Source organism: Phaseolus vulgaris, chromosome 5, assembly GCF_000499845.2.
Source record: "Phaseolus vulgaris cultivar G19833 chromosome 5, P. vulgaris v2.0, whole genome shotgun sequence".
Classification (NCBI taxonomy): Eukaryota; Viridiplantae; Streptophyta; class Magnoliopsida; order Fabales; family Fabaceae; genus Phaseolus; species Phaseolus vulgaris.
The window spans coordinates 28,258,342-28,330,430 of NC_023755.2; the positions used below are offsets into that span (position 1 = coordinate 28,258,342).

Below are 72,089 nucleotides of genomic sequence, written 5' to 3' on the forward strand. Positions count from 1 at the left end.
ATTAATATATTTGGAATACTATACATTATAAAAAAAATTATTAAATAAAAACTAATTTTAAAAATTAAAATAATTAATTATTATATATATTAACTAAATTAGTGATCACTTTATAAATGAAAAAATTATTAATATATAAAATAATTTTTATTATTAATAAAAAATTAGACATAATTTTTAAATATTCATTAACTATCGAGGTTTTAACAACTAATTACTTTATATTTTAAATTAGTATTTATTAATATGTTAGAAATTAATTTAAAATTTAAAATATTAGTAGCTAAAAAAAATCTTGATAAATAATTTAAATATCAATTTAAAAATTATTTTATAAATTTTTATTAATAATAAAAATTACTTTGATACTAATAATTTTTTAGTTTATAAATAATATCTAATTTAGTCCTAACTAAATATTTTTGGTTTATAAAATTAGTTAATATTTAATATTTTTTTTTTATAAAATCATTTAAGGGTTTATTATCTTTTTATAAATTTTTATTTTTAGTTTCTAATCCAATTTTTTATGGATTCTTAACTGTTTCTAATAGTGATTTTTCACGTCTTTTAGGAGTTTAACCGGCAGTCACGTGTAATTTTATTTTGTAAAATGTATTTTTAATCATTTATCAATTAGATCGATATCTTCAACTGGCATAAATAAATAAATAAGGATTAGTAATACAGTTTATAAAATGTAATTTTAATTGTTTCACCAAGATCTAACGTTGGGTAAAACATATTAACTGAAAAATATAAAAAGATACTGATTAAAAAATTATTAGGAACTAAAAAATTTAGAGAAAAAATATTAAATTCTAATTTATAATTATATGATAATATAAAAATTTGCAGCACTACCATATTTGAATTAAATTTATAAAAAATAAGTCACTAATACTTTCAATAAGGATAATAAATAAGAATATAAAATATGTTTTTCTTCTCGTAAAATACATAAAGTTCAATTTAGTCTCACGCAATTCTCAAATTTCAGTACCACTCAACTACTTATCTTATAAAATTCATTTATCTTTTTATTAAGTAAGGTATAAATTATTATTATAAAAAAATTATTAAAAAAAATTAATTTTAGAATTAAAAATAATTAGGTTATAATATTGAATAAATTAGATATTATTTTTAAAATTAAATTAATTATTAAAATCTAAATTAATTTTTATTATTAATAAATAAATTTTAAATTAATATTTAATGTTCACTATCAATTTTATAATCTAAATAATTAATAATTAATTTGATATCAATTTAAAACTTATTTATTAATAATATAAATTAATATTTTTTAAATTTCTAAAATAATATTTAATTTTAATTAATAGAATAATTAATTATTTTTTATCTTTAAAATTTATTTTTATTTAATAATTTTTTAGTATTACATTCAACAACGTGATTCTCACATTCACATTAATTTGGCTATGGTGAATATTTAATTTAGTCTCTGAAATATATCTCCCTGTCATATTAGTCTCTGAAACTAAGTAAACTTTAAAAAAAAATATTTTTTTTATAATATCATTTAAGTTACTAAAACTCATTTTTATTTATTTTATTTCCTAAACATACGTTATTATTATCATTTAAGTTTCTAGTAATTAAAATGACAAAAAGGAGATTAATGTCAACAACTTAAATAAAACTAAAAAAATCAAATGTATGGAGTTTTGTTAGTTTCAAATATTATATAGCAATATGAAGCTCAGACACTTCTCTTAAATGACTTCTCTTAAATGACGTATCCGTGTCGACACTCGTAGGACACTTACCAGTGAAGGTGTTCAATTAAAAAAATATTTGTTGAATTTTTGAAAATTCTAGCATGGTTCTAACATAATTTTAAAGGTATAAATACAATAATTTTTTAAAAATTTAAATTTATTGTATAAATTTTTATTATCATTATAAAAATAAGGAACAAATTCTTTTGAATCAGTCATGAAAAATATCTTCAGTTTTCAAAAGAATCTCAAACGTACTTTTACATATAAATATTTATTTTCAATTAATATAATTTAAAATTATATAATATAGAGATTCGTGTCTATGTCCTAATTTTAAAAATGATATGTATTTTCATATTTCCGTGTATGTGTGAGTATTGGTATATGTGTTACATACACAATAACATTCAATTTAAAAGATTAAAATATACATACTTTTTTTCCCTTTTACCACTTGTTTGTTTTTTCTTACGTGCCATTGTGCATAGCACGCGCCTGCTGCTAGTGTACGTATAAATATGTTGATGTTTTAAAAAAAACAGTTATTCATCCAGCAGCCCAATAGCTCCATTTTGTATAATTTTTCATCTTGACTTAAGATCTAACTGATTTTTTTTTTTTATAAAAGCTTTCTTAAAATTTCGTCAACATCCCAAACAACAACGATTATCAATCATAAAAAAACATTATTAAAAAATAAAATAAAAAATAATAATAATCCTAAACAAAAATCAACTTAAGATATAATTTATTTATACTTCATTTTTATTTGAGAAATGTCACCAAAATTTTAAAGTTTAGATGTGAAATTTCTTCTCAATAAATAACTTTTTAATAAAATATTAGGTTGAGATGATAGTGAAACATAATATATTGTATTAACTAAAATATTTATTATAAAAAATTATTAAATAAAAATTAATTTTAAAAATAATATATAATTAATTACTATATTGATTAAGATATTATATTATAAACTAAAAAATTATTAAAATAATTTTTATTATTAATAAAATTTTATAAATTAATTTTTCAATTGATATTTAATTAACTAATTGGTATCTAATATCTATTAAGGTTTTAACTACTAATTAAATTTAAAATTTAAAGTGATTCGTAACTAAAAAGTTAAATTAGATATCCATTTAAAAATTAGTTTATATTTTTTTTTAATAATCGAAATTACTTTAAATACCAGTAATATTTTTAATTTATGAAATAATATATAATTTAGTCAATATAAAAACTAATTATTTTTATCTTTAAAATTAATTTTCATTTAATATTTTTATAGTAATTATTACTTAATATTTAAATTTTAGTAAAAATTACAAATTTCACAATTACAAAGATGATTGTAAATTCTCTCTTAACACACAATTACTCAACTTCCTTATACACTTGAAAAAAATTATTAAATTGTGTCATAACATTTAGATTTTAATTTTATATTAATTTTCTTACTTTTTTTACTTTTTTTTATTCTACTTAATGTGAAATTTACTTTGATGAACATCTACTTAAAAGAGTTTTGGTAATTAACCCTACGAGTGCTTATTAATAAAAAATTATGACAACAAACTTTTAAACACTTAAACAAATTTCTATTAATAAAAAAATGTTTGTTAGGACTTTTCTTCAAAATATTGTCCCACTCTCAAGAATATTTCTTTCTCGATGTTGTGGTACAATTTGCATCTCGGTAGTCTCTTCTACTGTTGCACCACTCAGAAATAAACAGTAGCAAACATTCATTTCGCAGGTGCACTTTCTGCTACACTTCCAATTTTGTGCTAATTTATTTCGAAAAGGCGAATTATTTGACTCTTTTTCTCTCTTAATTAGATTCCATTTTTTCTTTCTTAGATTCCATTCTCATTTTGATATGAACACTTGATTGCCTCCATACATGCTACAATAACTATCACAGAATTGACCTACGAACACAACCTATTTTCAACCACAAATATCCAAGTACACGTGTTGCTGTTCTTTGGTATTTAATCACTTCTATCTAGAAAACTCGACCCCTTTTAATAGAAACTGAATAGTATGGACAAAAAGAAGCCACATAAATAATGGACATAGCATAGGCAAAATTTTGTCCTACACACATGAGGTTGAAGTTGGTGAGAAACGAAAACGCATAAAATTTCATGGTTTTCCTAGTGCCTGCATTGCAAGAGGTTATTGTCTAAAAAATGGTGACAAAAAAGTTAACTAGTGTTTGGTTGTTATCGTGACATAAATTTTCTGCAATTCCCTCGCCAATGGGGCTTTGCTCTCACACCATTGGTTCATTGCAGAATTCAGATTTGGTGAGGCTTTATTCAGTTTTATCCATGTGTGCAACAGTAGTAAATGTTGGGTTTATTAGTTGTCACTTCCTCGTGGATCCTTTTTTTCTCTTCATTGGGAAGTTTCAATTAATATTCTGTAATCAAAGTAGTAAATATTTGAAAGCAACAGTCATCGCTGGCACCTCTCCAGATTTGGAATAGAACATTACAATTCTTTAATTTAAGACAGGAACCTACCACATTTGCTACTGCTATAGTTATTTTACTACATACGATGCAGATGTCTTAAGCATGACCAACACATGCATGGACGACTTAAGCATGGCCAACCATGCAAGGCAGAGGTCGCTCTTAAACGTGAATTTTGTGAAAACTTATAATTTATGCTAATCTACGTCCACCTAGATAAGAGGTTACATATCTATAAATATGTTTACATATCTTTTGATCAATATTAAGTCAAGATATTCATTTAAGTATTTACTACACTCAATCACTTAATATCAAATATAACGTCTTAAAACCTTTTGTAAATATTTACTCGGACTGAATACCGATAGCCAAAATCTATTAGGTATTGACACTGAAAGAGTCTTAAAAATCCGAGTAAGTGTGTTCATACAAAAATAGTTAGTAATCTTTAACTTCATTATGTCAGTCAACAATTTCGAAATACGACTCATAAATACTCCCTTCCCTTTATTTTTTTTTTATTTTTTCAATCTTTCTCTCTCAATTTCTATCTCTCTCTCTTCTCTCTTCAATTTCTCTTTCATAATTTATCTATTTTAAAATCTACTCACACCCTTCAGTAGCTGAGAGTCAGACTGCATTTCTACATATATTTTCAAATAAAGTTCATTTTTACTCTAAAGATTCTTTATTTTCTATTTTTCCTTAGGATTTAGTCATCGATCTTGATGGAGACAGTTGAAAAAAGTGTTTCTTTTAACTTGTTTTAACACATACTAAATTTTGGTGATGTTTGGATAACATGTTTTAGGTCCTTAGATTCTAGAATAGTTTCCACTAGAATAAAGAATTTTAGCCAATGAAAGTTATCTTATGTTTTGGATAGAACTTTTGTGTAATTGATTTAAATAATAAGTTGATCTAGTAACTGGATTGTGTATATTAGAGTACAAAGTTAGTTCAACTGAATTTGATTATGGGTTTATGACTTTGAATAGTTGAAATTATATTGAAATGACCAAAGAATCATGTTTGAACAAATTTTAGTCTAGTTTGTTCTTGAAATAATCTTTATAAAAAATATTATTAAATTTCTTTCTTTATCTAGCGTATTAAGTAGAAATCTTCTTTATGGCAACTACTTCTTATTTTTGGAATTAAATATTTATTTTAAAAAGATTTCTTAAATATTATATATCATTTTTCTAAACGAAATATTCATTCTAGAAAGTTTCTAATAATGATAGCATGTATATCTTAATTGTATTCAAGAGTTAATCTTGTTGTCTTGTGCATTTTGTTTGTGGTGAGTGTTTGTATAAACATATATAAAGACATAGTGGATTTTAATTTTTCTGAGGTTGAATAACTGAGACTAAATGTAGAATTAGTTTTAATCTGAATCAATATAAACTTTCTATTTAATTTTTTATTTTATTTTGTTGTTGATAATCTTTATCAACTTGATTCCTAAATCAACTACATTCAATTCTCTAAAAGGATTTATTTTTCAAAGCACTTAAAGAAAGGGTAAATGCTTTAAAAAACAACAATTCACCTAGTTTAGTTTAGCCTCACTTTAGTTTTCAATAATTAGTCCAAACATAATCATTTAAAATAAATACCGGAAAGAAATTATGCTTATTGCTCTTTAATTTCTTATAATGCTTAATCTTTTATTGAAGATGGATTACTAATATCTACATTAAATATTTAAGATAAAATTAACATTTAAATATTTAACATATTCAAATCAATTGTATATTACTTCCTCTATAAATCATTAATGTTTGTGGATACACTATGTATGCATGCATTTAATCACAATTTATATAAACACTACTACAAGTTCAATACAAATAATATAATATAATATATTAATACATTACAGTATAATAATAATATGATGAATCATTTGATACAATGTATTGCAACTTCTAGTAACTTGCTGAAGCCTCACAAATTATGACGACTACATTTTATTTTTGGAATTAAATATTTATTTTAAAAAATGTTTTCTAAAAATTTATAGGAATTTTTTATAATATTTCTTGAATATTATATATCATTTTTCTAAAAGAAATATTCGTTCTAGAAAATTTCTAACATGAACAAGATAATTAAAAGTCATTAATCAACTTAGCTATTTTGAAAGCTAGAATTAATTAGGTTTGTTTGGCAAAACTAGGCTATAAGCTAAATTCTTATGATAAACTAACTACTAGTGGATAAGTTATTAACTTATAAGTTTTGAGTATAATTATTGTATTAGAAGTTTTTTTTAAACTAGTTGATTGATGTACAATAACACAAAATATTATATAAATAAAATTGAAGTTTTTTAGACAAAAATATTTTATTATGTAATTGTAATGGACCAGAGCGCTGGACTCGGTGATCGGACATCGACGCTTGTGAGAAGCAGGTCAGCTCGATGGTCTGGTCGAGATAATGGGTCGTGTAAGTAAACCTCAAGAATCCGTGTGTTGAAACCCGTATATGTAAACCTGACAGCGAAAGTGCATGTGGTGTGTATAGTACATTTGAGTCTAACACGAGTAAACACCCACTAGAAACACCTAGGCCCAAGAGCGCTAGGGTTTTCAGGGGTAAGTTGCATGCATGATACGTAAAGGCTAGAGCGCATATAGTGACAGATGGGCCCCTTAATGCTGGTACATTAATTGGTACCCTGGCAGCCATGTTATTAAGATTATGCACTCCAAGGAGGAAGATTATGTGCGGTTGTTACACTAAAATTGTGTAGCAACGTAAGAGAATGTCTTCCCATCAAACTTACTTTCACTCGAGATAAGGTTCTCGTGAGAGGAAGGTTGTTACAATGAGGTAACATAAAAATAGTCTATAAAAGGGATTCGCGATCCCTGGTAAAGGTACAACATTTCTAAAACTGGAACTATTTACTTACTCATTGTTTCTTACCCAGTACTGACTTGATCGTCGGAGTGGAATCAACCCCTCTGTTTCAAACGGAGTCGCGTTCCGACATCCCAGGGAAAGAGAAAATTTCAGCAGAGGCATACGGAGTCACGACCTGCTCTCAGAGTCAACCGACGACCAGGTCAACTGACAAGAACAGTAATTATAATTATAGATTTTTAAATACTTAATTTTTTTAGTAATTTTATTTATTTTTTAAAATTTGTATAAACATTTTTATTTAGACAAGTCATTTTACTTAAATTAGTTAATGTAATAAGCATCAATCAAATTTAATTTTTATTTATTTTTAAAAATTTAAATTTTTATTTCTTAATTTAAACTACTGATATTAAATTTATATTTGTCACGATTTTCATTGTGTGTAATTTTAATATAGTATCACGTAATGAAAGACTAATTACTTTAATGATAATGTAACAAAAAATATCTACTAAACTGTATACAAATTTAAAAATAATCTAACAAATATTAAACTAGTGTAATAACTAATTATCTTTGTAAAATTAAAATAAACAGTAATATTGCATTAATAAAAACAAGTAATGAACAATTAATTTCATATATTGGATCATAATTAGTACATAATTTTGCTCATGCATAAGATGAAATATAATCATACTAAATTAAAAAGTTGAACAAAGTGTGTTTTCAGTAATTTCTGCCTACGAAAAAGCATTATCACACTTCCAACCACATGAAGGATCCACGAAGTTTGCTTTTGCATTTCCACTCGAATCAATGACCAAAGAAGATGACCAATTAACAACTCAAACATATTCTGAAGGTAAATTGACACGCTGCAATCATCTCAACTACGGTCAACTTTACATTGCAGAGAATATTCATCAAATTTATTAAAGAATACACTGAATCAGAATAAGGTAAGTCTTCTACTTTTTTATCAAGACTTCCCTCTACTTCAAAACCAGCTGTTACAGCACACATTTCCTTAATTAACATCCATCAAAATTAGAAGATTGTTGTAATGGTTGAAACAAGAAACAGACCAACTTACCTGTCTGCTGTGCATCCACGAAATCTTGTAGTTTAGGATTTTTCACCATTGCATTCCATATATTTGGGTCACATGCAATAGAAGCCACAACACTCTGCTTATTAAGGCCAAAAATAAGTTATTCTATTAATTCAATAACTTAAGTGCAGCCTAGATTAATAAACTTGTTTACATCTTGCACAACAAAACATGTTTACATATATATATATATATATATATATATATACACACACACTTTGTTAATTTATAGAATTTGAGTTTTGTTGTAACTCAACTTGGAAAACTGTTAGAGAGGTAAGGAAAACTATTGTTTTTTCCTAAAATTATGTATGAGAACAGAGTAAATAATTATTAAAATTAATACTGAAATACTTTAGTAATTGTTGTATTTTCTGAAAAAGAAATGGGTATAGTCATTGGTGATTTTGATCAATGGATAATAATTATTCATATGTTAACATTGTATTATTTTAAAATATAAAATAAAATTAATAATTATGGGACAACTTCGGTGGTATGATTTTAGAAGTGATTTTTGAGATGGTGGTTTAGGAATTTTTACGGAGTTTCCTCGATATGGTATCAATGTCTTATGTTAGGAGGTATGGTGCAAGCATTAGTTCGTGTTCTCTTCTATTTTTTTTTTCTTTGTTTGTATTTTTATCTGTCTAGGAGCATTTTATATATATATATATATATATATATATATATATATATATATATATATATATTTATTTATTTATTTTAGAGGATTCGTTAAATACTCTAATTTATTTAATTTTTAGTATCGATAAAAAAATTAGCAGTTAGCTTTTTTTCTTTTAAATGTGTTATGTCCTAAAAACAAGGTTATCAAACTCTAGGGTTAACTCGTAAATCCTTACGAGTTTAAGAGTCAAATGAAGGTTGGCAAGTTAACTCGGGAGTAAACTCATTTTTGACTAAACCCGAAGATGACTCAGTCAAACTCGATCAAACTTGCGAGTTTAAGGCTGAGTCACCGAGTTGCGTAAAATGGGTCCAAAACTGTGTTTTTCCTTATGATTAGGTTAGATTTTTTAGGGTTTTACTGCTTGTCGCGTCGCGCCGCGATCCTTCGTGAAGCACTTCGATAGGTAAGTTCTGTTGCTACAGTGAGTACAAATTGGGTTAGGGTATTTAAAATTAGGTTTCAACTTTTACAAATGAGTTAGGGCTTTTTTGTTCATTGGATTTGGGGCAGAATTTTGGGCATCTTGAAGTTTTTTTTATTGCTTTGGACAGATTGAGTTTTTGTTTAATTTTAAGGTAGATTGGCTAATTGATTGTGTTTTTTTTAGGGTTAGATGATTTTCTTAGAGAATTAGATGTGAGACTTTTAAACTATAACATTTGTGTTGTTTTAGTTATTTTACTGATATATGAACTTGTTTATTTCAATATTATGGATTTGGTATCATGAATTATTATTTTTTTATTAAATTTTTTTTTTATGTGAAGTACGAGTCGGGTTTACGAGTCAAGTTTACTGAGCTCCCACGAGTTCACAGGACACTCTAATTCTAATAACCTTACTTATAAGCTACCTCATTATCAGATTCTTCATTATTATGTATGAGTAATCAAATTACATTGTGACTCAACTTAGAATTTGGGTATGAAGCTAAATTAAATCCAAAACTTAACATATGGCTGAGAGTTTAAACTTTGATTTATTTCATGAAAGAAGCATAAAGATTAATAAAGACTCTTCAAAGTATGCACTTGTAAAGCAGTACCTGACCTTCTGAACTTTCACTAAGCAATTGAAAAGCCTGAAAAACACGGTCTGGCGCTGAAGGATTTGAAATATCATCAGTACCACTACTTTTGTTCGCCGGCGACACTTCAGAAGCACTCTGAACAGTTGAATGGACCTGCGGGACGATGCTCCTGATCCCGGTGGCAGTGAACTTGGCCACCGCACTCATCACTCCACCACCCATGAATGAGAGCGTCAAGAAAGTGAGGAAGAAAAAAAAGGTAGTTTGGGTATTTAAATATGAAGTGGGTACCACAAAGTTTCTAGTGCAATGGTGGTAACTATTAAGATTGTGAAATTTCTCATGCATCTTCCTATTTTGTCCTAAACCTACCAGGGTTGTACAATTATTGGAATTAACTTCTATTATACTCAATCAAATATTAATTTAAGTTTGAAAACATTCTGTTTTTCAGTACTTGGGAAATCCAAGCAAAGCAGAAGAACTAAAGCAAAAAATTGGCCGAAACTCACTACAAGTACTTCTTGTTTCAATTTTCATATGAAAACTTATAATTTTATTTTTAACTTTCATTTTTACCCAGTCAAGTCAATTATGAATCAGATTTGAGTAATTTAGTTATTAAAAAAATATTTTAAGTGATGTTAACAATTATAATTTATAAGTTTTATTAATTATATTTTAGAAGTAATGGTGGTAGAATACATAGGAGAGGATCTTATTCAATTGTACCACATTATTTGTTAGGTTAATAAAAAAACTACCTGTAAAAAGAATTTACAATAACTCACAAGAATTTTACTATATTATTTGTTAGGTTGATAAAATATGATAACGCATAGTCTATTTTCATCTAATCGATTTGATGTATATATTGAAAGGAAACTGGATTGAAAAACAAGAGGAAAGCACAACTCAATAAATATCATAACTACAAGAAAAGTAACTGTAAAAAATGCAATTTTATCATTAATGTATAATTTATTGTATTTTTCATTATTATCTTTTGTTATTTAATTTGCATCAGATTAGATAAATTATAGTATTTCAAATATTTTAATACTGTAGGATTCAAGTGGCAAATATCAAGCAACATACTCTAAAAAATATTCAAAAATAACTTTCAATTAAAAATACTAATATAATTAATATATCAGAAAGTAAATGAAAAAGAATTATTGAAAATTGATTTTCACTAAAATTTACATATATTATAGATATAGTTGAAAATAAGTGCAAACTATTATTCTGGATCTTTTAAAATAAATAATAAAATTCTGCTGATAAAAAAATAAAATTACATATCATTTTTAATATTTTAAATAAAACTGTGTATTATAATAAAATGGTATCAAATAATACATGATATCTTAATATAATTTATCACTTCGTAATTTATATTAATGAAAATAGTTCTCAAAAAATATGATCCTGTACACAAGAGAACCATAGGCAATTTAGGAATTTCCAAATCTGTATTGTCAACATACATGATATACTTACCTTTCACAATTGAATATTTTGATGAGAAGTCAATAAATTAACAGAAATATTTTTTGCCAGAATGCAAATGTTAACAAAGTAAGAAACGAAGCAATAGATGTGTGCAAACCGTAATTAAGAGTTCTATTGAAGACCAAAAAAGGGCAATACTTTTACCTTGAAAATGGGGAGGTATGGAGTGTTGGAGGAAGCAGGGGGAGGTGAAAAAGTGAAATAGAAATGAGCCTTAAAGGTGATCAACTGCTTCAAAAGTTGATGAATATATATGAAATGGATCATGCTTTCTCTAAACAACATTTGAGGGATACAAGGTTTCAGAAGTTCCAAAATTGCGTAAAATCTTAATACTAAAAATCCTAAACCAGCAGACTCTTGTGTTGTGAACCCTCGTGACATGGTAGTTCAGCAGTCAATAATTCACAGGGTATACAGAAAAACCATCTCTTGAAGAAAATGAGTCAGGTTACCAACTCAGTCATCAAACTTAATTTTCTTTGGAGCAGGCTGGATGTTACCCACCTGCAAGATCAATTACATATGTAAAATAAGAGCAAAACTCAAGATGCAGAATATTCTATTTTTGTAAAAACAACTGAGCAACCACAAAGTCATAAAAGCAAAAGGCTCACAATCTCAGGGCATTCATAATCAATGCCAGCAGCCTCTATCCTTTTCCGTCGTTTTTGGTCATGCTTTAGAATCCTTTCCACCAATTTCTTGTGCTCTTCTAAGGTTCTTTCCTGGAATGACAGCATCAAAACAGAACATAATACTGAGAATCAGTCAGGCAATATCAAGCAGGTATAATTCATCATCCAATAAACTAGATACCTTGTCATGACGCTTCCGTTCAATCTGGACATAATCCAATGGCTTGTGACGGTAACTGAATCCTCTCCATCTAGATGAAAAATACCACACATTCATGTATTACCATTGGTGATATTCTACAGAAGAAACTAATTCTTTAACCTTTAATCATGGCACATAATATGCCATTTTCAGGATTGCAATTCCTCTCAGCCATGTGGGGTTATTTGGTTAAAGGTGAGTTCTCCGCTTTTTAAACAGCTATTTCATGCACATTTTGAGATATGAAAGTTTTCCTGACTACTATTTATGGAACAGAAATGGTAAATCTATTTTTTTGAGTCTTCTCACGCACTGATACTTCAATGTCACATGATACAAAACTCTAAGATACCTTACCAATACTTATTGATGAATTATCTAGTCAATGAAACACTAATACTTTTACTATGACAATAATATATTTTATTTAGATAATGACTAAAAAATGTGATTTCAACTTGGACCTTTGCCATCATATTCTGTTATTTTCAAAATAAGCATATCGCCGTATGGGTATGCATCATGGTCTGAGTCTAACCAACCCTCCATTAAGAAAACATGTAATGAATCCTTTCAAGGAAATAGATCCTAAAAAAATATTAATTACTAACTTACAATCTTGGATGAACCTGCTCCGGAGGTACAACGTGAACTTGGAGAAGGTGCTCAAATAGGAGATAATTGTGCATGGTATCAGCTACAATTTTTGCTACCTAAAAATCAAGGCATTATTAGAACAAGGAAAATGGATTGTATTACAAACACAATACGACCAAAAAATGTCATGTCATAACACAATCAATTAATCCGCAGAAACAATAAAATACCTCAGGAGACTCAAATTCTATGTACCCAAAATGTCTCGATTTTCCTGTCTGTCAAAGAAGAAGAAGCTCATACTGTCAGTATCAATCATCTAAAACCAATATCCATCATCAGTAAAACAGTAACAACAAACAAATATTGCTGCAACAAAATATTCAATGAAACAAATAACTCGATGGCTGAAAACCCATACATCATTTCAAAATGCAAGAACCAAACAAAAGCAGAATTACCATGATATTGATTGATTACGGAGGCTTCAATTTCTATGAGAAACTCATATATATTAACAACAAAATTGATGTTTTGCATTAGAACATGTTCTTAAATTAAGACCACACATGCACAAACAGACCATTAGACAACAAAAGTAATTCTTCACCATACAACCATACACTGCATTATGTCAAGAATGACAACTCTTAGGGTTGAATTATCCCCCGATTATCAACAATACATGTGTGCAAGCACGATATGGCACGTCACACACCCAAACAACCAGAATAAAACATTATACAAAAATAATCACGGAATCCATAGGTAAAATTAACTACACGAGTAAATAGATCAGAATAAACAAAGTATGCCACAATTATCATCAAGTTGACACAATCACACAATTATGCAAATAATAACAAGCACGGATATTAAAGGAGACAAGTTAACATGCATGCAACTAACCTTTTTATTTCTCGCGACTCTCAACCTCTTGATGGTTCCAAATTGTCCAAAATAACCTACAAAAAGCAATCGTAAACACACTCCACAAAAACCTTAAAAAAGATCTTACAAAAAAAAATCCATGAGCACCTTCCATCTCTTTCTCATAGAATCCATGCGGAATCCTGGACACGTACAATACAGTGGCAGTATTCTCCGGCAGCTTCTGTTCAGGGAGCTTGCGAGCAGGACCACCTTCCAAGGGCTTTACAAGTTCAGAAATAAAATTAAGCACAATATTGACACAATAAATTGAAAAGTAAAAGGAAAAGTAAGTTGAAAACTGAGAGCAGACGGAATCGGTATTATCGACGTACCAAAAAATCAGCACCCTGAGATGGCTTGTTAGAGGAAGCCCTTTTCATGTTCTTCTTCATAGCTTTCTTTGCCTTTGTTCCCATCTCACTGTCTGATACGCCGAACCACTTCTCTGCAAAGAAACGCCTTCGCGGGATATGGTAGATGAGAGTGGTGAGGAATCGCGTTAAAACCCTAACCCCTTTGATTGGATTTTTGAAAGAAAAATACGACACAGTTTGTTAGCAACCACGTGTTTGGGCTAAACAGTGTACATAAGACCAGTTGGGATGGGCCTGCTCCATGCTTATCAGACCCAATTTTAATACCTCAATTTCAATAGATGTGTTAAGGCTTTTTGCTTACGCACCCAATTAGTTCTAATCCACACCTTATAAATTTCTGAAATTTGAAAATTTTACTTCACATTTCAGTGCATTCTGGAAATAAAAATCTAGAATTGAAAAATCTCCATCTAGAATACAAACAAATAATATATTTTGAGAAAAAATTATGGAAAATAAAATTTAGAAACATATTAAAAAGACTATTTTAGAAAGTTATTCTAGAAAGTCTAATTCAGAATAAAAATAATACATTTTGAAACAAATTTATAGGAAACAAAATATGAAAACGTAATCCAGAAAAGCTATTTTGAAAAGCTTAATATGGAAACATATTCCAGAAATCCAAATTTGGAAAAATATTCCATAAACTTAAATCTGAAATACATTCTGATCTACACCCGCTATTTAAAAACTAAAGAGAGCATTTTTTTTTTTCATTTCAAGAATAGAAGTTAGAATTAATTGGATGAAGAAAGGAAAAAAATATCACATAAAATCCAAATTACCTAGATTTATTTATATTAATGGAAATATATTCACAATACTTTTGTATTTTGTATTTTTTTAATTTTTAATTTAATGGAAATTGAATATTTATTTATATGATGCATTAAGTTTGAGGAAAACTTGTTTTTTTATAAATTAAATAAAGTGTATGGTTAATTTGTAAGAAATAAGATAAAAATGAAATATTGGTAGTTTTGTGGATGTAGTTATTTATAATAACATTTGAAGAATAATATTTATTGAAATGTAAAATAGGTGGATCAAATATAGATTTATGTTATATATTGTTATAAATAATATATATATATTTATATATATATATATATATATATATATATATTAAAATAAACAGTTTTAATATAAATATAATTTTACGTTGAATATTATTGATGCAACAGAAAACTTATATCATTAGCATATAATTATTTCACAAAACTACATTTAAAAAAAGTATTATCTTATATTATAAAAAACATGACTTATTGTTGGTACTAATGGAGGGAAATAACAGAGACAAAAGGTTGTAAAAACTAATACAAAATTGTTTAATTGATTGATTCGAACCCAAGTCTTTCCAGTGACCAGGAGAAGCATTGACCACTAGATCAGACAAGTTCTTTGGTCATATTATCATTTTTATTATACTTATACATATTAATATAATTTATACATATTAATATAATTATTAATAATAATAATAATAAAATAAATTATATTTATATTATTAATATTATTAATATTTATTAATATTATTCATATTATTAATATTTATTAATGTTATAATTAATATTATTATTAACATTATATTCATATTATTAATATTTATTAATATTATTATTAACATTATTATTAATACTATTATTAACATTATTATTAATATTATTAATATTATTATTAATATTATTAGTATTAATATTCAAATTATTATTAATATTTATTAATATTATTATTAATATTATTAGTATTAATATTATTAGTATTAATATTCATATTATTAATATTATATTCATATTATCAATATTATATTCATATTATTAATATTAATTTTGATATAAATATACGTTTAGATATTTATTGTGTGTGTATAGTAGTTTTATTTGACTTGAGTAATATTACTTTTATCCGGATATAGATAGATAGAGAGAAAAAGGAAGAAATTATATAATATTAATATAACTTTAATACTATAAATACATATATATTGATTAATATATTTCTTTATTTAATCATTAATTTTTTAAAACTCATGGTTAAATTTAAATTTACTTTCATATTATATATATATATATATATATATATATATATATTAATATAAAATTATTTGATATCTTATTTTCAAATATAGGTTATTATAGGTAGTTGTGAAGTTTTTGTTAGATGGCTATATAGGTGCTTGTATCTTACACTTCTTTTCTGATTTGAGATTCTTGTATAAGGATTGAAATATCCTTAAAATGTTTTGTTTAATTTTTTTTATTCTTTGTCGATAAAAAAAATCTTATTTTCAAATATTTACTTACATAGATTAAAATTGATATAATGTATAATTTTTAAAATATTTTAAATTATAAATTATTTAATCACTTTGTCATTATGATTTATATTATATATTAGTAGAAAGGGTTATTTAGTAACAACCTTTTACATAGATTTATGGAATAATTAATATAGTTTAAACTATAATGATATGCTAACTAGTAATCTGTATTAGAGATTTAATTAATAGTTAATGTAAAAGTCATCATTTAATGTTAAAAGATAATATTGTTTGTTGACAATATTCTTTACTATAACACACAAGTAAAACCAACTACCTATAATGAACTTAATTAAGTCAATATGATCGTAAAATAATAATTAATATGATAGTTGATTTTAATGTAATAGGTAATATGATGACTATGAGTATGACATATATTAAATTTGATTCATACTAATAGATAATATAATAAATTATGTTTAGATTCAAGTAGATTATAGATAAATTAAATGTGATTCATATGTTAATATTGTTAGTATCATTAATATTGTTAGTATTATTAATATTGTTAGTATTGTTAGTATTATTAATATTGTTAGTATTATTAATATTATTAATATTGTTAGTATTGTTAGTATTATTAATATTGTTAGTATTGTTAGTATTATTAATATTATTAATATTGTTAGTATTATTAATATTATTAATATTGTTAGTATTATTAATATTATTAATATTATTAATATTGTTAGTATTGTTAGTATTGTTAGTATTATTAATAATAATAAGTATAATAAAAATCATAATAAAATTAAAGAATTTGCTTGGTGTAGTGGTTAAATTTTACTTGGTTGCTAAAGGATTGTTGAAGGAACCTGGCTTCGAATCCTATTCACCATAAATTTATTTTATGGTGCTAATATTTACATACGGAAAAAATCCGTATGTAATACATGTTTACATACGGAATTTGATCCGTATGTAAAAATCTGTATGAGAAGAGTAGAGCATCAGTACAACTCTAAGGTGAAGCTGCGGCAGTTCCAAGTCGGCGACCTGGTCATGAGGAAGGTTCATCCTTACGAATTGGAGAACAAGTTGTCTCCCAAGTGGACCGGACCCTTCAGAGTAACCGAAGCCATGGGAAACAATTCGTACAATCTAGAGACTCTAGAAGGAGGGACCATTCCACGCGGTTGGAATATTTTATTTCAGTTGAAAGTTATGAAACACACAATTGTAAAGGGGACACTCTTTTTCCCTCTCGGGGGTTTTTTAATGAGGTCACCCAAGTAAAAAAGAAAGTTCAAGTAAAGCTTTGTTTCAGTTTTTCCCTCCCACACGACGTAAGAGCAAAGAATAAGAAACAAAACAAAGACTCAAGGCGTCGACAGGCGTAAAGAGTCATCAGGTTAAGGCGTCGCCAAGATAAGGGAGCAGGCGTCAAATTCAAAGCAAGTAGCGGGAGCGCATGCTCATGCCCAGAGATAAAGACAAAAGGTACGATCAGTATAAGTTAAAATTCAGGTGTCTAGTCCCTGAGTAGGGGTTAAGGGATTCCTTCGGGACACCCCCTCCTCAGGTATGAATAGCTAGCCCCGGTGTCTGGTGTTTAGACACCTCGCAAGGAAGTGGTAGGGGGCGTTTCCTTCGAGTGTGGGCATCAGGCAGTAAGGAGTTTCGGAGCAGTGGAGAACCAAGTCACTTGGTGCAGATACACGCAGCTGAGGAGAAGAGCCATCCTTCGGGAAATCTTCTCCTTGGACGTAATCGCCAAAACCCCTGGTCATCTTGGTGTTTAGACACACCAGGGACGATACGACGGTGCTTACAACACGCCTCTCCCTGGGCGTGGGCACCAAGAACACTAATCGCCTTGGTGTTTTCAGACACCCTGGGGACGAAACGACACTACCCCCGGGTGGGCCTCTCCTCAGGCGTGGGCACCAAGCGCGCAGAGATAAGGGCTAAGTTGCTTTGATGTTTAGACACCCTGTGGACGATACGACGTTGCTGTAATAGGCCTCTCCACGGGCGTGGGCATCAAAATGTGACTTTGTCCCAAGTGTTTAGACACGCTGAGGACGATACGGTCTTGCGTTCAGCAGGTCTCTCATCGAGTGTGGACACACAGTACAGATCAGGTAAAGCTCTCCTCGCCCTCGAGCGACGTCGAGGCCATACAAGAGATCAAGTTCTCCCTCGCCCTTGAGCGATGTCGAGGCCAGAAAAGAGATGAAACCCCTTTTCATCTTAAAGCGATGATAAAGCCAGTAATGCCTTTGGCAGTAAGTGCCTCGAGACCCAAGACAAGAGGAAGTCGAAGAGCAAGAAGAGGAAGAAGCATAAAAACACGAGTTATCGGAGGCAAAAAAAATATGTGATGTCAAATCCTCCTTTGCCTTTGGGCAATGACGAGGCAGGCGACGCCTTCATGAGGAAAATTCCTCGCAGATACGAAGGCCAAGTGAGGTTCTGAGTGGAAAGACTAAGAGAAAGGTATGTGTCACGACTTAGAAAGGAAGAGTAAAAGAGAAAGTTACGCCCCGCCTAAAGAGCTAAAGGTGAGGTAGTAAAGTAGAGAAAAACACACAAGAGTATGGAACCAGAGTAATCACTTATATCCAAAATACGCAAGAGGGGTTGAAAGCGAATAAACATTTAGACAAAATCAAGCGTCAAGATTACAAACAAATTCAAATGTTGCTAAATACAAGTTTATAAAGAAGGTGTTCGCAACGGTTACAAAAATGCAAGGAGAAGCTATTCCTCGAAGGCCTCAAAGGGCACAATCTTGCCATCGACCACTTCGTTCAAGGGGCTGCACCCAGAGACGTCGATACCTGGGTTAGCACAGGCCGCTTGGACAAGGGCCTCGGCGAACCCGTCGGCGAACCCCGTGGCAACCTCCTCATTCAGCTTTTCTTCAGCAACCTTGAAGTTTTCAACCTGAGTGGTCATCTCTTGATCCTTGGAGGCCTGAGCAACAATCAGCTCCTGAACCTTGGCCTGAAGGTTGGCGTTTTCGGTGGCTAGCTGGGAGCATTCATTAGTCTTTGCCTCAAGCGCGACCTCAATATTCCCCAGCGTTTGCTCCCGATCAACACACTGGTTCTCGAGCTTCTTTTGCTGCGCCTCAGAAGTCTGCACCGCTGCTTCAAGATCGACGATTTTCACACGGAGAGGCACCACTTGGTCGAGGAGTTCAACATTAGCTTGCGCCACTTCGTGCAGTCGTTTGTTGGCCTCCTCCTTCGCCTTTTGTGCCACCCTCAAAAAAGTTTTGTAAGCCTCTTCTTGGCGCTCCCAGCGGCGGCCAAGATTTCCTTCTCTTCCTTCTACGAGGCGACTTCTTTTTTCAAGGCCTGGAGGATGGAGGCTTCGATCGCCCTAGCCTTCGCTTGCTCACGCCAGGTGTTGGCGCAGGCCATGAAGGCGCCCATGTAATAGAACATGCTTTCCTTCTGGGGCCCTTCAGCATGGCCGCGCGGAGCCATACTACCCAGGAAACCCCTCAGCGAGTCTTGAATTAGAGGAGGGAGTTTTGGAACAGGTGTTGGGGCAGAAGTGGGCTCAGGCTCAGTCTCACCCTCCAAGACCGAAGGTGGAGGGGGTGAGTTGGCGCTCGGAGGGTGCTCCCTGAGAGAATCAGCTCCGGACGAGGAAGAAACGACGGAGGTTGCAGCGCGAGGAGCAGCCTGAGTAGTTCTTCTCCTTTTGAAGACTTGCCCTCTAGCGGAGTCCTCCTCCTCGTCAGATGGCACCACTACCACCCTTTTACCCTTGTCAAGGGGGGCTGGCACGGCAACGGCTTCAGCCAGCGTGAGAGGCATGGCCGCGATAGGAGGTGGCGAGCTTGGAGTTTGGTTAGGAGAAGGAGGGGCTGGCGGAGACGATGGAGGTGAGTTCTGGGGGCAAAGGTTGGGGGAGGTAGGAGCAGTCTCGGAGGTTGGGGGTAGAGAATCCCCAACCCCTTTTGCTGAAGCCTTACCTTTGGACTTCAGGATTTGAGCAAGCCTCAACCTTTGTTGTTTGTCCATCCTTGAACCTGCACCAAGAAGATAAATGCAGTAGGGGTTAGGCACAAGTTAAGTACTATGCAAAGAAGGGCAGATAAGTCATACACTAAGTAAGAACAAGCAAGGGCAGTGAATAGGAGGTTATAAGGGTGGCTCTTATACTTATGTATTTCGCGAGGGCCTCGGCGTTGTACTCGAGGCTTATCAGGGTAGAGGTGTTGAAGGCCCTCACGCTGGCCAGAATTTGGCAAGCCTCTCGATCGGTCGAGGGCAGCTCGTCAAGGGATTTGGGCTTCGTGAGCTTCATTTTCTTCACCCAGTACAAGGGGAAGCCGTCAAGGGCGGTGTGATCGTAGTCAGAGCAGCATACTTTGAAGAATTTGCCCTTCCACCCCTTGAAGGACTGTTGAAATAATGTGAGGAGGACCCTTCCAGATATGCTGCTAAAGCTCACCCAGAGGTTTTTCCCCTGGTTCTTCACTTCGAAGAAATGAAGGAAGATGTCGACAGAGGGGGCATGTCCGAAGAACCCGCACAGAATGTCGAACGCTTTGACAAAGGCCCAGTTGTTGGGGTGTAGCTGGGCTGGGGCGATGTTAATTTCGGTTAGTAGTTCCCTTTCGAACCTAGAGAAGGGCAGGCGCATCCCTATGCGTTTGAAGACCACCTGGTAAAAGTAAAAGAAGGGGACTCCATTTTTGGCCCGCTCGTCCCCACATACAGGCTCCCCTAGGGTACAAGGGAGCACTGCTATGTCCTCGTCATGCCTTTTCGCGAAGGCGCGATAGTCGTAGGCGCTCGATTCTCCGATGTGATTCTTCCAGGCCTTCGTGGAGACCAGGCTCGAGTACTCGTCGAGCAGCTCGTCGGGAGCCCAAGGGTAAAGGGCTTTATAGTTGACTTTGGGGGTGGAGGGTTGGACGTCGTTTTTGTACGCGCGATAGTTTGATGAAAAAACTGAAGAAGGAAGAAAGGAAAAAGGTTTAGCAGATGGGGTTAAGACAGAAAGGGGAAGAGAAACCCTAGAAAAACCCTACACACGCGAGAAATCCAGAAAAAAGGAAAGAATGAAGAGATGTGGAGGAAAGGAGAAGAACACAAGAAATGTAGAAATGTAAACAGACCCAGGCAGTCGTAATAGCAATACAGTAAAGCGAAAAGGCGATCGGAGTAGAAAAACCATACCTTTTGTGGTTGGAAGTTGCAAGAGTGTGAGCTTTTGTGAAGAGGAAGAACGTCGCAAGGTTTCGAAGAAGAAGGTGAACAGTGCAGAGAGAATACGAAAAGTGATGAAACAGTGCCTTGAGCGTGCGATTTTGAAAGGTTATAACGTTAACTTGAAGCGCTAACGACACTCATCCCCAGCCGTAGGATCGTGCCACGTGTCGTGAGATTAGCACACAACTTAAAACGTCACATCATCAGCGCAGAGAATGTCGCGTCAGACGCTCAGAGATTGTCACGTCAACTGCTCAAAGGAATGTCACGTCAGCAGGAATGCCACGTGGATAATAGGGCGAGGCCTTAGTCTTTTTGCTGAAACAAGTGTCAGCTCAAGACTAGGGGGGCTTGTGTACCGTCCCGTCCCCGGGCGTTGACCAAAGTCAAAGTCAAAGTCAACGTATGTTAGGACCCCTCAAGGGGGCCCAAGGGAAGAAAGTCAACAGGTTGACTGCTTAAGGCGTCGCCAGGTGTAGGCGTCACCAAGATGAGGCGTTGCCAAGATGAGGCGTTGCCAAGGTGAGGCGTCACCAGGTGTAGGCGTCGCCAGGTTAAGGCATCGACGGTGACACCCCCCGATACCCATGGGTAGGAAAGACCGTGGAGGGGGCGACACCGCGAGAGGCCTCAGTACCTCAGAACAATAATAAAGAGAAGATAAAGGTGGCTTCAAGGCCATAGTTCTAGTACCAGTAGGGGGTAACCTGACTCGTGAAGTACCCACGCCACCGCTGGGAGACCCTGGGACAGATACGACCCATGAGAGGGCCACGCCCAGGGGAGAACCACGTGCATGGTACGAGAGAAAGGTAGATACACTCCCAGGGCGAGTGACTAGAGGTTGGGGCGCATGAGTTGGCACCCAGAAAGTCACCCCTTTGCGCCAGATGCACTTCGAGAAAGGAGGACTTACACGATGGATTATCCCTAAGTTGGGTTACAACGCTGTAAGGCTCTCCACAGAGAATAGCGATCAAGTCAGAAGAACACGTGACAGTAATCACTGGAACATCAATGTTTTCCTGAAAGTTCGCTAAGGTACGCATTGATTTAGTTTACGTTTCGAACGCTTTAAAGCACTTTAAATGCTTTAAACGTTTTAAACGCGTTGAACGTTTTTATACGCTTTAAATGCGCTTTAAGACGCTTTAAATGCTGGAGGCGTTTAAAAGGGGCTGGAGACGTTTGAGACAGGGATCCGAGTTTTGACCTAGTTTTCGCAGTTTTACACAGAGAAAACCCTAGTTGTTTTGCTCGCGCACCCACTGTACGCATAGGCAATTAGGGAAGAAAGCATTAGTTACTTAGTTATTTGACCACCTTCATATCATCCATTCACGGTGTTTCGATACGGAGGTGTGTCCCTTTGATGTTTCTCGCTAGCTGACTTGATCGTCGGAGTGTAAACGGCCACGAGGGCGCCCCTTTGTCCACTTCTTTTCAGGTACTCACAGACGGAGCAGAACGAAGGTACCCTAGCTCGCGAGGACAAGCCACGCACAAAGACGATCCTGGTCAACCAGCGGGAACAAATATCTTTATTTGATGTATAATTGTAAAAAAAATACAGAAAATTGTATGTATTAGAAACCCAAACTTTATAAAGTTATTAAATTATCCTGACTCATAAGATTTTCAAATGATATTGTTCTTGTCGAACTAAAAATTGAAAGACTATGGTAATTTTTCTCTCTATCTTTCACGAATTCGCTGGATCAAACATTAAGAAAATTTTGTCACTCTCTTATCTTTCCCAGTCTCTCTCTCTTTTCCTGTATTTCTCTTTTTTTTTGTCCTCCTCTCAGCATGTGTCCCCCTTTTTCTATAATGTTCGGGACATCGTGAGTAATTCTTTTTTTTTTTAAATTGATTCTCAATGTGTTAATTTCATGTTGATTTATTTTCAAATTGTGGTTTGAATTACTTGTGGAATTGGCATAATCCTTCAGTAGTTCTTGATATATTTTGTACTTGTTTTAAAATTGAAGAGTTAAAGATACCATTGTTTTAAGGTTTTTGAATATTGCAATTGTATTCATACACAAGCTGTTGATTCGATCATTTTTTAAGCAATTTTGAATAGCTAAAAGAGAGAAAAAAAATTCAAAAGCAGTTGTAGTTATTGGTCTAAGTCATATTCAAGTGAAGTGGTAGTTCAATGAGTTAGCACAATTAAAATTGTGTTTGTAGTGTTGATTTTATGAAATAATAAGCATGAACTGAATTGATGAATCATTGGTTATTCGAGAAGAGATTGCATTAAGTGATGATCACATAAACTGAAGGAGACACATTCACTAAAATTTAGTGATAATCATTTATAGAATCAATGGATCAAACAATTAAGATTGTGTCAATTCCTTTGAAATTTTTATTTCCTCGCAAATTGATTTGCATGCAACTGATTGTAAGTAGGAGTTGACACGAATCATGAATGTTTGATTATGTAAGTATGCGTACCATTGATGAAGGTACAATTATTTTAAATCTATCTTTTAGTGACCTTGCATATTCAAATTATTCAAATGCAATTTGATTTTGGTGCTTGCACAAGTTAAGGAAAAAACACGAGATAATTGAAGTAAGCATTAAGTTTATTTCATGTTGCATTTAACTAGTATTTGATTGAAGCTTTTTGTCTAACATTTTATGTTGCAATGGTTAAAATTTGATTAGATATAATTTTGTAGATCTAAAATTTGTAAGTCATTTTTCTTAAATTCTTATTGTTTTAGTCTTTCTTTTATGTCTTAGTTTTGAGTTGAGTATTTTCTTAATTAAATTTCATTAAGTTTCATTTTTTTATTCTTAATTGTGAGATATAGTTTTCTTGAGTTGAATTTTTAAAAATTATTGTTTGTTTAAATTGAATTTTAAGATTACACAATCAGGAGTTAAGTGGGACATATATTCCCCTCTATGAATTTAATTCTTGAGAAATTAAAACACACAGTAAGCAAATTGCATAAGAGTGTGTAAATATATAACTAACTTTTATCCATCTCACTCGAGGTTATCAAATGAATTTTTTTTAGTAAAAGTGCATATTTGATATTTCTCTTTCGTCTTATACGTAATTTTAATTGTTTTCTTTATTAAATATGTTCAAATTAGGTAGTTTAGATTCATTTATTTTTTTAATCATTTAACTTGTTTCGATTTACATTTTCTAGTGATAACTCTAAATATATTATTTAGATTACTCATAATCTGTTTAAAGTGTTTTTCTCTTGGTTAATTCTTAGTTTGATCACATCACTTTACTCCCTTTGGTTCAAATTCTTTCTTGATTGTCTTTAAAATTCTTTAAGTGGTGCCATGTTGAGTTTTGTGTTCCTTGGAATTCTTAAGTGTTGTGTGAATTTCTTCTTCTTCACTTAATATTTGATATCAATAAATTGAATTATTGACTATTTGATTCACTTTTTTTCAAGATTTGAGTTATTTTAGGGCATTATTATCTTTTGCATATAGATTAAAGGTGGAGAGATATACAATTGAGGCTTAATTTTATTTTATTTTTATGTATGTTTTGTTTTCTTTACAGGGGAATAATATGAAGTGGGAAAGAAATCTAATTTCCATATTTTGAGACAAAATTGATTTGAATAATATTTTAAGTGGAAAAGGAAAATTGAAAATGTCATTTCATTATTTGTTAATGTTGATGATTTATTAAAAGTTAAATTTTGTTTTTCAAGATTAGTAGATATATTAAATCTTAATAGAATCAAATGGCATATGATATTGCAATTGTTAGAAAACCAATCATTTTGACATGGCATGCCTGGAAGACTTCTATGAGAAGAAAATATCTACCAACTATTTATGAGAGAAATAAAAGGCTTAAGAGAATAAGACATAAAAAAAACTCAGTAAAAGGAAAACAAATGTAGAAGGAAAACAAATGTAGAAGGAGAGAAAAAAGTTTAGGAAAGAGTGAAAGAGGTTATAGAATCATTGCTTTCATAGTATCTTGGATGATGACTATAAGGGAGAGCAATCACTCGGTCCTTACTGAAGAGTATCTTGTTCTCATATACTGCATTATGAAGAAGATCAAGGTTAATAGGATTCACATCTTCAAAGAACACATGCAAAAGTCAATGAGGTTAAGTGACTACCTCTTTCCCTATGTTGTTCTTATTTCAAAATTTCTGCAATACTTTGAAATTGACCTCGAAGAAGAATTATCTGAGGTGGTGAAGCCATCTCATGAAGTTAATAATGGATCTCTTAACAAAATGGGATTCATTAAGGTTGGTGGAAAATGGGTAAGTAAAGATGGAGAACAAGGGGGGGTCCTTTTAGTGGAAACAAAGCTTAAGCAAATGAGGAAGATCAAGCTTCCCCTAATATTGGAGATGATGGAGTAGATGAACACCAAGTTGGACAGGGAGATCAAGGCAATGATGTTCCTAGTGAAGCCTATGGAGCTGGTCCAAGAACTGGAAATATGGATGATCATGTTGCTTTTGAGAGGTTGATGATTAATTGCTTGGATAATATGGCCTATGATCAAAGGAATTATTACGAGTTTTGTGCTGCCAGGTTTCAGAATTTGGATGAACAGATTGAGTTGTGCAGAACCAACTCTTCTAACTCCAGTATGGCAAAAAGGATTGAAGGGGTTTAAATGCATCAATTTTATTTTTGTTTAAGTAAACTAATCAACATCTCCACAATTTTGTGGTTTCCCAATCCTCTAACATTCCAGAAAAATAAAGAGACCTTCATTGTGACGTTGTAGAGATAACGACCTTAGCAGTTTTTTTGGATTTACCAATCCCCTTATGTGGTCTCCCTGGTTTTCTTTTAGTGCGAACTATTTCCTCCCTAGTATCACTGGCCTGCTCATCCATCTCATTAGGATCAACCTAAAATTTGGAGACGACCCAATTTTCAACAGTGATATGGTCAAAATTAAATTCAACAATGGCAGTCGGAATATTGACACACCAATATGAGGATCACCTCCCACATTTGTAGTTTTCAAACCTTTAAGAAAGGAAAAATGATTTTGCAAGACCAACGTATCATTATTGGGGAGTAGTACTTTAAAATCCTCAAGAGATTTAGCCTTTCGATGGGAGGTATGACGCGACGGAGATAGTACAATCATAATAGCAGAGACCTCCACATGATGACCATCAATAAGAGTCATCTTATTTGGTGCTTTAGTATTCACAGGTGATTTAGGCCTCCGAGAAGAGGTAGGACGCGACGGAGATGGTACAACCACAGGAACAGAGACCTCCATATGATGATCATCAATAGGAGTCGTAACTCCTTACCATCCCGGGTTCTGAAATATCCTAAGTGGGAGTGAACAACCCCTGCCTGGGTGAGGACCTATCATGATCTGAGGCATCCTCGAGAGGCATATATGCAAAATCTTCTTCCCCTCCATCTGTTTTATCAGAAGCAAGGTGACCCAAAAGTGACCTTTCTTTAGCCCCGCTAGGAGCATCAAGTTTCAATTTATCAATAGGGCCTTCCATGAGTTTCGGTTGTGGATATTTTTTCTGATACTCTTTACGTTGTTTAGGAATTGCGATCCTCCCATGTTCCCGTTCATCAAGAGTTGTCTTCTGAGAAGGTTTATGTGGAGGTCCAGAAACACGACCCTGATCATGAATCACGCGACACTGAGCAAGCTCATGTCCAATCATCTTACAGTGAGAGCAAAATGGAGGGAGCCATTCATATTTCACATAAGCTACAAAAGCAAGTTATGGACGTTCAACTAAGAGGTGATCGGGAAGAGGGGATAACAAATCAATATCCACCAACACTCTAGAAAACAAACCCATATTCTTTCTCATGCTATGATCATCCAAAGACAAAGGAGTACCAAGACATCTGATGATGGAAAATATCGCCCTTGGTCTCCAATACTTCAAAGGCAAATGGTAGATTCTAACCCAGACTTGAGTTTTAGTACTCTTCATAGTAGCTGGAATAAAGTCTTTTGTCCAGGCAAACAATCTCAAGAAACCAAGAGAAAATTGGAATGAACCCATCCTGAGGGCCCATCGCATGTCTTCTAAAGAAGCGAACTCAAACTCATAAAAACCTTTCCCAAGAGAAATTGTTTTCCACGGTCCAAGAGCCTTCCACACCGACTGCAACATTTTAGTTAAATTAAGGTGTGTGAGAGGTTTATCCCCTTAGGTAGAATAATTTGACCATATAAATGGGTCTTGCAATCCTCAAGACCAACCAAATAATCTGCCTCATCAACCCGAACAACAACCATGTTTCCCTTAATACAAGGAGTAGGTAGTTGGGACAAAGGAACGTCACATGTATTTCCAAAGTCTGAGCAAAAGTCTTTCTTGGCCTAGCATAACAGATGCTTTCTTATTAGGAAACATTTCTCGATCCATCAAACAAGCCTATGGGATGAGAAAACTCGTAGAGCCCTCTGACAAACTCAAAGGCTAACAAGTTGTCAACCAATCCACGACTGCCACTATCGGCCCACTGGCCGCACCACCTAAAAATCTTGACTTTACCACAAATGTTGATAAAAATCTTCACTTTACCACAAATTTTGATAAAAAAACGTGACTTTACCACAAATTTTGATAAAAATCTTGACTTTAACACAAATTTTGATAAAAATCTTGACTTTACTACAAATTAGAACTAGCTACATGAAAAAGGTGACAACTTTGGTTGTGTGCAATAGAATTTCCAAGAAGAAATTTAAGAAAAGAATACACCTTGGATGCAGACGTAGAGAGCTGCCACGCAACCACTAGCGTCTCGACAGACTGTCGTGCAAAGATTTCTATAGTATTTTTTTGTTATACATAATTATTTTTCTACCACAAAATATTTTTATTTTATTACCTATTCCAATAATATAATATAAAAATATAATTAAAATAATAATATATTGAATTGTGAAGTGGGAGGAAATTTGTTGAATGGTACGTGTGAAGATATATGTTAATAAGAGTTATGAAGGGTGGCATGATGGTGGCATGCTGTGAAGGTGGATCGGGATTAAGGGTGGGGGTGCCTTCCCTGCTCATGTTTTCCAGTACAACATCCCTTTTGGCTTCAATAATTAAAAGATGATAGAGAAACAAATGAAGTTGGAAGGCAATGGAGTTGTTGATTGAAGCCAATGGACCCGACAAAGAAGAAGGAAAATATGGTGAGGAGTCGGTGGGGTTTGAACAAGAGATTCAAAGGTCAACCAAAATCAAAATACCTGAAGGCCAAACATGCATGCATTAAGGGTCTAGCCCTCTTCAACCAGATATGTGGACACTCTATCCACCACTATGTTAAGATGCTTTCTCTTGCTTTTTCTCTTCAGGTCTTCGTCGATAAAGATATTTAAGATTATATTTTGAAATTCAAATTAGTTTTGATCATATCATTTCTAACACTAAATCTGATTCATGGCGCATTGTATATGGATCGAAAAATTTCTAGTGTTTTCATATTCAATTTCTATATTTAATATATATTTTTGTTGTTGATAAAAAAATTAAATGAAGTGTGTGATTTAATAATGTTTTTATACTTGAATCTAGATTTTAGGTGTAATGTGAGGCACCATTATCATTCACTTCCAAATTTCATATAATTACTTTATGATGTTTGGTTTATGACAAGTACCATTCATTGCATGAAGTGAATACCTTTTTAATTTAATTACGAATGTATATAGTTGTTTTAATACCCACGTCTTTCTCTTTCTCTGCAACCCAATTACATATAAAGCTAGACAAGGGTTACCATCAAGTTTTCAATTCCATCAACCATTTTCTGAGTTTCGTTTCGTGTCCCATTAGCCATTGTTTACTTCACATCATACACTTTGCTTATTTTGAACCATCTAGCTCATTATAATTGCTACCCATCTTTGTCATTATTGGCTACACTACTAGAAAAAACCTCTATTATATATTTTACTTAAAAAAAATATCCATATATTTTTTTTGGAATTATTTTTTATGAACTTTTTTGTGTAATTTTTTAATTTTTTTTATCAGTAAATAAAAATATTTAAGAGATATTTCAACTCTTATATAAAAACTTAGTCCTACAAAATTTGTAGGTAAATCAATATTACTTACGGAAAAAAATCCATATGTAATTTACGTACGTGGGTAACGCAAACAGTAGTTACCCACCAACTCCAGTCCGTAGGTAATATCCACTCACTGGGTTCCATTATTATTTTGAATCTATTTTTATATTTTCCATTATTATTTACAAATATGAAATGTCCAAAGAAGCTTTAACCATATTACCCAATCAAGTTTTGTTGTTACATTATGATTATTATTATACTTATTAGTAAGATTATCAATATTAATATAATTAATAATATAAAAAATATTAACATTATTAAATATTTTTAATATTTTTAATATTTTTAATATTATTAAATATTTTTAATATTATTAAATATTTTTATAATATTAAATATTATTAATATTATAAATAATATGAATATTATAAATAATATGAATATTATAAATAATATGAATATTATAAATAATATGAATATTATAAATAATATGAATATTATAAATAATATGAATATTATAAATAATATGAATATTATAAATAATATGAATATTATAAATAATATGAATATTATAAATAATATTAATTTTATTAATATTTTTATTAATAGTATTTATATTATTAATGTTATTATTACTAATATTATTAATTTTATTATATTATTGATATCATTAATACTATTAATATTACTATTTATTATTATTATTATTCATATTATTAATATAATACTAATTATATTATTATATTAATATTATTAATTTGATAATATTAATAATATGTTATACGTATTAGTTACCATTATTATTATTTATGATTTATAATTAATTATATTATAATAATAATTTTAATATTATGTGTATAATTATTATGATAATAGATGGTAGGTAATAAAGATTGGTGGGTAATAGTTGATAGATAATTGAGATCCGTGTATAAAAGTTCGTAGGTAATAAAAATCCATGGGTAAATGTTCGTAGATAATAGAATTCGTGAGTAAAAGTTCATAGGTAATAAGATCTGTGGGTAATAGTTGGTAGGTAATGCTGAATTTACCTAAAGATTCAGATCTGTAGGTAGTAGGTAATGTTCTCCGTAGGTAATGTTGAATTTACCTACGGATTAAAATCCGTGGGTAAAAATCTGTAGATAATACTGATTTTTTTGGTAGTGATTCATAATGGGTACCAGGCATCAAAATCGCAACAATACAAAAAAAAATATCGTGCCCTTTATCCAATTTAAGTACATCAACTTACCTTTTGTCAGAAAACCACTATGTGCCTTGTTGCTGCACTTCTTATAAACCTTGACTACTTATATTTTTATGCATTTTTAAAAAAAAAATTAATACTAATACTTGCAAATTTTGTTGTATCAATTACTATAAAAATACCTATTACTTCTTGAAACTGAATAGGGATCCATTATTTGCTTCAACTCTTATTTTGACAATTTTTTTTAATCAACAATAAAAAATAATATAAATGAGAATACAAAGGAACTTCGACTCATGTACAAAACACTTACTTCTTAAACAAAATATGTACATATACAACATACTATAATTACAAAAAATAAGGCAACAACATAACCTGTGTCGAGGATATGAGGCATGACAACTACAAAGAGGTATGTTGGTTCCCTGCTCCTACCCAATATCTGAGGTTGTAATCACACTCAACAAAATGTCCTCTCATCCTAATCAGGATGCACAAAAAAGAGAAGGAAGAACGTTAACTATCAATGCAATTATTTTAAATATTCATATACATTAATACACCATTCAGAATAAGAGAAGAATAAGAGAAGTTTGACTTTGGGAATTTATAAGTTATCCATGCCCTCTACTTGAGCCATAACAAAAATTTCAATAGGATCTACCACTCAATTATTAAAATAATCCTATTTTTGTGATTACAAATTTCCCAAATAATGGCTATCCACATACATTTTCGAACACAATTACCCACATATTTCATATCCATAAAGCCAATTTGTTCAAAATATTGAGTAATGTTCCTACAAGACCTAAACCCTGCAGAACAGTTCCTCTTGTTGCAATCTTCTCGTCTTTCCGGTCTTTCGATTACGCTTCTTTCGGCTGGATCTCCTTTGGTCTGGACACGATGGGGGGTGTACCTGCGAAGACACTCCGACGATCAAGTCAGACCGAGAGCTAGGTACCAGAAGAGTAGGGAGTGAATAGTTACCTCGAGTGTTGTGCCTCTCCCTCTATTTATACTACTATGGATGAGCCCTGATTATTGTGGGCCTGCACTTGAGTCCAGTTGGAGGCCCAATTTCATCTTAATCATGCTTTGTGCTTAACCTGATTTGTTTTCATCTAATTACGTGTTTGGCTGTTAACCTTGTCGGCTAATCAGCCTCTCGGCCATCCGGTAGTACATATGCCCCTCAGGCTCGAGTGGAGTTAAGGTTTAAACGTAATGTAGAGTCGAATTGCCGTAAGTCTTCGCAGATCGAGTATGCTTGTGAGTGCCTAGTTGGTGGAGGTCGAGTATGGTGACTTGTACTCGAGGCGCGTGTGCATGTTACTGTGAGGGGTGACCGCTGGATAAGATCTGATCCGTTCGTTGGATGTTGATCCAACGGTAGAGATATACTTTAACGGTTTGCATTCTCATTTTCTTCGCCTATAAATAGGAGTGATGGCGGGCTTCGATTTCCTCGCGTGAACCGTGAACTAGCTCCGAGAGTCCGAAAACCGAGTCATATCCCTGCATTCTTTGTATACTGATTGAAGAGTTTTCTGGAGGTAACGATGTCTTCTCTTTCGGCGACTACCTCATTTTCATCTGTGTTTGGAGGTCGATAGGGAGAGGCCAAGGGGTGATGATGTCCCTATTAGAGACGCTGAGAGTGCCGAAGGTTCTTCTCAGGTTGTCGGTCCTCTAAGTCGGGAGAGTGCAGAACCTACAGTGTCTTTATCGCTGAGTGGGTATGCAGGGGAGGAAACCCAAGAGGCCGAGTACATATGGGTACATAGTAGTGTTCGTGAGGTTTTCTCTGATTTTTCCAAGGTTTCTTTGCTCCAGGATTTTGTAGATAGTGTAGATATTGTGTTAGATGGCGTGCCTAATGGTGCTTTCGCTCTTCGTAGGTGTTGGGAGTTCGAGACCGTTTGTTTAGGTAGGGGGAAGGGCGAAAGGATTTTTTCTACTTCTATTCTTGTCTATTTTCAGATATCCACGTCCGCTTTCCACTTGATGGCTTTACCATGGAAGTGTTGCGTGTTTTAAATGTTGCCCCTACGCAACTACATCTGAATACCTGGGCAGCGATCTAAGCCTTTCGGTTGCTATGCGATGTGTTGAGTCTTAGGGCAACCGCTAGGTCTTTTTTGCATTTCTTCGGTACTAGACCGGGTGACCGAATAGGTTGGTTGTCCCTTGTCGATCAATCTTAAAAAAGTCTTTTCGCTCCTTATACGACATCTTATAAGAACTTCAAGACAAGTTTCTTTAAGGTTGTTATTGGGGAAGGAGGACGACAATTTTTCTTTGATGGTGAGACACCCAAGTTTGCCTTTTATTGGACGAAGGATCCGACACGTTTCATTGTATGGCCGAGGTCCCTGATAACCGATGACGACCTGGAAGTGTTATCGGTGTTGGACCAACTTCCTCGCAAGATTCCAACCCGGTCCCTCGTCCATGCCTACTTATCTACTGATAGATGTGTTGATGTTGACGGCATGTGTTTTTACTCGTCTTGGCGTGCGTTTCACTCTGATTAACTTATTTGATATTGCTCAGGTATAATGGCAAGCTTGGTACCGCCAGATGGAAAGAAGGATTATTTTTGTGAGCTTCGCCGGAAGAGGGAAGCTCGAAAGGCCAAGAGGGATGGGACTCTAGGAGATTCTTCCACACCAGTGGAAGCTGCTATCCCTATAACCACCATACTGGGACCTGAAGCTCAACTGCTTTCTATTAATCCGAAGAAGAGGAAGGAGGAACATGGGAAGAACCGGGGCAAATCTTCTTGGCGTCACGGGGATCGTTCTCCCGGGAAATCTCCCAAACGAGGCCGTGGTGTTGGGGGATCGAGCTCAGGTCCAGATTTCTTGGGGCATGACCTACGAGTAGCCGAGAAAGTTTCCATCAAGCTCAATCCTTATCAACAAGTTTTCTTTTTCCAGCAAGTATTTTCAGTTCTATGCCTTTCTTTTACATTTTGTTCGGTTCAGTTTGCTTTCCTTCAAATTCTATTCGGTGGATTTAAGTTTTACCTCTTTTTGTTGGTTCAATTTGACAATAATTGGATCTTCTATATGAGTTTGTGTTTTGGCACTAGTTTTGGTGAGTTCTTGTTCATAGAACCTTGATCCATTTCTATGATAAAGTGCCTAGCTCTTAACCAACTCAAGATGATTCCTAAGAATGTCAAGAATCATTCTAATTGTGCTAGTGGAATCACATCACTGGATGTAGCTCTTGGTGTAAGAGTGAACCAGTATAAATCTGTTTGTGTAATTCTCTCTTTCCTTGATCTCACATATATCTGTTTTAAGTTGTTTTTATTAACTAATGATAAAAACAACCGATTGTTTCGACAAAACAACTGATTGTTTTTCTGATAACATCTTAAAACAGTTTTGGGTATTTGTTTCCTTGATTCTTTTCTCTGTAATTCGACATTGAATTTCATTATACTTTCAAAGTTTGCGAAAATCTCTTATAAACAATTCACCCCCCTCTTGTTTAAGGCCATATATTCTAACAATTGGTATCAGAGCTTGGTTCTTGAAAGATATTCAAGTTTGATCTTAAAGCCTTTTTTCTTATGGCTGAAAAATTACCTTTTGGGGAGGGTGCCTCAATAAAGAGGCCACCTTTATTTTTTGGTTTGAACTATCAATTATGGAAGGTTAGAATGAAATTCTTTGTTGAATCTATAAATAGAAAAATCTGGAATGTTATTACAAATAGTTATTTCATGCCTATATCTGAAAATGTTTCTTCTGAAAGAGAACATCTTGATTGTGTAACTATGAACATCATTGTATCTGCACTTGATTCTAATGAATTGCTCAAGTTTCCAGAATGTAGTTCTGCCAAAGAAATGTGGAATACCCTTGAAGAGTATCACAAGAATCAAAGGACTGCCTTGATGGACAAAGAAGAATCTTTTGCTGAATCTTTCTCTTCAGAATCTAGAAAGGAGGTTTGTCTTATGACAAAAGAAGAATTTAGATCAAGTCAAGCAAGAAGGAAAAGAAAGAAAAATAAAAAAGAAGCCAATCTGTGTTTGATGGCCAAAGAAGAAGATGATGCAAGTAGTGTAAGTTTTTGTACTTCTTTAAATGCTGAAAATTATAGTCAACTTCTTCAAGCCTTTAATGAAACTTTTACCGATCAGGTCATCGGGTGTGATGACGTGGACAGTAAGTGACTACGTGGGGCGCGCTTAGCGGGACACGTGGACAAGAGAAAGATGAATGGTCAAAAAGTTAACATAGTCGCCGTTTGTGAAAGTGGCGTTCTTCAGCGTACATAGTCGGTTGTCGCCAGGTTTTCGTATCATCGCCGTGTTAGATGATGGAAGATCAGGTGGTTAGGAATCGCCACAAGAGGTACATCGCCGAATTTCCCAGTAAATTTAGTTGAAGACGTTGGAGGTTCAAGCGTGTAGGTTCAGTAAAGATGATTGTTACATCAGCATGAAGCATAGAGGTTAAGTGAGTTGGGGGACACAACTTGCTCATCGATGACGGGATTCCTAGAGTGGACATTCGTCGATAGAGAGGTTCCCTCAGCTAGAACATGCATGGCGTGGTGGGGAGGAAGGTGGTTCCTGCGACAAGCGATATCACAGAGATGATGTACTTTGTTGCATCCGATACTCGCTTTGTCGGGTGGCGTTCCAGAGCGCGTTACGTGCTAGGTTACACCTTGAATAGCAGATTGCCCCAGTCCAGATGATGACACGTGTAGGGTTGGATGCTACATAGAAATGACGCTCAAATTACCCCAGCCCAGATGATGACACGTGTAGGGTTGGATGCTACATAGAAATGACGCTCAAATTACTCTAGCCCAGATGATGACACGTGTAGAGTTGGATGCGAGCCACGCGTCCAAAAGCGTAACTGTCTGGAGAGAGAAAATACCTAGGTATAAAAGGTAAACTTAATAGAATTTGCAGAGGTACGTTCATTACGACTTTTTTTTCTGGTTGAGAACACTTGAGCAGGGTTCTACAGCATTTAGTTTTCTCTCAGTTTTTGGGTGTTCCTGTTACTGACTTGAGCGTCGGATCGCCACCGGCCACCGAGGCGCCATACTGTGTTTTCAGGTTCTCAGAGAGACAAGCTGTGGAGTGGACTTGAAGCGCACGTGGTGTTAAAGCTGGTGAAGAAAGATCGTGACGAGGCATCGTTCTTGCGCTTGGTCAACCGGCAGGATCAAAACTCATAAGGAAGCTAATAGGTTGGCCCTTTTAAATAAACGGTTGAAAGGTTTAAACAACTCGTTGGAAAATCGAGTCAAGACTTTGGAAGAAGAGTTGAACCATTCAAAAACAGATTTTGAAAGTTTGGAAATGATTTACAAAAACTCTTCTTGCAAGTGTGATTCTAGCTTTTGTAAAAATTGTGAATCACTTGAAAAGAAAGTCCACTACCTTTTAAAAACCATGGACAAGTTTTCCAAAGGCCAATCCAATCTTGAAACTGTTCTAACTTCTCAAAAATGTGTTTTTGGCAAGGTTGGGTTGGGGTTTAATCCAAACAGCAAGAACAAATCTGTTTCAAAACCCTTTTCAAGTTTCTTTGAAAAACAACCTGTTGTTTTATTGAAACAACCGGTTGAAATTTGTCATTACTACATGAAAAGGGGCCACACTATTAGATTTTGCAGAGTAAGAAGGTTTTCTGTTCCTAAAGGTATTTTGAAGTGGGTTCCTAAGGTTTCTAAAGTTCCTAAGACTCCAACTAACATCATTGGACCCAAATTCATAAGGGGACCAAATCTTGTTGCTTGATTTCATGGTTTTGCAGGATTGTTAAGAGATCAAGGATTCTTGAGTCACAAGATCAAACTTATGTAGGGAAAAGATTATTCCAGGACTTCCAATTACTGTGTTGTACCAGCTTAGTCCTCTTGGAAGCCAAGTGAAATTTCTTGATCATGGACAATGACTTAGTGAAAGAACTCTTTGTCAAAAGGATAAGACTTTCCTTGTTTTTATTTTCTTCTCTTGAATATTTCTTTAATTCTGTAGTATGAAAAATATTGATTAATGTCTCTATCTTTCACCTATGTAATGTGAATATGAAGCCTATCCTTCTGAATCATCTTTACCTGTCAATTCTGAATCTGTGAAATGCTTTAATTGGTGTCACAGAAAAACAACCGATTGTTTTCACGAAACAATCGATTGTTTCCCTCTAACAGCATTGCATTAAATTGAATTAATTTGTTTTTGCATTCTGTCTGTTGCAAATTCTTTCCCCAAGCAGTTATGGGTCAAAGTGCATTTATCATGGGTTTGATTTCGTTCAGAAGAGGGTTACTTTTATCATAAATGGAATATATTCCATGATTTCTTGGGAAATAAGAATCTTCATGACTAGTCAAAGTCTTCATGTGCTTTCATGTGAAATCTGCCACTGAGTGACGTGCCACTGTGTAGCCTTGGACCAGACTCTCTTTCTTGAAGATTGAAAGCCACTAAATGCCAAGGATTGTAACTGTTTTCTGTGAATATATAAACGCATATGCAGTTGTTTCTCTTCACAAAAACAACCCATTGCGACATGTCTTGCTGGTTTTCAAATCTGCCAAAAGTCTCATTATGTTTTCTGGTTTTTCTTTTTGCCTTCATGGATCCCACAACATCAAAGAGGATCAAAACAAGGGCTTGAAGAATGTCTGCTAAAAGGAAGAACATCAAGAGCATAACCAATCTTTGTATCTACACTTTTCATTTTCATATGTCTTGCAAAGGTCTTTGAAAGTCAAGAGTCATCCTAGGCACATGCACAATGGTTGCTCAGAAAGAGAATCTTCAAGAATAAAGAGAGTGAATCTTTTTGGGTTCTCTTTGCTAAAGAATGAACAGATTGCATACTGCACTTTTCATCTCTTTAAATGGTGATTACTTGGTTATGGAAAATATTCTCTTTGCTGTCACAGAAAACAACCAGTTGAAAGTACAAAACAACTAGTTGTTTTCCTTTGACACCTCTGAATAAAGCTGCTATAATTGCTTATGAATGGTTAAATCTGTTTCTACTTTTCAAAGTCAGTTGTTGGTCAAAATATGCAATATGTATGCCTCAGAATCTGGTCATAAGGGTATATGTCTGTTGTTTTCTTGGAAGTTCAGTGCTTTGAATGAATGACATCTTCATTGGCTATTCTTCAACTAGCCATGCATATAGAGTCTACAACAAGAGACTCATGACTGTGGAGGAGTCTGTTCATGTAGTGTTCGATGAAATCAATCATACAGATTAGGGTTCTACAGAGAATTATGCAAAAGAAGATGAGTAGAACATCATTTTGTAAAAGTTGGAATCCTGTCCAGAAAAACAACTGATTGATTCTACGAATCAACTGGTTGAAATTCTGCAACAGGGTAGAAGATTCCTGGATTGATGATAAGCATTAAATCTGAATTCATAGCTTTGTGAGATGGTTTTACTACTTTTCAGAATGCTCAAGTTTTGGTCCTTACTGCTACTAATCGTCTTTCAAAACTTGATGAAAACAATACTTTGATGTCCCCTCAAGCATTTGGAATTTATGTTTCGGATCAAAGGGAAAGGGCTGAGATATTAAATGTTATCTTGAAGGAGAAATGCTGGGTGAAGAAAAGAAAGGGGGATAAATTGTGGTTTCTTGGCCTTTATGGTGCTTTAAACTTTGTGTAAATTCAGCTGTTGTCATAAGCTTTGATACCTTATAGTTTTCTGCTGCAATTTTTGATATGGTATCAAAGATTTGTTGCTGCAATGGTGTTGCTACACACACTGGTTTTTTGGTTTTTCTTAATCCTGTTTTTATCCCTTCTTCCATTCTATTTGTGAAGACAAATATGGGGAGAATGGTGTGTTTTTATGTGTTGTATTGGTGCTGCTACACTCTGGTGTTATCTGGTTTAATCATGATTTAAATTCTGTTGCTGCCATGCTCGTATACATCATAGTTCTGCTGCACACAAGTCTCATTTTGGCACTAGTTTTTATGGTTATTTGACTGGTTTTTCTGCTTAAAGGCTTATGCAGAAAACTGGTTTTGTGTGCCTTGCTATCCTGCTGGTATACTTGCTTTGTATATGCACAAATTATGTTTTGCAGGACCTTTCAAGTTCAAAAACAACAACACAAACAAACCAGGGATTTGTCTTCCTCAAATAGGGGGAGATTGTTGAACAAGATGCTTTGATGTCTCCAAATCCAAGAGGAAAGCTTGAAGACCTTGCTGCTGGGTGTGTGTGTGTTGTCTATTTGTTTGAAACTTGTTAATTCACTCCTTAAGATGATCCAAGTTCATTTGAATCTTAAACCTTTTGAAAAGATGAGTTTTCTAAAATGCTGTTGAAATTTCAACAGGTTGTTTTTTGAAACAATAGGTTGTTTTACCTTAGCAGTTTTTGAAAAGGTTTTGGAAAGCTTGACTTTGTTGTCAAGTCAATTCAACCGATTGTTTCGACAAAACAATCGATTGTTTTCCTGAAAACCTTAACAAAATTTTGTTAAGTGGTTTTACTATGTTTTAAGTGATCCTAACTAACTTGTCTCCTTTATTAAATGCTTTTGACCACTAGGTTGGTCTATATAAAGGTGGTTTTACGCTTCTAATTTGGAGTAAGAAAAAGAGTTTATCAAAACAGTTTTTCCAACATTTGAAAGAGATTTGGATCATTTTTAAATGTGTCGAATAGGATTGGGTTGTAATTTTGAACTTTAAGCTTTGTAATATGCAGGTGTATTCTATTCCCTTCTTCCTTCATTACTGTATTTCTGTAGTTGTGTTGCCAAGGAGTGTTGGTGCTCTTGAGGTGTTCAAGATCAACATTCTTGGTGTGGTTTGCCAAAGGTAGTGTGTTTCTTGAGGGGTTCAAGGTCACTACTTTGGTGTGTGTAATCTGGTTTTGATTGCATAGTGGATTACCCAGTGGTGTCTGGGGACTGGATGTAGCTCTTGGTGTAAGAGTGAACCAATATAAATCTGTTTGTGTGATTCTCTCTTTCCCTGATCTTACATATATCTGTTTTAAGTTGTTTTTATTAACTGCTGATAAAAACAACTGATTGTTTTTCTGATAACATCTTAAAATAGTTTTGGGTATTTGTTTCCTTGATTCTTTTCTCTGTAATTCGGCATTGAATTTCATTATACCTTCAAAGTTTGCGAAAATCTCTTATAAACAATTCACCCCCCTCTTGTTTAAGGCCATATATTCTAACAAATGTTTGTTTAAAATTTATAGGGAGTGTGAATGTCATTTTATAAAAAATATAAAAAAGGCATGGTCATTTAGTGTCATTTAGAGGATATATGAGTGTCGTTTAGTGTACTGGACAGAAGTGCTCGGGACCTCGGTCCAAACATTTGGGTATGGTCGGCTCGGCTTTGGGTCCAAAAGGCGGGTCATGAGCTCGACCCAGTTTTAATGGAAAGCACAGTGAGGAATAAATAAAGTAGGGAAAATATTGAGTTGAATATATAGGTTAAGTTGTTAGTCAAATATATATGTTAATATATGTGAAATTTGTTAGCATATATGTATAAAGTTGTTAGTTAAATGAATAAAGTTGTTAATTAAGTAGCGAGCACCCGTGAATAAAGGTGCACAAGATTCTCTTCTGTTGTTAGCATCGTGAGAGAAGATGCCTGTAGGCAGAATATTTTTCTGTTATATATACTTTCGGTTAAGATTATATTCTTGTGGGTGAAAGTTGTTAAATGGATAACTATAGAAAGGGCTTGAGACCCCCGGTAAAGGTACGCTATTTCTGAATACTTGAGACTGAAATTGTTTACTATTTCATATGCTCTCACTGATTTGATTGTCTGAGTGTGATCAACAGGTAAAGCCCCTCTGTCCCAACGGAGCATTGTTCCAGTGCACCAAGAGGAGATAGACTAGAAGCGGAGCTCACCCATTAAGTCAATTCGAGGTCAACTGGCGAGAACATTTGACGCCCACCGTGGGGCCTGCTAAAACTTGATCCCATTTGCATTCTTGATTGAGCCTTCTGACGTCATGAGAAACACAAGGCAAGGCCCATAGGGATCTGAAGGAGGTGGTGCCCCCGTCTTACAACAACTCATGGATGTCATGAGGGCCTTCCAAGAGGCCAACGAGGAGCACAAACGAGAGTAAGAACGGATCAAAGAAGAAGCCAAGGTTGAGCAGGAGAGGCTACAAGCGAAAACAAATGAGCAGAAGAGGCTACGAGCGGAAGCCCGGGCTGAGCAAGAGCTTATGTAGAATCGCTTGATGGCAGAAATTGAGGCATCTTGGGCAGCAATGGAGGGCACGCGCAAGCCAATGAGAAGTTGTACAAAACCAATGAGGAATTACGCAAGAGCATGCACCAACGTGTCCAACATTCTACCAGGGAATGATCTTTAAACTTGTTAGCAAAGAATAGTCCCAACCCATTCTTGAAGGAGATCATGGATAAGCCTGTGTCAGTTCATTACATCACACCTAAAATCCCCTTTTTCACGGGGATAGAGGACCCTGAAAATCACCTTACGACATTCAACGCTCAAATGATTATCTTTGGAGGAACGAATGCCATCCAATGTAAAATGTTCATGGGCACTTTTACAGGTACAACTCTATAATGGTTCAGTGGGACTTGATTGTTAGATCACCTCTTTCTCTCAGCTTTCCACGATGTTTAGAGAGCAGTTCTCTGCCAACAAGGTCAAACCCCCAAGGATGTATGACCTCTTCAGCGTGAGGCAAAGAAAGGGAGAGTCGTTGAAGGATTACCCGAATAGGTTCAATGCGCTTAGGGTAAGACACCAAACGCATGATGAAGATATGATGATCACGCTTTCGAACAAGGGATCACGGCGGGACCATTCAACGACTCGTTAGTCAGAAATCCAATGAAGACATTTTCTCAGGTATGAGAACAAGCTGTCGCTCACATCGAAGCAGAGGAGGTCGTGGTCAGAAAGAACGACAACTCGCATTTAAGGCGACCTAAGCATAAGGAAAGCGGCCAAGCTCAACCCTTGCGAGTCGACGAAACCTCGGTCGAGAAGAGAATAGACTCAACGTACGTGCCATACGTAACCAAGAGAGACGAGCCCAAGAAAAAGGCTAGGCAGGAGTCAGCAACTTGACCAAAGTTTTGAGTGTCCTACAAAGAATTGTTGAGCATGCCAAGGGTAGCAGACTAGTTGAAGTTTCCCAAAAGACTGATCGGAATCTGGGATCACAAAGAGATGGCTAGTGTGAGTTCCACAAAGTATTTGGGCATAATGTTGAGCGATGCATAGCTTTAGGCTACCAACTAGCTAGCTTCGTGAAGGAAGGGTTCCTGAAGGAGTATCTTGAGGCTGATCAGGAAGAGCCAAAAGGAGAGAGCGCTCTAAGGGACCAAGCACACGAGACACCGGTCCATGGAGAGCTGAACACCATCTCGGAGGATTTTCAGGAGGAGGAAACTCTGCTTCTAAGCGAAAGTGATATGTGCAAGCAGTGATGTCCCTAGAGGTGAGGAGACCTAATCATCCACCAGAGCCCACTCTCTGCTTCACGAGCTTCGACCTGGAAGATGTGGTTCCTCACGAGGATGATTCAGTGGTGATACCTATGGTCACTGTTGGAAGGAAGGTGCACAGAGTCTTGATTGATCAACGGAGCTCGGCTGATGTGATGTTCTGGAGATCAGGTGGAAATACGATGGTACGTTGAGCTGAGAACAACCTTCTTTGATGACATTGCGGTCAGGATGATTACCATTAGGTACATCGTTGTTAACACGTCCTTCGCTTACAATTTGTTTTTCGGGTAACCTTCCCAGAACAGGTTGGGTGCGGTAACCTCAACGACCCACATGAAGATGAAGTTGCCTTCTTCTGAGGGAGGAGTGATTACCATAAAGTCTGACCAGAAGACGATGCGAAAATGATACAAGAGTAGCCTGAAGAATAGAAGAGGGACTTACACAATCACTATTCAGGTAGGGGAGCCATAATGGATTACGGAGGTAGAAGTCGTAAATGAGAGGCGACCTGGACCTGTTGGAGAGGTTCAGGTAAGAGAGATAAAAGGGAATAAGTTTAAGCTCGACACCTCCTTAGGAAAAGAGCTCAAAGATAAGATAGCTTATGTGATATCGGGGAACATGGGTGCTTTCGCATGGACATCCACCCGAGATAGACCCAAACTTCCTATGTCATCGGCTTACCATGGATGAGAGAGTCAAGCCCATGGTCCAAAGGAGAAGGAAGTTCAACGAGGATAAGCGTCTTGTCATCCGAGAAGATACTCGGAAGTTGTTGGTTGCTAGCCACGTAAGGGAGATTCAATATCATGAAGTGGCTGGAAAATGTTGTGTTGGTAAAGAAGGCCAACGGGAAGTGGAGAATGTGTGTCGAATTCACTGATCTAAACAAGTTGTGTCCCAAGGATTTGTACCCTCTATCGAGTATAGACTCCTTGGTGGACAATGCCTCAGGTTGTCGGTTATTAAGCTTTCTGGATGTTTCTCAGGGTATAACCAGATTTGTATGCACCCAAAGGATGAAAGCAAGACAACCTTTATGGCCGAGTTCGCTAGCTACTGCTACAAGGTCATGCCCTTTGGCCTTAAAAATGTTGGCGCTACCTATCAAAGGTTGATAGATCGGATCCTCGCCCCGATGCTCGAGCAAAATGTACAGGCGTATGTAGACGACATGGTTGTCATGTCAGAAGAGAATGACCAATATATTGCCGACCTAGAAGAGCTATTCAAACCATTAACAAAGTACAATTTGAAGCTTAATCCAAATAAGTGCGTATTTGGTGTGGAAGATGGGAAGTTCCTTGGTTTCTTGCTAACTGAAAGGGGCATAGAGGCGAACCCTGACAAATTGATAAGTGTCTAATTTCAGTAATATTTCATATTAAAATATAGGCACTTATGAAGATTTATTGCTAATTTACATATAAAATAATCCCTAATTTATGAATTTATACCTTTTTACATTTTTTATGATCTTTATTTGAATAAGAGTATTTTATTCCCAAATTTGGTGTTAATTGCAGATTTCTAAGGAAGATTGGAGATTTGGATTAAAGATGAATGATTTGAGCTAAAAAGATAAAGATAGAAGGTCCCAGAATGGAAAAGATGCAAAGAAAGATTGGGCCTTTTTTTATGTTTTATCATTTAGCCCATTAGCGCGACACAATAAACAACCTAACCCTAGAAAACTAGGATAAATAGAGGGCTAGAGGCTCAACCTTAGTGTGCCAGATTGAGAGGAAAACACCATAGAGTGAATTGTAACCCAATTGGGAGAATGAAAGGTGATAGAAGTATGCGTGGCTAATTCTACCCTTTGGGATTGGGAGTAATCTGCTCAAACTCTTATGTATTGAGGTGATATTTTATATATTAATATTCAGTTCTTGATTGATTATTGGTATTGTTGTTTTACTTTTAATTCTCCGTGACAAATTGAGAATCTTAAATCTGACCGGGAGGTATTTTTAGGGTTCGGACCTAAACAACAATACTTAACATATTTGAGTGCTAGGAATAGACTTGAAATGTTAATTGCTATTAAACGTCTGAGCTTCGTTCTAAGTTGTTCTTATAAGTATGCGAGGGATCGATAGTTAGGGAACATTCTTAAGGATTTTATATGCGAGGAATCGATATAAATGATTTTTATACGGGCATCAATTTCAATTAAAGAACTTAATATTAACATGCTAATCAAAATACATGAGAGTGAGAGAGATGAAACTTAATCCCAATTTTTCCAATTGAAGCAACTAATTCTTTGTTTGTTTTCTTATTGATCAGTGCCAACATAATCACTTCACACTCTGTTATATTTAGCGAATATTGTACTCAATGATTCACTGTTCTTTGTGGGATCGATATCCGTCCTTAGGGACAATTATTACTTCTGACAAACGCGGTGCACTTGCCGTAAAAAGTCATCACAAATGCGCTGCGATCATAGGAATGAGGAGCCTGACCAATGTGAAAGAGGTCTAACAGTTAACCGGGTGCATGGTCGCCATGTCTCACTTCTTGTCAGCCAGTGGCGATAAAGGGTATCCTTATTTCCAATGCCTTACGAAGAACAACCATTTTGTATGGGCCCCAAAGAATGCGAGGAAGCCTTCACCAAGTTGAAAGAGTACTTGGCCAGTCCCCCTATTCTTGGTAAGCCAGTCCTATGTACCCCTGTTCGTCTTTATTTTGCGACTACAGATTGAACGATTAGCTCGATCATTTTGCAAGATTAAGATAGGGTCCAAAAGCCAGTGTACTTTGTGAGTAAGGTATTGCAAGGACCGGAAACTGGGTATCAGGCTATCGAGAAAGCTGCTTTAGTTGTGGTGTTTACAGCTCGGGAACTTTGCCACTACTTTCAGAGCCTCACCGTGATTGTGATGACTGATATGCCCATTCGCAAGGTCCTTCAAAAGCTCGATATAACAGGTCAGATGGTCCGTTGGGTGTGGAGTTATCTGAGTTTGACATACAGTTCAAACCTAGAGGGCCAATCAAGGGTCAGGTATACGGTGACTTCATGGTAGAACTTTGATCTGATGACACCCAGCTCAATCCCAATGATTTCTAGTTGGTTCTTTCGGTAGATGGATCCTCCAATAAACAAAGAAGTGGGGTTGGGGTCATTTTAGAGGGACTAAGCGGATTGTTGATCGAGCAAGCTCTGAGGTTCGCGTTCAAGACGAGTAACAATCAAGCTCAGTATGAGGCCTTGATAACAGGGATGTTGGTTGCCAAGAAGTTGGGAGCTCGGAGTTTGTTGGTGAAGAGTGACTCGTTGCTTATCACTGGGCAAGTCACGGGTGAGTATCAGGCCAAGGATCCGCAACTAGCCTCATATCTCAAGTATGTAGCGATCTTGAAAACAACCTGCTCTACATTTCAACCTCATTCACGTTCCCAAAGAACAAAACTCTCGAGCAGACCTGCTATCTAAGTTGGCTAGTTCAGGGAAAGGAGGTCGACAGAGGTTAGTAATTCAGGAGACATTGAAGTTTCCCAGCACAGTTGAAGGAGGTCCAACCGAGGTCAGCCACATGGAGGTCTTGGGGATTAGCTCAAGAAAAGGGAGAATGCATCAGTCGATGACTCAGGAGACCCTGAAAGTCCCAAGGATAACTACCTACAATTTGTTGGGAGATGATTTTCTTGAGGTTTTGCAGGTTAACACCACAAAGACTTGGATAACACCTTACTAATGTTACCTAGCTAATAGGTTACTTCTTGCCGAGCCTACGGAGGCTAAGACAGTTAAAAGGAAAGTGGGGAGCTATACCCTGATAGATGGAAAACTTTTTCCTCACGGCTATACCCACCCAATCCTCACTTGTGTAAGTGGAGATCAGTGTACCTACATCATGGTTGAGCTCCATGAAGGCATTTGCAATAGCCTCGGAGGACGAGTTCTCTCGTTGAAGGTCATCCAAGCTGGGTATTACTGGTCGACCATGAAGAAGGACTGCGTGAAGTATGCCCAGCGTTGCGAGAAATGTCAGAAGCACGATGATTGATGCCACATGCCAGCCGAGGAGCTGAGGTCCATCTATAGCCCGTGGCCCTTCTGATACGACCCAAATCCATAAGAAGATGACCATGGATGCCAACTTTGAAGGGTCATCTCAACAAGCAAAAGAAGATCTCTTCAATAGGAGGAATGGTCAAAGTCCATAGCACTTGAAGTTCTTCCTATTGGTCTTCTTAAAATTAGGCCCAAACCCAAGCCCAATCTGAGGCCCAAGCCCAACCCATGATCTCATCATCCACCATGCCTCAGAGGACTACTAAAAGCAGGGCACAAGCATTAGTAGATGAGCATCAATTGATGTAGCTTTTTGTAATTTCTTTAGAGTATATTTAAATAGAACATAAAAGGGAGATGTGGATAGGAGTTTAGGGCTTGTGAGAAGAAGTAGCAAAGTCACACCTTCCATGTGAAGTCACACTTTCCATGTGACTTGTTTTTTGGCATCATTTTCAATTGGTTTCTTTTGAATTTTCCCACCTTAAAACCGGACCTGTAATACTATAAATAGGGGTGTTTGGTTCATGTAAAATCACATTGAAATTGAAGTAAAGTTACTATACACAAATTGTGTGAGAATTAGTGAGACTTGTTTCTCCTAGCTTAATCTTATCTTGTGAGTTTTGGGAGCTCTCAAGTGGCGGCAACCTCACTTATCTTGGAGCCTATTCACCTTCCAAGTGGCGTGAACCATCGTCCATAGCTTCAACTACATAAGTTATTCTTGTCCTTCATCTTCCAATTCCATTTCCATTCCATGTTAATTTCTAAATATATGTTGTTCATGTGTTCTTGATTCCAATCGGTTGTTTTGCTTTGTTTAATAATTCTAATCGATTCATTTGATTTGTTTTGTGTTCTTATTTTTGCACCATTAATTGTCATTCATAATCACCTATACTTGTGTTTTTCCTTTGGTCTTTGGAAATGAACCTTCACATCTACTTAACACTTGTTAAGTTAATGTCTAGTGGGGATTTTCCTTAGACTTCTCACCTAATTGCTTAAGAATTACAGATCCTAATTCTAAAAAAAGTGTCACCTAATGAATCAACCTAAAATCAACTCACATCGCCTTCCATACATGGGAAATAGACATTCTAGGTCCTTTCCCTTTGGTAATCCGTTAATTGAAATATCTCATTGTGGCCATTGAATACTTCACCAAGTGGGTTGAAGCTGAGTCAGTTGCACAGATAACTGCACACAAGGTGCAACATTTTGTGTGGAAGAACATTGTGTGACGTTCCCAGAATCCTGTGGGCCTATCACACCACCCCTCAATCAACAACTAAAGAGACGCCCTTCAGGTTGGTGTATGGGTCAGACGCCATGATACTAGTAGAGATACAAGAGAGCTCTCCTCGGTTCCAAAGCTTCGTTGTTGAGGAATCTAACGAAGGAAGGAAGGTGAACCTAAAGTTGTTGGATGAGGTGCGTGAACATGCCCGTATTAATTCGGAGGCTTTAAAGAGACAGGTGGAGCTGATACGAAAGACCAAGACGAGACCGCGACAGGTCAAGGTTGCCGACTTGGTAATGCGAAAGGCCTATCCTTACTAGTTAGAGAACAAGTTATCTCCAAAGTGGACTGACCCGTTTCACGTAGTCGAGGTGCTCGTGAATGGAGTGTACAAGCTAGAAACCCTGGAGGGGGAGCCATTCCTCGAACGTGGAACGTGGAAAACCTCAAGTTTTATTTCAGTTAAGATATTTTGTTTTAATGCTTTCTCTTCAAACAATGTGATATTTAAGGTGATGCTTTTTTCCCTTGAAGGGGTTTTCTAATGAGGTCATCTAGTGATAAATTTGTGTTTTGAAAGATGGTGCATTAGTTCAGTTGATTTATTTGAGTTAGCACACGATGAATCGACCTAGTTCGGTGTCAATATGACCATCCAAGTATACGTGCCCTGTGCGTGAAATGGTTATCTAGTGCCAGGTAAGACGACCTAGTTCGGTGTTAGTACGACTACCCGAGTGCAGGCACCCTGTGTGTAACTTGGTTATTTAGTATCAAGTAAGACGACCTAGCTCGGTACCAGTACGACTACCCGAGTATAGGCATTCTGTTCGTAAAATTGATGTAAAGGAAGTATTTAAGTAAGGTAAGACGACCTCGCTCGCGTAAGAACGACTACCAGAGTATAGGTGCTTTGCAAAATAATTTGTTTGACTTGATGCAAGGTAAGACGACCTAACTCGGTGTAAGAACGACTACTCGAGAATAGGCGCTCTGCAAACAGACGTTACAGATAAGTTGTTTGGGTACATGGTAAGTCGTGTTGAAGATGAAGCTTTGATGATTCCAAATCCAAGAAGGATGCTTAAAGCTGGGTTGCTGCTTGTGGGGCTTTTGTTTTGTGTATTTAGAATTTTTTAAATCACTCTTAGTCCAATCCAAAGCTAAAACAATCAAGATCTTTTAAAGAAAACTGTTTTTCAAAGTAAGTGAAAAACAACTTGTTGTTTCTACGTTTCAATCAGTTGTCTTGCACTTGGTGTTTTGAAAAGCTAAAATTGGTTGACTTTACAAGTCAAAGCCAAATCAATCGATTGAATCGAGGTTTCAATCGATTATTTTTTGAAAAACATAACAAATTCTGTTTTAACTGTCAAAACTGTTTTGGCTTGATATGCATTTGTCTTGGGCTTTGCCTAACTGAATCAAACGGCTATTTTTGTGGGCTTATAACTGGGTTTTGGACCTAAATTGAAATAAGAAATCAGATTACAGAAAATAGCTTGAGAATTTTTTCAAAGAGATTGCAAGATTGCTATATGCTCTGCCTTGGTCAAAAGAGTGAAATAGGAGCTATGTTTTTCTTCTTGTATCAGGTGTAATCTTTCCTATTCATTCTTGTATTTCTGTTTAATTTTGAATACTGTAAAGTGTTTTGTATTTCAAGTCAGAGGGTGTTTTGACTGTGTGGTGGTGGTGGTGCATCAAAGAGGGTGTGTAGTCTTGGAGGTATCAAGATAGGCTATTTGATGTGTTTGTTTTTGTAATCTTTTGTTGATTACATAGTGGATTATCCAGAGGTTGCTTCGGGCTCAGATTATGAGTGAACCAGTATAAAAACATTGTGTGTAAATTTCTCTCTCCTTCTGTTTTTAAATTTGTTCTTGTTGAAGTGTTGGTAAGAACAATCGATTGATTCGTAGAAACAACCGATTGTTTTTTTGGAATTAGTTTAAATACATTCTATTTCTTGGCTGATCTGATTGCTTTATCTGTAATTCTGCATTTACTTTCATTCTTATCCAGTATTTGCGAAAATCCTTCAAAAATAATTCATCCCCCCTCTTGTTTAGCCCTACATTTCTAACAAGTCGGGCTAACACGGTGTGTGAACAGTCACCCGAGTTCAAGCTCTCTGTGAAACGATTAAATGATACGTAGTAGAATCATTCGCTTATACAAGAGGAGTTAGCTCAATGTACGAGTGGTTATCAGAGTTTAGTTACCCTGAGTGATGAATGAATCATTCTTAGCACGGAATAAGACAACCAAGCTCGGGAAGGTATGATTATCCGAGCAGGCGCTCTGCAAAGCAAGGCTGTGCAAGTAGAGATTGAGTATAGGCCTGTTTTAGCTACGAGTTCATGGTGCATCAAAAGGTTAGTGAGAATTTCACAGTTTTTCATGCTTAGATTCATCTAAGTTGGATTCTTGTTATCTTTATTACTTCATGTCAAGAGGTAGAGATGAGTAAGTAATGGAGTATCCGCATGTGTGTTAATAGTAGTTGTTAAACTTAAGCTAGTCGAAGTTTGCTATATGATAAGTTAAGTATCGTGGCATGCATTTGTGAAAGGTTTTAAAATAGTTGTACATGTTAAAGCGATTTAGAGGCAATAAGTAAGGTACTGATAAAAATATAAAGTGTTCAAATTGTTCAAATGGCAAGGAAAGCTAGCATATAATAGACCATTAAAATGTTTAAATTATTCCTCCCTTAATTGGCCGTCAACCACGGTCTTACCCGGGTTTAACGCGGAGAGGTAAAGGGTTGGGTGCACTATAGTTGCTTGTTCCAAGGTTGGTTCAAAGCCCGCCAAGAAGGATCGAGGAGCATCATCTTTGAGGGCTTCGATTGTCTTGGCGACATTTTCTTCCTTGTGTGCCATCTCCTTCTTCAAGTTCTCTATCTCGGCCATCGGTTTGTTCCTCTCCTCGGTTAGAGCCAAGGCCTCTTGGGTCTACTCGGTGTTTAGTTTTCTGGCGTAAGTCTTTGAGTTGGTTGTTCTCTGGTTTGAGGTTGTCCATCCTTGTGCGGAGCTCCAACATCTCCTTGGACTTTTGTGCTTCAGACACTTGGCGATCTTGAGCTTTGTCATCAGCCAAGCAAACCATGGCAAATGCTTAATTGAACAGCTTCAAAGAGTCGCGACGGAGAAGGTCTTCCACCTTGAACAAATAGTCTGGCTTTGTCTCTGGGAATAAGAAAGTAGGCTTTGTTGTAAGCGAGAGCGTCAAAACCAGCATCACATAAGCTCTTCCTGTGGGAGCCTTCAGCCTCTTAGATGGTGACGACCTCGTGATGTGGAGTTCGACCATCTGAGTTGGAGTGTTCAGTGAAGGGGCAACTTCTAGTTTTTTTTTCTTAAAAACAAGGCCTGAATTGGTGTGTTCGTCCTCATCGAATGGGGTGGGAGCGACCTCGATCAGGGCTTTCCTTTTCTTTGTTGGAGAATCCTTGAATAGGATGGTAGTAGCTCTCATCTTTCTGATACGTTCAACCATCTCCGATTTTCCGATGCCAGACAACATCCTTTATGCAAAAGAAAACAAGTAAGTGGTTAAGTACAGTAATGGAGTTTATGTTACCAAAGGTAGGAAACGAGGAGTACTAGTATAGGCTTTTGAAACACCAGGAAGGTACTCTTTGTTCAAGAGGAAGAAAGTGTCCAAAACAACCTTCAGATTCGCCAAGAATTCGCATACTCCCTGGTCTTGTGGGGACAAGTCGTCCAGGCACCAAGGGGTCCAATATAAAGGAAACCCGCCCAGAAGGGTCGGACCCCCTTTGTTAGCTCAGACTTTTAGGAATTTGCCCTTGAAATTTTTGTAAGAAGACTGGAAAAGTGTGAGCAAAGCTCTTCCAAGGGCACCGTTTAAGGATACCCATAATTGGCGGCCTAGAAGTCATTATATATTTTAAGTTGTTAGTCAAATATATATGTTAATATATGTGAAAGTTGTTAGAATATATGTATAAAGTCGTTAGTTAAATGAATAAAGTTGTTAATTAAGTAGCGAGCACCCGTGAATAAAGGTGCATGAGATTCTCTTCTGTTGTTAGCACCGTGAGAGAAGGTGCCTGTAGGCAGAATATCCTTTTGTTATATATCCTTTCGGTTAAGATTATATTCTCGTGGGTGAAAGTTGTTAAGGGATAACTATAAAAGGGTTTGAGACCCCCGGTAATGGTATGTTGTTTCTAAATACTTGAGACTGAAACTGTTTACTATTTCGTATGCTCTCACTGACTTGATCGTTGGAATGTGATCAACAAATTCCCATTTATCCCAACGGAGCGTTGTTCTAGTGCACCAAGAGAAGATAGACTAAAAGAGAAGCTCACTCATTAAGTTAACTTGAAGTCAACTAGCAAGAACATTTAGTATAAACTTCACTACAAAAATCAATCATTCCATGACAACCTTTTACACACTATTACTTAATAATTAATGTAGAATGAAATATTATGAGAATTAATTCAAGGTTTTTTATTTTAAATTTCTAAAGTCAACTATAATGAAATATTAGCCAAGAAAATTTTGAAATATCCAAAAGGTTATATAGAGATACAAGTCTCCAATTACATGTTATGAGATAAAATTTGTTCAAAGTAAGCATTATTCGTCATTCATAAAAATTCTACACATAATTATTATGACCACATCAAACTTTTTTTTGCACTTTTTTCCAAAGGCAATATATCCACTCTTATGATTTCTAAAAATATAATACCCCTATAATTTACTAATTGCTTTCAAAGTTTCAAAAATGCAAATTATTAAAACATAAAAACATACTTAGATAATCTATAATAAAATCTAAAACCAAATTACTTTTCTTTATATTAATTTTTTTGTGCAGTAAGGAAATTAGATATTTGAAAAGATGATTTGAAACATAACATCACAAAAGCTTCTAGATCACCTAAAATGTTTTGATCCCACTCAAAAAAAAAAAAAACATTCTAAAATAAACTCAATCTTAGTTACAAAAGTTTTAACTACTAACTATTTTAGATTCCAAATTAATCATTATAAAAACTAAATTTTAGTTTATAAAATAGTATTTAACTTAGTCAATATAGTAACTAATTATTATTTTTCTCTAAAATTAATTTATATTTAATGATTTTTTGATAGTGATTGAAGAAAGAAAGAAGAGAAACTTATTTTAGAGAGAGAAAAAAAACTCAAGATGGATGCTCTGTGCTATTTTTTTACTACCTTGTGAGTTGAAAATCAAAATAGTGTGTAGACGAAGAGAGTAGGGTTATTAGTTTTTGAAGAGAAGGAAAAAGAAAAATTTATACATTTTGAATTTGAAGAGAATAAAGAGGGAAATTGAATGTGATGTTATAATTCAAGATTGGTAGAAGTTTAAGCTTCTAAGAATTCAAAGAAGAAGCTTGTTGGACCTCTTGTTTGCTAAACTCACGCCCCCTTCTATTCAACCCGCTCCTCAAGCCCAAAATAATATTATAACTTGGACACAAAATTTCTATTTTCAACCCCTCCTTTGAAAACAACTATCATACTACTGTAAATATAAAACTAACTCACATATTTGACATAGCATACATGATTAATTATTTAAAATTTAAGCATATTTTATTTTATCCTATAAAATAGCTCCTTATAATGAAAATATTATTCTTGAAGAAAAGAAAATAAAAAACTATTAAGTTCTCCTATTTTCTGTCATTGTGAAACTTGAGAAACTGAAATAGTGAAACTGTTCTTCTCCCGAAAGCGATTTTCAAATATTTTCCGTGCTGCTAACAAGTATTTTAAGTGTATACGCTTGATTTATTAGTAAAAGGATTAATGTAGAAAAAATAATCAAAGTCATACTAAAAATATTTTTTAAAAATATATTACAGTGGGCTTATATATATATACTATAATTTATTTCTATAAAGTATTTTAAATATTTAGTAAACATATGAAATGATATATATATATATATATATATATATATATATATATATTTTGTTATATGAATGAACGTTGTAATTTTGTTTATATAAATATTATAGATAAATATAATTAAAATAAGGTACCTCATCTCAACTCCTCTCTCTCCGTTATTTAGATTGGTGATGTTTGGTAAACAAGGTAGGAACATGGTCACGTTAAAATGAGTTTCAAAATTAATGCATTATTCTTGGAGTTATCTTACATGATCAAAGTGAGTTTACGTCTTAATATAATGTTGTTATGTAAATTTCGAGTTGCATATTTGTTAAGAGAAGGTACATCAATCTTCTTCACCAATAATTTTAGGGCAATCAAAATAATACACTCAAAATTTATATATACTATTATTGTCACTAATACAAAAATAAATAAATTCATAAATTAATATAAGTATTATAAAAAAATCACACATATAAAGAATTGTTATTCGTTTTTTTAAATTCTTGAACTTGTTAACAGTTCAATCAAAATTAAAATTTTCAGCTATTTCTTTTTTAATATAAATAATTATATTATTGACAAAAAATTCATATTCAATTCTATTTCATAATTTTGTTTCGATAATTCTGTTGTAAATACAAGAAAAGTTCAAATAAGACGAATTAACTAATAGTTAAGTAAAAGTGTAGCTGATTTTTTTTTCTTGTGAAATATTAACATAATTTAAGTATGATTGATAAATTATTCAAATCTGAATAATTAAGAACATCAACGATAAAATTCTGAAGTTGAAATTTTAAATTAATATTTTATTATTATTCACTAAAAAATAAACTATAAAAATTTAATTATATATTGAGAGACATAATTATTAAAAAGAAACACATAACAATTAACATTTCATTTTATGTTTGTAAAAAAATTTCCCCAGAAAAGACTCAAAATCAGAAATATTATATCGTGAAACTAATATTTCATAGTCAAGAATAGGATACGGAGAGATTTTTTTTCCTTTAAGAATGGAACAACACACATGAAAAATGAGTAGAAGAGTTTTTCTTACTTTTTATTATATTCAATTTTATGTTTTACTATTTATTAAAAGTAAATAACATTCTTTATGAAAAAAATTAAAAATCTCTCTAATTTAATTCCCATAAATTGTGTTAGATGCATGTCTTAGCGGATATTTCAATTATATTATTAATGACTTTTTTATTTTAATTTCTCCCTTTTAAGGATTTCTTTTTTTCCAATTCTTATCTGCAACGAGAGATTTCCTATCAGTATTATCATAGACTAAATTACTGATAAAAAAAAGTTGACTATAAACATGATAACTTTAGAGTAATTATTAAATAGAATATGAAACATCTCTTGCTCTAAAATTTTTTTGTAAAATACAGTTAATAGAACATTAACTAAAGAAAATAATGAGAACTTTGATTTTTTAAGTGGAACAATCTCACTTAAACTTAAACTTAAACTGAATATGTTAGGGGGAAAGTTGGTAATAAAGCATTTGTTTAAATTAGTTAAATTTTTCGTTTTAACTATCAGAGTTAGAAAAAATAAATTAGTATAAAAGCTTACACTACAAGAAAATGCTTTTAGAAACTAAATTTAAATGTTGGACACTACAAGAAAATGCTTTTAGAAACTAAATTTTAAATGTTGGACACATAGTAGATGTTGTTTGGGCGTGTTATAGCATCAAAAAACTGTTGCAAAAATGATATCCACCAAAGCGTAGGTCATAGAGATGCAAAATGGACACAAATAGAGGAAAAACATGGTGTGGCTGACACAGATGCAAGTTAAGCCAACATTCAAAGACTTGGGCTAGGGATGAGCGGACTCTAGAGCAGAGGAAGGGCGAGATCGTCTCTACCCTACATTGGTTTGGAACACAAGAGGTCTCTGTCGTCGCTGGTTTGGAGCACGAGAGGTCTTGCGGTTGATGTAAGCAAGACGTGAGCTAGGTGTATTATGAATGTGTTGAGATTGGAAATAGGACCATCGACTCTTTTTTTATGTTATGCATGGGAGTGAGGGCCAATCCTCACCAAGTCCACTTTCACCATAGGTAGGGTTTAGGCCTCTCTAAGTCATAATGAGATAGCTAGGGCTTAGTCTATGCATGTTCATAATGGTTTACGATTTAGCAAGGATCTAGCCCTATCTAGGTTAGACTAAGTGAGGTCTTGTCCCTCTCTATTTTAGGAGAAAGCTTGCTCTTAACGACGACGAAAGGACCTTAACCTTACTTTAACAGTGAGGGTTATGTCATCTCTACTAGTTTCAAACTAGAGAGGGTTAAGCCTACACCAATAGCTACAACCCCTCGCATAAGGATTAATGTCCCTCCTTTTAGCTTCCCTAGCCAACCAAGCTATTCTCACACTAAAAGACATTTAGCATCCAATATTTGAGTTCATATTTTGCGGAGGCTATAGGTACTATTCCTTATAATGTTACTTAAGCAAAACTTATTGTTTGTTTTTTTTTTATGTTAAAGGGTTATTTAAATGAGATACATTGCTCGTTGAGCTAATACGACCTATAAAATAAGTATCTTATAAATACGTCTAATAAACATGAAATGGGAGAGTTTAGTTTGGGAAAAAGCATAAAAAAAAAATACTGAAAGGGATAATGGAAAAACATTTTTTCTAAAAGGTTTTCCAAATAGATTCACCATTAAACCACATTTTTATTTTTAGGGTGCTTATAAGCAACTAATTACCTATTATTGAGATTGGATGATCGCAGTTTTATAATTTTAATATAATTTTTTTAGTTATATTGCTCTATTTTATGATTAATGATAGTTTATGATTGAATATCATCTACTCGATCTTTTGCAAATCAATTAGTATTGGAAATATACTTTTAAATTTAATTATTGAAACATCTAATTGTAATTGGAATTGATATTTGAGATTGATTTTAATTGTTAATATCTAACATTTGTAACTTGATTGGAATGTGGAAGAACCATTTTTTTTTTCATTTATAAATTGTTTTAGGATGATCAATATCAAAATTATACATTATATTTTAAGAATACAAATGAAATATTTTTAGGTTAGTTTGACTGAAAATATCTTGCTTGAGTGAAAATGATCTTTGCTTGATAAAAAATTGTATTGTTTGAGAGAAAATTGGGTTGAGACCAGGCTTGTAGCAGTGAAATTTTTGCTTGACCAAAAATTGCCTCGTAGCGAAAATTGACTCACTTGAGCTAGAATAGCTTGTGCTTGAGCAATACTTAAATACTAAACTATCAAAATCTAATATTTCTACAAGTTCAGACAACATATAATCAACAACATCCATGTAAGAGAAATTGAAGCTTGAGACAATGTCCCCTCCACATTTAGATCTTCTAGCCTACGGTACTATTAAAAAACTAAAGCTATTTTCCCATACCTGAATTGTTTGCTTTCCAAGCAACCTCTAGAACCTTATTCTTTTTAGTCTAGATAAGCTTCAAGTTATGAGGACCTAATGCAAGTTATCCAAACAAAACATAAATTCAATATATATTAGAATAAGTTGAGAGGATTACTTTTATTAAAGATCCCACCATGATTGATGACAAAATCTTAAAGAAAACAATGAGGGATCTTTAGAGAAAATATGAACTTACTTTGTTTGAGAATCTATTCCGGTAGGAGTGCTCCCTAGCTCCTAAGCTATTGTGAGGTGCGATTAAATTCTGAAATAAATGACGTATGGAATGAGAAAATGAAGAAAGAAAGGAAGGAATGAGAAAGAGAAAAGAGAGAAAGGGGCTGTTTTTTTCTCTTGGGGGGGGGGGTCTTACAATATTGTTGTTGGTATGATTTAGATGTTGTAACCTGTACCGACCAGGTCATCGGGTGTGATGACGTGGATAAGAGAAAGGTAGGTAGTCAAGAAGTCAATGTAGTCGTCGTATGTAAAAGCGGCGTTCTGCAGCATAAATAAGCGGTTATCGCCGAGATGTGTCACTGCCAAGGTGGATCATCACCCATCGCCTAAGTAAGACATCGTCTAAGTAGGACATCGCCTGAAGAGTCAACCCGCATGATGTAAGCATTTCACAGAGAGGGGGCCCACACGAGGGGATAACCCTAAGTTGGGTGGCGGCACTGTGTGTCCCTATGCACAGAATAAATGATCAAGTCAAAAGGGCACGTGGTAATGCCCATGTGCTCACTAAAGGTATCCAGGGAAGGCTGCATGCATGACATGTGTCTAATTAGGGCACTCGAACAGTATGATGGCGCGATAAATACAGCGCTCAAGTTAGAGCCCAAGTGGCCATAAGGTTATACATTGCACTCCAGATAAGGGAAGTCCATGGGCCAGATACGCTAAGATCCTAAAGATAGCGGCGCAAGGACCTTCTCCAAGGAACCCTAGATAATAGCAGGCAACGCAGAGGTAAACCCTAGTCTTCACTTATATATAGGGCACAAATAAGCCCTAGAGAGGTACGCTTTTCACAGTTGCATGAGTCTTAACCTAGTTCTCAGATAGACATACAGAGGGAAAACCCTAATTGTTCTTGATGGCGTATCCGCTGAAAGCACAAGACAATTAGGGCAACACAGTTTTAGCCATACAGTTTTCAGTCATTGAGATTATTATACAGTTTCTAGTTACTTTGGTGTTTCTCGCTAGCTGACTTGATCGTCGGAGTGCAAACGGCCGCGAGGGCGCCCCTTTGTTCTTCTTTTTCAGGTATTGACAGTCTTGTAAACTGAAGGTGCCCTAGCTCGTTAGAACAAGCCACGCATAAAGACGACCCAGGTCAACCGGCCGGAACATCTGGCGCCCACCGTGGGGCCGATATAAACATCGGTTCCACCACACAAGCTTTCAGTTCCAGATTCCAACATTTAGATAAATCAAGAGGATCCCCAGAAAGCCATGACCACCCGACCAGCACGCGCTAGGAGTGAAGAGATGACCCTACAACAGCTCATGGGCATGGTGCACGGGCTGCAAGACGCAGTGGTAGCCTCGAAAGTAGAACAGGAACGCATGCAGGCGGACCTTACAACTTCTCAAGCAAGAAGCGAGGAACTCCACCGCACCAACGAGGAGTTACGCCATAAATGGCGCGGCAGAGACGAACCGGAGGCTGCATCCCCACCCAGGGAGTTCACAACACCATTTTCACAGGCAATCTTGGAGACGGCAATTCCCAATACGTTCACAGGACCCAAAGAGACCTTCACGGGAATGGAGGATCCCGAAGCACACCTCACAGCGATCCATACACAGATGTTACTGGTAGGTGGTTCAGACGCTGTTAGGTGCAAGCTTTTCATGAGCACCCTGACAGGGATAGCCATGGACTGGTTCATCAGCCTCCCAGAGGGCCACGTCACGTCTTTCGCCCAACTTTCACAACTATTCAGAGAATAGTATCTAGCCAACAGAACTCCCACCCCAGTCTCGTACGATCTTTTCGACGTCAAGCAGTTCCAAGGTGAAACCCTAAAGGAGTACATAAGCCGCTTTGGGGCACAGGTGGTGAAAGTAGGCACCAAGGAGGAACCCATGATTGTGTACGCATTCAAGAAGGGAGTACGTCCCGAATCTTTCAGTAAAACGCTTAACCGTAGTCGCCCCAAAACCTTCGCTGAGATAAGGCGACAAGCGGTAGAACATATTGCCTCGGAAGGCGAAACGTACGAGAAATGTACAACCACTATGCCAGCGCGCCCCAAGGCACATATATGCACGCAGCCTGGTCGGGTTCACCAAGCCGTCACAGAAAGGAAACACTTTGACAGGAAACGCGCTTACGAGCCACGAAGGACTCAACCTAAGAGTCGAGTAGAGCAGGGGAGAGAAGCAAGCAAGCCGCCAAGGCACAACTTCGTGATGGAACTCAAAGATCTGATCGCGATACCCAGCATAGCCGACAGGTTGAGGCCACCGATCAAAGCTGATAAGGTGCTGGGGCCTCGCAAGGAGTCATGGTGCGAATTCCACAAGGCGTTCGGGCACCATATCAACAACTGTCTGGCGCTTGGCTATCAGTTGGATGAGCTCGTGAAGAATGGTTTCCTGAAGGATTATTTGGTGGAGAAACAGGCGGGACGACCACCAGGCTCGGAACCAGGCGGCAGTGATGGGCAGCAGCATGAGGCACCCGTCCTCGGTGAAATCCACACCATAGCTGGTGGGTTCTCGGGCGGCGGGTGTACGGCGTCGCAGCGTAAGAGGTATGCGAGGTCTGTAATGTCAGTGGAAGTTTTCGAGGACCATTCGCCCGATGTGGACATCACGTTCACTAAGCAAGACCTCAGGGATGTTGTGCCGCATGACAACGATCCCATTGTGATCTCGCTCGTCACGGCAGGAAGAACGGTTCATCGGGTCTTAGTCGATCAAGGGAGCTCGGCAGACGTGATGTTCTGGCCGACCTTCGAAAGGCTACAACTATCCACAGATCAGTTGAGGCCATATGGGGGCTGCTTATACGGTTTTGCGGGTGATCAAGTCGAAGTCAGGGGATACATTGAGTTAAGAACAACGTTCACAGATGGGACCGCCTCGCGCACGGAGAAAATCAAATACCTTGTCGTGAACGCCCCTTCAGCATATAATATCCTATTGGGAAGGCCAACACTCAATAGGATAGGAGCTGTACCCTCCACGAGGCACATGAAGGTAAATTACCTTCAATGGAAGGGGTAATCGTCACCATCCGATCTGACCAAGAGGAGGCAAAGAGATGTTATGAAAACAGCCTCAAGAACAGGCGATCAGTGTGCCATGTGACCACAACACCGCCTCTTGGTGCGAAGGATGCGCAGGAAAGCTGACGGGCCATGGATGCGACGACAGGGGGAACCGCCGAAGGCGACGTGGGTATGGACGTGACGTTGGAAGCAGCCACCAAGGGCGACGTAACCATGGGAGATGTCGAGTTGAAGCCTGAGAACAACGCTGGAGTAGAGGAAGAGGAAAGCTGCCCGGAGGCCGCCAGGGAGTCAAGCATTGTGAGAGCATTGCTCGCTAGCGAGAGGAGGCCTCGCCCAGTTGGAGATTGGCTCGAGAGGGAGATTGGCGGTAAAACTTTCAAGTTGGGGAAAAATCTAGACGACGGGACACAGGAACAGATCGCTAAGGTGATAGGCAGGCATCTGGACGCGTTCGCGTGGTCTGTCTCGGATATGCCAGGAATCGACCCCGATTTTTTATGTCATCGTCTAGCAATGGACCCTCAGGTCAGACCAGTCCGACAAAGAAGAAGAAAATTCAATGAAGAAAGGAGACAGGCGATCAGAGATGAAACGCAAAAACTCCTCGAGGCAGGCCACATCAAGGAGATACAGTATCCGGAATGGCTCGCCAATGTTGTATTGGTAAAGAAGAGTAATGGGAAATGGCGAATGTGTGTCGACTTCACAGATCTAAACAAAGCCTGTCCGAAGGATTCCTATCCTTTGCCAAGTATAGACGCCTTAGTGGACAGCGCAGCAGGGTGCAAGTTGTTGAGCTTCTTAGACGCGTTCTCGGGGTACAACCAAATTAAGATGCACCCCATGGACGAGGAAAAAACTGCCTTCATGACAGAGAAGTCGTGCTATTGCTACAAGGTGATGCCTTTTGGACTGAAGAACGCGGGAGCCACATACCAGAGATTGATGGATAAAGTGCTTGCACCTATTCTTGGGAGGAACGTGCAAGCTTACGTTGACGATATGGTCGTAACATCCCTGGAAAAAAACCAGCATATAGCCGATTTAGAGGAGTTGTTCGTGCCGATAGCCAAATACAAACTAAAGCTGAACCCTGAGAAATGCATTTTCGGCGTGGAAGCAGGAAAGTTCTTAGGTTTCCTTTTGACCGAGAGAGGAATCGAAGCAAACCCTGAAAAGTGTGCGGCCATTTTGGCAATGAGGAGCCCCGCTACGGTGAAGGAGGTGCAGCAGCTCACAGGTCGGATGGCCGCCCTGTCGCGATTTGTGTCTGCCAGTGGAGAGAGGGGTCACCCATATTTCCAGTGCTTGAAAAGGAACAATAGCTTTGTCTGGACGAAGGAGTGTGAAGAGGCTTTCGTAAAACTCAAAGAGTACTTGGCGAGCCCGCCGGTCCTGTGCAAACCACAATTGGGAGCGCCCCTCAGGTTATACTTCGTCGTAACCGAGAAGGCGCTGAGTGCGGTGCTCGTCCAGGACCAAGATCAAATTCAGAAACCCGTTTATTTTGTCAGCAAGGTGTTGCAGGGCCCAGAAGTGAGATATCAGGCTTTGGAGAAAGCAGCACTGGCAGTAGTGTTTTCGGCGAGGAGGTTGCGCCATTACTTTCAGAGTTTTACAGTGTTGGTGATGACCGACTTACCCATCCAGAAGGTTCTAAAGAAACCAGATGTGGTTGGAAGAATGGTAAAATGGGCGGTAGAGTTGTCGGAATTCGACATCAAGTATGAGCCTCGGGGACCGATCAAGGGACAAATCTTCGCTGACTTCGTGGTCGAACTATCTTCTGAGATAGTGCAAAGCGCCGGAGATGGTTTTCGTTGGGTGCTCTCAGTGGATGGATCCTCTAACCAATTAGGCAGTGGGGCCGGGATAATTCTGGAAGGACCCAACGGCGTATTGATAGAACAGTCCCTAAAGTTCGCCTTTAAAGCCACCAACAACCAAGCGGAATACGAGGCTTTGATCGTTGGTGTTTTGTTGGCAAAGGAGATGGGAGCAAGGGTGCTGTTGGCCAAGAGCGATTCATTGCTAATCACAGGCCAAGTAACTAGCGAGTTTCAGGCTAAAAACCCGCAGATGGCAGCTTATCTGGAGTATGTGCAGGAGTTGAGGAAGTCTTTTGTTTCGTTCGAAGTAGTGCATGTGCCAAGGGAGCAGAACGCCCGAGCCGACTTGCTAGCAAAGCTCGCCAGTTCGGGCAAGGGGGGCAGGCAGAGGACCGTCATACAAGAAACCCTGAAGATACCTCGAGCGTTCGTGGCGGACCACCAAGTTCTCCAAATCTGCAAGTCAAAGGAAGGGATGTCAAGGGGTCATAAGTCTCTATCCCAGGAGACCTTGAGGACGCCAAGGATTAGAGCGTTTCCAGTGGGAGAGATAAAGATGACACAAGTTTGCACCGTCCACGAGCCGGACACATGGATAACGCCATACCAGCGCTACATGGCAGATGGCGTACTCCCAATGGACCCGACGGAAGCTAGGAAGTTAAAAAAGAACTCCAGCAAGTTCACCCTCATCGATGGCGAGTTGTACAGGTTTGGTTTCACACACCCCCTCTTAGTATGTGTGCATGGAGAGAGGTGCACGAGAATTATGGCCGAGCTCCATGAAGGGATTTGCGGGAGTCACATCGGAGGTCGAGCCTTGGCAACAAGAACCATCAGTGCAGGTTATTATTGGCCGACAATGAGGGAAGACTGCAAGAGATATGCCCAACGTTGCAAGCAGTGCCAGGAACACGCCGATTGGCACAAGGCACCTCCGGAAGAGTTAAAATCAATCTACAGTCCCTGGCCTTTCCACACATGGGGAATCGATATCCTGGGACCTTTCCCATTGGCCATTAGGCAGATGAAGTATTTGGTTGTGGCAGTCGAATACTTCACGAAGTGGATTGAAGCAGAACCAGTAGCCCAGATCACAACGCACAAAATTCAGAATTTCGTATGGAAGAATATTGTGTGTCGTTTCGGTGTGCCCAAGCGTTTGGTATCAGATAACGGGACTCAGTTCGCGAGTCACCTGCTGAAGAAGCTGTGCGAGGACGTTGGAACTCAACAGGTGTTCGCTTCTGTGGAGCATCCACAGACGAATGGACAGGTGGAGTCGGCTAATCAGGTTTTACTAAGAGGTTTGAAGAGGAGATTGGAGAAGGCCAAAGGATCTTGGGCTGAGGAAGTTCCCCGTATAATATGGGCATACCACACCACTGAACAGTCAGGAACCCACGAAACCCCGTTTAGCTTGGTGTACGGGTGCGATGCGATGATCCCAATTGAAATCCAGGAAAGCTCGCCGAGATTCCAGAACTTCGTGGCAGAAGACTCGAATGCAGAAAGAAGGATGAACTTAGATTTGTTGGATGAGGTCAGGGAGGAGGCAAGGGTAAAGGCTGAAGCAATAAAGAGAAGAGTCGAGCGCAAGTACAATTCTAGGACAAGGCCAAGGCAGTTCAGAGATGGCGACATGGTAATGAGGAAGGCCCACCTGTACGAGATGCAAATAAATTGTCACCCAAATGGACGGGACCGTTTAGAGTAACCGAAGCACTCGGGAACGGCGCCTACCGTTTGGAAACACTGGAAGGGGGGGCGATTCCTCGCACTTGGAACGCTACCCATCTCAAGTTTTATTACAGTTGAAGCATTGTAAGTAGCAGTTAACTCGAACAGTTAAGTGAAAACAGTTTTTCAAGGTGGCGCTCTTTTTCCCTGAGAAGGGTTTTTTAATGAGGCCACCCAATAAAGAAAGGTTCGAGTCTATCAAGTTTTCCCAGTTATTAAGTTTGCATGATTATGATTTTAAATTTTTAAACAAAAGATTTAGTCGCCCTTGTGTAATTTAGGGCAGATTCAGATCGCATGCATTCAGTATAAAGTTTTTTAAAGTCCTCATCGCCACCTCGCGATCGGAGGCACTAGTATAAAGTTTTTTAAGTCCTCATCGCCGCTTGGCGATCGGAGGCAAAGATCAAGTTTTAAGTCCTCATCGCCACTTAGCGATCGGAGGCACAAGTATAAAGTTTTTAAGTCCTTGTCGCCACCTGGCAATCGGAGGTGAAAGTTAAGTTTTAAGTCCTACTCGCCTAGAACGAGTATAGGCGAGAACAAAATAAAAAGTCCTACTCGCCTAGAGCGAGTATAGGCGAGAACAGATCAGAAGTCCTACTCGCCTAGAACGAGTGTAGGCGAGAACAGATTAAGAAGTCCTACTCGCCAAGAACGAGTATAGGCGAGAGTTCAGAGCAAGATGACAGATATGTACAGTATGAGTTAAAACCCGGGCACCTAGTCCTTGAGCAGGGGTTAAGGGATTCCTTCGGGACGCCCCCTTCTCAAGTATGAACAGCTAGCCCCGGTACCAGATAACAGTTAAAACATGGGCACCTAGTCCTTGAGCAGGGGTTAAGGGATTCCTTCGAGACGCCCCCTCCTCAAGTATGAACAGCTAGCCCCGGTACCAGATAACAGTTAAAACACGGGCACCTAGTCCTTGAGCAGGGGTTAAGGGATTCCTTCGGGACGCCCCCTCCTCAAGTATGAACAGCTAGCCCCGGTACCAGATAACAGTTAAAACCCGGGCACCTAGTCCTTGAGCAGGGGTTAAGGGATTCCTTCGGGACGCCCCCTCCTCAAGTATGAATAGCTAGCCCCGGTACCAGATGAGTTAAAATCCGGGCGCCTAGTCCTTGAGCAGGGGTTAAGGGATTCCTTCGGGACGCCCCCTCCTCAAGTATGAATAGCTAGCCCTGGTACCAGATGAGCTAAAATCCGGGCGCCTAGTCCTTGAGCAGGGGTTAAGGGATTCCTTCGGGACGCCCCCTCTTCAAGTATGAATAGCTAGCCCTGGTACCAGATGAGATTAAAAGTCCTCAATGCATCTAGGGAAAAGGTAGCCCCTGGGCAAGTTGAGGCACCAGATAAAGTCCTTCTCGCCGTCGAGCGAGTTCAGGCCAGATAAAGTCCTTCTCACCTCAGAGTGAGTTCAGGCAAGAACAGAATAACAAGACCTCTTTGCATAAGCAAATTGAGGCAAGTTCGAAAGTCCTCCGTGTAGAATCCGGCCAGCCCAGTTTAGGCGATGACCTGGAAATGCACATGTCACTTGGAAGATCGGGCAAGCGAGATATCAGATACTAAAAATGACTCGCCTACTGGTCAGTAAGTAATTTCGTGTCAAATGTTATTGCTATAGACTAACCGTTTGTTTAAAATAAGTTGATCGCCAGAAAATTAAACATCAGTCCGCGCTAAGTTATTTGGGTTGAGTGAGAGCCCACCAAATTATCAGGCGATCGCACAACAGGTAAGAGATAAACCATGAGCATAAGTTAACACGGTCCAAAGAAAAGAGGTCATTACAAACAGATTCGTTGCACATAGACAGAGGTCGAATATGTAAGTCTTTCAGAATGTTTCTAAAGAAAACGTCAAATGAAAACAGGTGAAAACGTTAATCTGAGGGCACAATTTTGCCGTCTACCACTTCATGGCAAATCGAGAACTGGGAGAGGTCCAAGTCGGGGTAAGCACAAGCGAACTGCTCCAAGGCTGCGCCAAACCCGGAAGTCAGAACGTTTGCGGCGTTGAGGTCGAGTTCTTCACTTTGTTTCTTCAGCTTTTCGTTCTCCTCAAGCGCCTGGGCAAGTTTTGCTGCAGATTCGTTCAGCTCCTTATCTTTCTCGCTCAGTTCCTTGGCTTTTTGGTCCATGTCAGCTCTGATGTTGCCTAGCAGATCCTCCCTCTCAATCGACTTGGCCTCGAGCTCGTCCGCGTAGGCCTCTTTAGCCTTGAGAGTCTCCTCAAGGCCCGCTATCTTCTCCTGCTGATGCACGAGTCTGCCCTCGAGTTCAATGACCTCTGAGAGTTTGGCGTCGAGCTTTTGGCCTAGTTCAGCGCTGTTGTTGCGTTCGCTCCGCAACTCCTCCTTCAGAGCATTCTCTAACCGCGAAAACTCCAGTCCCCGCATCGTAAGATCGCGCTTAAGTTGTTGAACTTGGTCCTTCGCAACACCGGCTTCGGATTCATACTGGCTCAAGGAGTCCCTTAAAGCCTCGCCCATCATCTGGTAAAGGCGTTTCTCTACGCATTCGGTAGTCATAGCGCTAAGGTAAGCGGCGTGAGCTTTCAAGACCTCCTCGACAGGGGCTGGAAGAGCAGGGATTGGAAGAGGAGTCGGGGGTTGGTTCTCGCCGCCGCCTTCATAAGTATGGACAACCAGGGGAACATCGGGACATGGCGGCGACACGTCTGGCTCCACTACAGGTTGGGGAGACCACTGAATGTCTGCAGCTTGCTCCGGAACGCCCCTAGCAGCTGAGGTGTTTGATGGTAGAGCATCCCCAGCACTCTCAAAGGGTGTAGAGACGCTGGGGGGATTTTCCGCATAATCTGGGCCCATACTCTCGTTTGCGGGTAGCTCGGTGACGGTTGCCCTGTTCCTTTTGCAGATAAGTCCATCTTCAGTGCTCTCGTCATCTTCCTCATCCGACACCATTATGGGATTCTTTCTCTTGGCCCTCTTTGGCGGCAGCTTCTTTCTCGAAGGGACACGAGGGGCGATAAGGGAAGATGAGCCCACGGGAGGAAGCTCGCCTCGGGCAACAGCGGCTTTCGCTACAGAATTCGGGACGGTTTGAGAGCCCGCAGCAAGTTTGTGGCGTTTGACTATAGAACGCAGTCTGGCCATGTGATCTTTTCCCAGCATTGTGTCTGCACGAAGTGATCAATGTTCACAAATCAATACAATTACAGATAATTAGCAGTGCAAGGGTAAGCGCAGGGCATGTAATGCGAACAGACTTGGTAAAGAAGTAAAACAGATTTGGCACAGGAAGAAAAATCCAGGTGGAGTGGAGGGACAGACCTATGTAAAAGTCTAGTTGATCCTCATAGAATTCGAACTTGATGATTGAGGAGGTAGGTAAGGTGGTATTGGTGGAGGCAACTTCCTTCCAGAAGTGGCACAAGTCTCTATCGAGCTCCCCCATCTTCTCTGGACTCCTAGCTTTCCGAAAATGATCCTGAGAATCCTTTTTTCCCTTGTCAACCCAGTACAAGGGGAACCCATCGAGAAGTGTGGGACTCTGATCATTACAACAAACACGAACGAACTTACCCTTCCAATCCTTATAGGATTGTTGGAAGATGGAAAGGATGGATCTCCCAGCAATCCCATTAACGCTTACCCATAGGCGGTCCCCCGGGTTTTTGGCCTCAAATAAAAATAAGAACACGTCTACAGAGGCTGGATGGCCTAAATGTGCACAAACAATTTGGTATGCCCTGACAAACGCTCAGCCGTTGGGATGCAGCTGAGCAGGGGCAATATCAAGCTCGGTAAGGAGCTCCCTCTCAAAGCGAGTAAAGGGGAACCTGAGCTTAACCTTCTTAAACACGGTTGCATAAACAAAGCAGAAAGGGTGGCCATCGTTGCCATCGCTATCAGTACAAACAGGTTCCCCGGGAGGACAAGGACGAATAACAACCTTGTCATCATGCTCCTTATGGAATGTGAGGTGGGTCTTGTCTCTCAAGGGAAGGATGTCGGCCTCAGAGTTAATCGAGGAAGTCTCGTTCAGCAGAGCTGGAGGAGCCCATGAGAAAAATAGTTTGTAATCAGGAATGGGGCGGGCAGTGGCGCTGGTTTGTGGGGGAGTTGATTGCGATTGGTTGGGACGAGAGGGCGCAGGCCTCTGAGCCCGATTTGAAAGGACGCCAGGATCTCTAGGTGGGTTACGAGACGTGGAGGGGTTTCCTGACGAAGGTTGTTTGCGAGATTTTGAAGGAGGGTTTCGAGAGGGGGCAGGGGTGGCACCTGTACGAGCCATCGAGAACTGCAGGAAAGACGAGAGAAAAGTAAGAAAAGAAAAGCGGAGGGTCGCTAAAAGGAATGATTCGATTCGAAAAATAGGAAGGGAAAACAGCATGAACAACAGGGGTCGTAGGAAGGGAAAGAAAACCTAAAAACGCAGGGAAAAAAGCGAGACAGAGAACAAACAGCCCACAATGTATGTGTCAAACAGTTAAGGGATGATGCAAGTTGGTCAAGATGCGGTGAGCACCAACAAAGTGATGAAGGGCTTACCTTTTTTATGATCGAGGGAGCGTACGAGGAAATGATGATTGAGGAGTTGAAGCGTTCACTAGAGCGTATTGAAAGTTTGAAAATGAAGCAGGAAGATAATGTAACAGTGCGGTGGCGCGAGAAGTTTAGAGTTTCGAAGGTTATGGGAAGCGCAAACGACACGAAATGACAACCGTCGATGAATCCACGTGTCATTTGATGGGAGGGGGTTGGTGAAGTGTCAAATCAGCAACCGGTGTGCGCATTTTAGCGCACGGAGCCACGTAGATCGCCGAAGTTTAAACTCACCCTCTCCAAGTCGCCAAAGGCGATGACGAGATCAGGAAGTGCGAAGGGGGCGGTCTGCAAAATGTACACGACCGCCGACGGAGTCGTCGTCAAACCAAAGACTAAGCGGTCTGACATCACTACGAGCAGTACGTCGCTAACCATCCCAATGAGCTCGGGCGCGATAATGCTGAAGGTTCGAATAAGAAAGCTCAAACGGAAAGGCATCCATCACAAAAGCGAAGGCCGAGCAGAGCCATAAACAAGGCAACCAGAAACAGGATGTTTAAGGAATGGGAAACAAACAAAATCTAAGAAATTCACGCCGAGCATAAAGGCAATATCGGAGTGACGTGCGCGGCATGACAAAGAACGCAAGCATGCAAGATAATTTAAAACAACATTCAGCATAAAGAAAAGTGCAGAACCAACGTTAGGGTTACAGACGAAGTTTGTAACATTTGCAAAATGGAATTGTAGTCCTATACACGTCCTAAATATCTGCACAAAAAGCAAGAACACATCACTCATCAGTGGCCCCAGGCTTCAAGCAGTGCGACGAAAAGGCCCTGTCTCCGAACCGCAAAGCCCGAGTCAGAAGCGTCCTCTGATGATCGTTTATCTTTGAACCTACATGAAAGAGAGGAGTAAAGTATAGTAAGAGACATACGGGAAACAAAGTATTCCTAAGCGAAATCATAACAAGAAGTGGGAAAGTCATGAGAAAAGCCTCACACACATATATATCTTTCCAGAAGCTCGACATTATACTCCAAGCTTATTAAAGCAGCCGCATCAAATCCTCCAACACCCGCCAGGATCTTGCAAGCTTCCTGATCCCTCGAAGACAGTTTCTTAAGGGGTTTAGATTTCAAAGCTCTGGCGTCCTTTGTCCAGTACAAAGGAAAGCCATCCAGGGCAGAAGGCACCAAGCTGGAGCAGCATACCTTAAAAAACCTGCCTTTCCACCCTGTGAATGATGGCATTTTCATGAAGTTCTTCTTGAATCAATGTAGAGTATGGGGCGGAAGCAATGAAAGAGAGTGAGCAAGATCCTCTTAAGAGTGGTGTTGATCTTGTAGGTGCATGTTAAGTATGGGTATTGAGTGGTTCGGCCAGCTCAAGGGAAAAGATGAAGGAATTGAAGTTTAGAGCCTAGGATTCTAGGGAGAAGCAAAGTTGAGCACAAATGGGCAGCATAACTTTACTCACAATAAACTTTCAAAATACATGAGATAGCCTCCCTATTTATAGGCTATTTGGGACGTAAAACCTAAGCTAATACATAATGAAATGTAAACCAAATGAAATGCAAGCCTAGGCCATGTGCCATGACCGGTCACACCTAGCAAAGTTCTAGAATGTTTCATTCAAATGTGCTTTCTACACTACCCTATCTACTAAGTACCCCTATTGGGCCTTGATGCAACATATACAAGGCTTTCTCTCTACCATCCGTGGCTTCATCCATTTGTGCTTGTACATGCTTCGCCATTGATCTTGTGAGGGGACCTAGACGGTCTAGTTCCACACCTAGACGCTCCATAGGTAGCTTCCCTTCTTCACGACCTAGACGCTCATTCCTTGGAGCTAGACGCTCTCCTTGGTCTAGACGCTCTTCATGGTGTGGGCTTTGGCTCCCATGGCTAGATGTGCTTGGCCCTCCTCCATCATCCCCTCCCCCTTGGAAAGGATTTGTCCTCAAATCCAGCTCGTCATCGTCATTGGTACCTACAAATGGAGAAAGATCAATTACATTAAAAGTGTCATGTACTCCATATTCAAGAGGTAGGTCCAATTTATATGCATTGTTGTTGACTTGCTTGAGAACTTGGAAAGGTCCATCTCCTCGGGGACTTAGTTTGGACTTCCTTTGAGTTGGAAATCTATCTTTGCGAAGGTGAAGCCAAACTAAGTCTCCCTCCTCAAAAATTATTTCTCTCTTCCCTTTATTGTTGTATTTTGTGTACTTCTCATTTTGTTGTTGTATTTGGAGTTTAATCTTCTCATGCATTTTCTTTATAAAATCAGCTTTGATTACGCATTCCTTATGCACAAAATCTTGTGGATTAGGAAGGGGTATCAAATCCATGGGTGTGAGAGGATTAAAGCCATATACTACTTCAAAAGGAGAAGCATTAGTAGTCTTGTGAACTACTCGATTGTAAGCAAATTCAATATGGGGAAGGTACTCATCCCAAGATTTGTGGCTGCCCTTCATGATAGCCCAAAGCATAGTTCCAAGAGATCTATTGACTACTTCGGTTTGTCCATCCGTTTGAGGATGACAAGAAGTTGAAAATTGTAGTCTTGTTCCAAGTTTACCCCAAAGAGTTTTCCAAAAGTGGCTGATAAACTTGGGATCTCTATCGGACACTATACTTCTAGGGAGACCATGGAGTCTCACCACTTCTCTAAAGAAGAGTTTAGAAATATTTTGAGCATCATCTACTTTGTGGCATGGAATAAAATGAGACATTTTGCTAAAACGGTCCACTACCACAAAGATAGAGTCATGGCCTCTTGCAGTCCTAGGAAGTCCTAAAATGAAATCCATGCTAATGTCTTCCCAAGGAGCATTTGCAATCGGCAAAGGGGTGTAGAGTCCATGCGGCATTGTTCTAGACTTTGCTTTTAAACATGAGATGCATCTAGAACAATGTCGTTGGACATCTTTCCTCATGTGTGGCCAACAAAATTTTGCTTTTAAAAGATCTAGAGTTTTATCAACTCCAAAGTGGCCCATGAGTCCCCCCTCATGTGATTCTTTGACAAGGAGTTTCCTATGTGTTTCTTGGGGAATGCAAAGTTTTCCCTCTTTAAAAAGATATCCCTCGGACACATAGTAACCTCCTTGCGCTCTATGTAGACATTGGGCATAGATGGATGAGAGTTCTTGGTCATCTTGGTAAAGCTCTCTTATGTGGTCAAATCCAAGAATTTGGGCACCCAATTTTGAAAGGAGTGTATGCCGTCTTGAAAGAGCATCGGCCACTATATTGGTGCTCCCTTTCTTGTATTTGATTACATAAGGAAATTGTTCAAGAAATTCCATCCATTTAGCATGTCTCTTGTTGAGCTTGTGTTGGCCCTTTAAATATTTTAAAGACTCGTGATCACTATGGATGACAAATTCTTTAGACACAAGGTAGTGTTCCCAAGTCTTTAGGGCTCGCACAAGAGCATAGAGCTCTTTGTCATAGGTGGGGTAGTTGAGGGTGGCACCATGGAGTTTTTCACTAAAATAAGCAATGGGGTATCTACCTTGCAACAAAACCGCACCTATGCCTACCCCCGATGCATCACACTCTATCTC

The 72,089-nt window shown here is 37.3% G+C and overlaps 3 protein-coding genes across 5 annotated transcripts; 1 reads left to right on the top strand and 2 right to left on the bottom strand.

Annotated features, from left to right (window-relative positions):
* Positions 1–6,888: 6,888 nt before the first annotated feature.
* On the bottom strand, positions 6,889–10,205 carry LOC137835370 (uncharacterized). 3 transcript variants are annotated; one of them, XM_068643846.1, is made up of 3 exons: positions 9,977–10,201; positions 8,220–8,313; positions 6,889–7,295 (listed from the first exon to the last, which is right to left on the bottom strand). In XM_068643846.1, the coding sequence occupies exons 1-3, from the start codon at positions 10,181–10,183 to the stop codon at positions 7,270–7,272; spliced, it is 327 nt and encodes a 108-aa protein (XP_068499947.1). In that variant the 5' UTR covers positions 10,184–10,201; the 3' UTR covers positions 6,889–7,269. The 3 variants fall into 3 exon arrangements, with proteins under 3 accessions (XP_068499947.1, XP_068499948.1, XP_068499946.1); XM_068643847.1 differs by having other exon boundaries at positions 6,889–7,327; XM_068643845.1 differs by lacking the exon at positions 6,889–7,295 and adding an exon at positions 7,731–8,133 and having other exon boundaries at positions 9,977–10,205.
* A 1,479-nt stretch (positions 10,206–11,684) lies between these two features.
* LOC137835371 (uncharacterized RNA-binding protein C1827.05c) lies at positions 11,685–14,405 on the bottom strand. Its single transcript, XM_068643848.1, has 8 exons — positions 14,179–14,405; positions 13,952–14,066; positions 13,823–13,878; positions 13,144–13,191; positions 12,932–13,029; positions 12,296–12,365; positions 12,094–12,204; positions 11,685–11,983 (listed from the first exon to the last, which is right to left on the bottom strand). The coding sequence occupies exons 1-8, from the start codon at positions 14,260–14,262 to the stop codon at positions 11,936–11,938; spliced, it is 630 nt and encodes a 209-aa protein (XP_068499949.1). The 5' UTR covers positions 14,263–14,405; the 3' UTR covers positions 11,685–11,935.
* A 44,856-nt stretch (positions 14,406–59,261) lies between these two features.
* On the top strand, positions 59,262–60,407 carry LOC137834245 (uncharacterized). Its single transcript, XM_068642307.1, has one exon. The coding sequence runs from the start codon at positions 59,262–59,264 to the stop codon at positions 60,405–60,407; it is 1,146 nt and encodes a 381-aa protein (XP_068498408.1).
* Positions 60,408–72,089: the final 11,682 nt, after the last annotated feature.

What these genes read in the sequence shown, in the direction of transcription:
- LOC137835370 (XM_068643845.1), bottom strand. Translation starts at nt 10,183, where the DNA reads ATGGGTGGTGGAGTGATGAGTGCGGTGGCCAAGTTCACTGCCACCGGG. An exon ending in GTGAAAGTTCAGAAGGTCAG is followed by an intron (nt 8,314 to 9,976) that starts GTACTGCTTTAC and finishes CTTAATAAGCAG; the next exon opens with AGTGTTGTGGCTTCTATTGC. An exon ending in CGTGGATGCACAGCAGACAG is followed by an intron (nt 8,134 to 8,219) that starts GTAAGTTGGTCT and finishes GTGCTGTAACAG; the next exon opens with CTGGTTTTGAAGTAGAGGGA.
- LOC137835371 (XM_068643848.1), bottom strand. Translation starts at nt 14,262, where the DNA reads ATGGGAACAAAGGCAAAGAAAGCTATGAAGAAGAACATGAAAAGGGCT. An exon ending in CTCAGGGTGCTGATTTTTTG is followed by an intron (nt 14,067 to 14,178) that starts GTACGTCGATAA and finishes GAACTTGTAAAG; the next exon opens with CCCTTGGAAGGTGGTCCTGC. An exon ending in AACGGAAGCGTCATGACAAG is followed by an intron (nt 12,205 to 12,295) that starts GTATCTAGTTTA and finishes CTGTCATTCCAG; the next exon opens with GAAAGAACCTTAGAAGAGCA.
- LOC137834245 (XM_068642307.1), top strand. Translation starts at nt 59,262, where the DNA reads ATGATTGTGTACGCATTCAAGAAGGGAGTACGTCCCGAATCTTTCAGT.